The sequence below is a fragment of the Podarcis muralis genome, chromosome 9 (genome assembly GCF_964188315.1).
Source record: "Podarcis muralis chromosome 9, rPodMur119.hap1.1, whole genome shotgun sequence".
NCBI lineage: Eukaryota > Metazoa > Chordata > Lepidosauria > Squamata > Lacertidae > Podarcis > Podarcis muralis.
In genome coordinates, this window is record NC_135663.1 from 79,680,642 (window position 1) to 79,752,211 (window position 71,570).

At 43.8% G+C, this 71,570-nt stretch overlaps 2 protein-coding genes across 8 annotated transcripts; one reads left to right on the top strand and one right to left on the bottom strand.

The window, feature by feature from the left end:
- Positions 1-11,703: 11,703 nt before the first annotated feature.
- ZNF518B (zinc finger protein 518B) lies at positions 11,704-19,885 on the bottom strand. 7 transcript variants are annotated; one of them, XM_028743482.2, is made up of 4 exons: positions 19,221-19,885; positions 14,306-17,492; positions 12,407-12,461; positions 11,704-12,325 (listed from the first exon to the last, which is right to left on the bottom strand). In XM_028743482.2, exons 2-4 carry the CDS (start codon positions 17,413-17,415, stop codon positions 12,236-12,238), a joined length of 3,255 nt encoding a protein of 1,084 aa, XP_028599315.2. In that variant the 5' UTR covers positions 17,416-17,492; positions 19,221-19,885; the 3' UTR covers positions 11,704-12,235. The 7 variants fall into 7 exon arrangements, with proteins under 7 accessions (XP_028599315.2, XP_028599312.2, XP_028599313.2 ...); XM_028743479.2 differs by having other exon boundaries at positions 14,306-17,489; positions 19,185-19,885; XM_028743480.2 differs by having other exon boundaries at positions 19,185-19,885.
- A 3,795-nt stretch (positions 19,886-23,680) lies between these two features.
- On the top strand, positions 23,681-51,278 carry WDR1 (WD repeat domain 1). The gene is made up of 15 exons (XM_028743794.2): positions 23,681-23,878; positions 24,426-24,547; positions 33,690-33,780; positions 37,884-38,031; positions 40,089-40,269; positions 41,424-41,501; positions 42,962-43,042; positions 44,267-44,500; positions 45,772-45,859; positions 46,412-46,568; positions 47,236-47,323; positions 48,220-48,330; positions 48,690-48,863; positions 49,444-49,588; positions 50,185-51,278. Exons 1-15 carry the CDS (start codon positions 23,863-23,865, stop codon positions 50,292-50,294), a joined length of 1,824 nt encoding a protein of 607 aa, XP_028599627.2. The 5' UTR covers positions 23,681-23,862; the 3' UTR covers positions 50,295-51,278.
- Positions 51,279-71,570: the final 20,292 nt, after the last annotated feature.

The following is a 71,570-nucleotide window of genomic DNA, read 5'->3' on the forward strand; positions in this document are numbered from 1 at the left end:
ATCCCTTCCAACTTTACAGTTCTATCTCTATGTATTTGTGTTTTTACCTTATATTTTTATGCTGTGAACTGCCCTGAGATCTTTGGATGAAGGTGGGTATGCAGATTTAATAAATAATAATGGGCAATAAAGTGAAGATGGATGAACGCACGACAGGATCCTAATTGTCAGGTCTGAGTACCTGATTCACCTCACAGAGTGGGATTCATAGCACCTCATACACAGGGAGAGCAGCTTCCCTGATACTGCTGGCTTTGGTTTTTGCTGTTCTTTTATGTCTTCGAGTATAAAAATAGTACATGTCGCTTTACTCATCCTCAGTAGAACGCTTCCCTGTTGATGCAGTTCATTGCCAGGTTCTCTGTGGAAATCTGTTCAGGAAGTGTCTCTGTTTGGCATCTCTGAAATTTTAATTTAGCAGTCATGCAGATCCATTAATTTGTGCTATATTTGTGTTGCTCGGGACAGCAGGGCCACTTGAAATCAGGGCAGCTGCGAGAGGCGCTTATTACATCCCTGTCAGCGGACTGGTTCGCACATGCAAGTTCACCCCTTGAGAACCGAAACATCCCGTGGCGACTGCCATTTGTGTCTGAGGTATCATTTCAGTGTGATGTGGTGGCGAAGAGAATCCTGGCATTTGACCAAGGATTGTGAGCTCAAACCCCTGTCAGTGGGGAAAGGGGAAGCCATGTCCAAGTAAGGATGGATTAAACATGTAAAAAATAAATCTAACACTATAGTGCAATGCTTTTTTTCAACAGACTCTGCGGCAAATAACCAAGTGCTTAGAAACCACATGTGAACTGGCCCAGTGAGTTTGTGTGCTCATGTAGAATGAGGAATCGAGCTTGAACTAAAAGCAAGAGTTTGATCAGCTCAGAGATGTGCTATCAACGCCTGTTAATGTGACCTTACAAAGTGCCAACAGCTTCTCCTTTTCCACCACAAGATGGCAGTACCTTCGAAATAATTCCCTCTACAGTAATGGGAAACACAAGCAGATGAGTATCTATGTGGAAGGGGGGGGGGGGTTAGGTAGCAAGTTTCTACACCCCTGCCATGCAGAGGTAGTCATTTGTGAATTAAAAGAAAAGCTTCAAAAAAAGGTTCCTGACAAAGATCTGGCGGGCTTGTGCCCTAATCAATTCGCTAATCTCTAAATGCCACAAGACTGCATTGTTTTGGCTGCAGCACACTGACAGGGTGGTCCTTCTGGAAACTGAACTCAGATAATGTTGATAACAGTTGCAAAATGATGGCAAAACTTCACCAACAAGTGGGGTTATTTAAAGCGGGAGAAAGTGTTCCCAATGTGTGCCCCTTTCAGCTCAGTTTGGATGTACTGGGAAGGCGCCTAGGCATATAATTGGGGGCAGGCATGCTTCGGGTGGCACTGTTGGTTAAACCACGGAGCCTAGGACTTGCCGATCAGAAGGCTGGTGGTTCGATCAGAAGGCTGATGGTTCGAGTGCAAGTAGATAAATAGGTCCCGTCCGGCGGGAAGGGAAATGGTATTTCCGTGCGCTGCTCTGGTTCACCAGAAGTGGCTTAGTCATGCTGGCCACATGACCTGGCCAATAAAGCGAGATGAGCGCTGCAACCCCAGAGTCAGTCACGACTGGACCTAATGATCAGGGGTCCCTTTACCTTTATGCTTCAAAATGACCCAGCAAGCTCTTATCCCAAACCTCAGAAGCTGGCAGGAGCTGGGGCTGCCAGCTGACTGCACTCCCCTCAAACTGCCTCAGAATATTGACAGCAGAGAGCGACACATAAGTGTGACCCTTTCATAGCCAGCCAGGGCTGGAATGAGGCAGAAGAGAAGGAAGTAACTGCAGTGCCTTGAGTTCAAGGGATGGATGTAGTTTGCTGCATTCATGCCTAAAGCCAGGGAAATAGTTTCTGGTTACAGGGAGAGAGCTAGATCCTCAACTCTCTCTCTCTCTCTCTCTCTCTCTCTCTCTCTCTCTCTCTCTCTCTCTCTCTCTCTCTCACACACACACACACACACACACACACACACACACACACCAAAAAACACCACCAGAAACTGCAGATAATAGTTCTGGTTGGTTGGTGCATGACGTACAGTATAATCCTATGCATATTTACTCTGAATTCAGTAGAACTTATTTCTATGGGACATCCTCCCAGGTAAATGTGTATAGAGTTGCATCCTATTTACTATTATTATTAATTAATTAAATTTGTATTCATCCAAAGATCACAGGGCTGTTCAAATCATAAATATGCAAATACACAAAACTAACCTTGAGTGGACTTCAATAGAGCTACTCTATTTACAATAGGGTAATACATCAATTTGAGATTATGCTCAAATATTCTCCACCTTCCTTATAAACCGTGGCACATGCAAAGCTGGAAAGGTGTGCTATAACTGAATCCAAAGCGCCATCTGCTGGCTCCTGAAACAGTTACATTCTGAGTGCTTTCTTACTTGGAAAAGGAACTCTAAAAGTTCAGAAGGAAAATTTCTGATAAAAGAACTAACTTGCAGCCTTCTACCCGCTGTAGCCTGGAAATTCCAAGAAGGCAAAATCACTGTAATTTTGAAAAGTTCAGTCTGCTACCTAGACTCTAAATGGTGCCTGGTTGTATCACAGCACAGACAAAAGCCTGGTCCTTGATCCTGGGAATCATCATGCAAAATTTGGTTACGATATCTTAAGAGGTGTCTAAATGCATAGCCAATGAAGGCTTCGCTTTCCAAAATTTGAATGCATGCACTTATGGTAGACAGAAGGGACGTGGGTGGCGCTGTGGGTTAAACCACAGAGCCTAGGGCTTGCCGATCAGAAGGTCGGCGGTTTGAATCCCTGCGACGGGGTGAGCTCCCGTTGCTCAGTCCCTGCTCCTGCCCACCTAGCAGTTCGAAAGCACGTCAAAGTGCAAGTAGATAAATAGGTACCACTCCGGCAGGAAGGTAAATGGCATTTCCGTGTGCTGCTCTGATTCGCTAGAAGCAGCTTTGTCATGCTGGCCACATGACCCGGAAGCTGTACGCCGGCTCTGTCGGCCAGTAAAGTGAGATGAGCACCGCAACCCCAGAGTCATCCACGACTGGACCTAATGGTCAGGGGTCCCTTTACCCTTTATGGTAGACAGAAGTAGACAGTAGGTGCTGATACCAGACATTTCCTCTCCCACCTCCCCAATGCCCATGAATAGAATTTGCTAACATTTATTTCCTACTGATTTTCTATATTTATACCCCACTCTGTCTTGGTAGCACATGTTGGAGTACCTGCCCAGGGCAGCGGCGTAGCGTGGGTTGTCAGCACCCGGGGCAAGGCAAGTAATTTGCGCCCCCTAACCCGGGGCAAGGCAAGTAATTTGCGCCCCCTAACCCGGGGCAAGGCAAGTAATTTGCGCCCCCTTACCCGGGGCAAGGCAAGTAATTTGCGCCCCCTAACCCCTAACCTGCCACCGCTGCCAGCTTCTTCTTGCTGCTGCCTGGGCTGGGGTATTTACGGTAAGGTAGCCACGGCGGCGGCGGGTCCGTGCCAGGTGATCTGAGACGAGTTGCCGCTGGCGCCCAAACGACGCCGCTTGCCCGGAGGAGGAGGGCAGAGAGGCGAGGAAAATGCAACATGGCCCAGCAGCTGCAGCTGCAGCAGCGGCAGTGGTGGGGTTGTGAGGAGGGGCTGCCTGGTGCGCCCTCCACGGCCCTGACGCGCGGGGACCACGGTGAGCGCTGAGAGCCGCTGCCAGCTCGTCGGTTCCGCGAGACATGGGGCTCTGCTACAGCCTGCGCCCGAGGCTCTTCGGCGCCCAGTGCGACCGGCCCCCCCTGCACCCCCCACGCTATGCCACTGGCCCAGGGTGAAGCAACTTGCTTCATGCAGAGCCATGGGACGGAGGGGAAGTAGAAGAAGGGAGGTGCTCTGTCTTGGTGGCTCAGCAAGTCTTTTTAAAGTGTTGGGCCTGACAGGGAAGGGAGCATCATTTACCTCTGCTTTACTCAGAAAAATAGCTTGGGCTGGAACATGTCTGTCCACAAATGGCTTGATCTCAGAAATAATCTCAGAATTGCATTAGGATGGCAGTAGGAAGCAAAGAAGGAAAATCTAAACATAGTAATGTCGCAAAAGTAGACTTATTAATGACATCTGCCTGATGGGTGCTTTACCTGTAAGTAGAGTTCAGGCACCTTTTTCATCAGTGGGCTTTTTTATACAGATATTTTATATGCAAGTAACCAAATCTCAATAGTATAAATCTCCTTGCTTTCCCCAACTTGTTGGTTTCTCTTTCTCCTCTCTACACGGTGCTTGCAACTAGGAAGGGAGGGGGGATTTGATCCAGTTCACGTTTAAAGGTGAACTCACCAAATTCACATTTTCTGAAACAATGTGTTAACTGAAACAGAGCTATCTGAATTTTGTAATGGAGTTTTCCAGTCAAGTAATGTGCACAAAATTGCAAATATTGGGGCAAAGTGTGCAAAGATATGCATATATCAGTGAAAATAAAATACAAAGATACATTATATTGGGGAAAACGGCTTTGTAAAGATGTGTATAGTGGAGATTATTATTTTTTTGCTATAACCTGTATTTGGTTTACCAATAAATTCTGATTTGACTTGATTAGGTTGGAGAAATTTGAACATTAAAACTGATTAAATTTCCTGAGGGCATTTAAAAATAAATCATTCACAAACTGATATAGGAAGGTAAAGAACTGAACTTATGATTGGAAAAATGAGAAGCTGAAAGAAACCAAAACTGACATACTGTATCTGTCCACCCCATTTACCACCCCAATATATTTCAACTATGTCCCCACTCCAGCTAATACAGTCCCTTTCTTGTGCACTTGAGGCCAGGGATGCTGATCAGATCCCAGCCTCACAAAACGGCTCAGGGAGGGTGGCATGAGGAGGACGCCATGCGCCCTTTGATCGCAGCCTCACTGAGGGGCTGGGATGGAAGGGCACATGGCTAGTGCATGCTTCTCATGTGGCCCTCCGCGGATCCCGAGGGGCTGGCTTAGGGAGAGTGGGGCAAGGAGGGCTCAAGAGCCAGGCTGCGATCAAAGGGTGTCGCTCCAGCAGCAAGGGCCAGGCTGGTGCCACCCATACAACGCCTCTTCTTTGGTGCAGCTATGGCAAGTGAAATGGGGGGCAGCCCTGTGCCATCCACTTTTTCTTCCAGTTGGGCCAACAGTAGGGCAGCATGGATGTAGCAAACCCAAAAATGCCTTATCTTCTCGGTCTTCGCCAATAAAACTCAGAAACGAGAGGAGTTAGGAGTCCAGCGTTCTTGCAAAGCAATAGGTCACAATGGGATAGCTCCGCAAAGGTTGCCACCCCACCCAGTGGTCCAGGCAGCAGTATTTATAAAGTTTCAAACAAAGCATTTCAATTTCCACCAGTCATATACATCATTACCTCATTGATAGGCCATTCATATGCATAAAAGTATTTCTCATTACCTCATTCCAAGTTATTGGACTTGTGCACAACATTGGCTAATTCTGCTGACTAGGCTCCGATTCCCACCCTGTTCCATGGCCTTCACATGAATACACTGTGTTACACAAAGCTTTTTGTGTGCATGTTGTAGGACCTTGTATTTTAGCTTTTGTGCGGTATGTTGTGATTTACATACAGTGGAACCTCATATTATGGACGGGATCCACTCCGGAAGCCCATCCATACCACATAACTGATGCAAGCAGAAGTACGTGGTGCAATTTAGCACTTCTGCGCACGCGCGAGTGGCAAAACCCGGAAGTAACCAGTTTCGGTACTTCTGGGTTGCCGCGGGATGCAACACGAAAACACATAACCTGAAGCAGACGCAACATGAGGTATGACTGCATTAGCTGTTTTCCCGCCCCCAATGAGGGCGGCACATGTTGCAAAATTGTCAGTTTCATAAAGTAACAGGCTACCATAAGTTCTCAATTAGAAGCACACTCAAGGATTTACAGGGGTACACATTAGCACATTTATTGTGACCCTTTGGGCCACTCCCACATGGAGACTGGTGCCCTCAGCAAGCCCATTATTTTCACTTAATATTTTCCTGTTGCCATCACTCCCCTTAACCCAAAATAGAGCTCTTGACTGGCATAGGACTCTACCTCTCTTTCACAAATGGCAAGTGCACAAGTAGAGAGGGCAATGCATGAAATAATTTTAAAAATCCAAAGAAAACCAGCCCTAGAACTCCCTCTCACTCACAGTTTTCATAAAAGGTACTCCACCAAAAAAGGATGGAGGAGCCACATCAGGTGGAAACAGCCATAATGGCAGTTGGCCTCCCTGGCTGCTGCTGGTGGTGCTTCTCCTTGGGCAGTTTGGTTCTAAGAGACCCTGCAAGGGAAACATCCACAGCTGGAGGAACTGGCAATTACGACAGATCTAGTCCCAGGCCTTTCAAGTGATCTTGAGGGTGCAAGTTCTGGAAGCCCTGCTCTCTGCCATGCAAACCTTTATCTACCTGGCCTGGGGGGACGGGGCCAGACTGACTCCAGCTACAAAAGCTGACTCTTGGGCTGGAATATTCTTTAGGTAGTTTTGTGGGGGGGGGGGGAGGGTTGTTGTCATTATTGATATTAATTTCTTGTCTATTTTTAGATGGTATTACAATTTATGGGGAAATTTGTTGCACACTTTTTGATGTGTTTTATTTATAGCTTATGACTACTTTTGCAATTATGTCAATCTTCTCACATTGTAAGCCACCTTGACCAATGCTATTTTTCTAGAAGAAGAGGTGCCAGAACTCATCATGAACGCCTCCCCTGTTCTCTCAGAATGGTGCCAGAACTGAGTTCTGGTGAGTTCCAGCTGGGGGAAAAACACCCTGGTTTTAACTATGGAAAGGTGGCATACAAATAAGATGGTGATGAAAGAATCGCCCAAGAGCAGCAATAATTGTTTGTTTGTTTATTTATTTTCTGTGGCAGATGACTTAATTTCAAGCCACAAGGCAGCTGTGGTTTCCCTTCATTTAAAGAAACAAAGTTTTGTCACTTTCTTGAAGTACTGGCAGAGCCGCAAGTGGCTGGTCAGAACTGTGTCCTGGACCACTGGCCCAAGAGGTGAATTCCTGAGCAGCAGAGAGACTTCTCCAGCTTGGCTCACCAAGTGTTTTTTGGCCTATCCCCAGTGGCACTTGTAACATAAAGCAGACTTGCTGGATCCCAACGACACCAGTTAATTCCTTCTTGTGAGAGTAGGTAGCCTAAGGACCCTAAAGGAAGTAGTGGAGATTCAACTCCAATAAAAAGCAACCCAAAGATTGTTTGAACCACCAGGCAGTTGCAAACAGGGGCACCATATGGGGAGGGGGTCAGGCGAGGAGCCTCCCCCCCCAAAAAAAAAAATTTCAAGGAGGGAGCCAGGCCCCCTCAATATTCTGTGGCAACGTGCACACACCATGTGACATGCTCATGTGAAACACATAAACCGCCCTTCTTACCACATCTATTTTATGCCCACGTTTCTCTAGGTCTTTTAGAATAATTAGGGAATCCTCTTTAACCAAGGTGTGTATGTATTGTAAATTTGCTACCTGCTACTACTGTAACTGCTGTCTAAAGAAGCATTTTAATATATTCTGTCACTCCTATTATATATAATAAACCAACCTTTCTTTATTTCTTTGTGTGAGAGTTTCTTGTGGGCATAAAGTTAAGGGCTAACACCTCCATAAGAAGCACACGCCATAACTCCAGCAAAAGAATGGAAACCTCATATGAACACACTGGCTGTGCACATGGGAGTCCAAGTAGACACTCGTAACAGAATGACGCTGGTTACCTGGATCTGTTTTTCAGAAACAGCACTTTCAGGGGCAAGTGTTGAGAGGGAGCGAATGTGCAGAAGAAGAAACATAGTTTGGAGCCTCAATCCAGATCAGAAGCCTGTACCAGATCAGAGGCCAGGAGCTACTTTTTATTCTAAAGAAAAAGGAGCCAGTTTAAAAGACACTTTAAAGGTGTGGTTTGCCCTTAGAACTATCCTCCTTCGCTCAATCTCCAACTGCCTGAAATGTAAAACTTTCCACAAATTAATTTCCTATTGTTAATAACTTAAAATGCTGCGGGGGAAATCCTGAGAAATGACTGCTAAGTTTTGGTAGCAGACTTCTTTAAGATTCTGGACACATCACGGGTGAGAAAAACAATAAACGGACAGAAGCAAACAGAGATAAAACATAATGAAATTCATTTTCTGTACGCACAGCAAGACTGTGATAGACTCGACAGGAAGAGATCCAACAGGAAGATTATGACACAGCCCTTTCACCATCCTTCAAATACTTTTTCATCTAATAGGGAGGCACTAGATCATCTTCTCAACAATGGCATTTTTGCTTTTCTTTAAAGTACCTTTTTATGTTAGTGACAGGGACAGGGAACAGTGGGTGGCTGATCATGGCGTTGGCACTGCTTTTCCAATGGCAAAAAGCATCCGTTTTTGTAAACAACTGGGATTGTTATCCTAGACTATTTTTTAACTTCCATTTGAGAGAAGAGTTAAACCACTTAGAAATTTACTCATGCATGGTACAGCTTGGAAACAGCAAGTTAAGGCATCAGACTAACTTCTATGCAATGTAAACAGGCAGCAAATTCACATAATATTGTGCTCACTTACAATTGCGCCTCCGGACCCCCACTCCTCAGATTGCATCTTCTTTGGCGGACAGGGGAGGCTATAGCAACCTCACTGGTGATCCTGTCTGCTTTGGAGATTGGAGGGACACTCTCTTCTATAGTGGTGATCTCTGCCGCTTTGTGCCCTAACTCAAACTTACTATTACTATGTATTCATTTTTAATAGTAAATGCCAAACTCTGGTGCCTTGGAGAAGAATCACTGAAACTGCCTGCTACCCACAATGCACTATAGTACGTGTTCTCTTTTTAAAAATCTTTTAAGATGTGGCAGACACAGCCAGGACTCACCAGTGCCTAGTCCCAGAAGCACAGCCCAATTCTGACAATCATATTGCAGTCTTTGCTTCCTCAAAGTAGCATCCAAGTCAGACGAGATATGGAAAGAGAACTGACTCTAGTGCTTCTGACAGCAGGTGCCTCAGAATATCAAAATATATCAAAAGTGGATGACGGATGAACACTTCAGTGGATTAGGGCCGACACAGGCAAATACAAAAAACCAAGTGCAACTGGCACTTTTCAGGGTGGTCTATGCATGTATGCAATGCAGAAGCAGCTGTGCTTTCCCCTCCACCCATCACACAGAGCATACACAGACATCACAAGCAGCAATATTTTGCATGCACTGCTTAGGTCCCCACCCATGTACTGTATGGGTTTGCACTGTTGCTGCTGTTTTTCCAGCAGAGGAAGGGGTAACGGAAGAACCCCACATGCAGCAAAGTTTAACAGAAAAGCAGATATTGGCAAAGGAAAGCAGAAGACGCCCAAGAAACCAAGGGGGCATCTTTTGCACAAGCAGAGCTCCAGATTACACTGTGTAAGGCATGGCATGAGAAACACAGCCATAATCTGACTAGGCCTAGTGGAAGCATTTCTAGCAGAGCCCCTCTCTGTCAGGATGTTGTCAGCAGCTCCTGGCTGGTTGCTCAGGAAAGTATAAGTATAAAAGTTTCTTACCGTCCTGTTTTATTTCAGTCTTTACAGAGAGAGGCTATAGAACCCAGCCTCTTGGATAATGGCATTGTCCTGAGTGACTCTCCACACACACACCCATCTCTCCCACTCCCTCATTCATCTCCTCTACGGTTGCTGCTACATGCCCTCTGTCTTTCAGCTCTTTGCTCTCCTACTTTTAAGGCTCACCAGGTTCTGGGAGAGGAAGGGTCTGGAAGGCTTTCTAAAGGCACCGTGTCAGCCAGGTGTTGTTCTGGCTCTCCAATTATTTCCCAGTTTTCTCCCTCACCTGCCTCTGAGCTGCTACCTCCCTCAAACCCCTGCTGTTAATCTATATTGTCTTCCTCTTCCTCCTCCCTGGAAAGGTCAGGATGGGGAGACGGTCTCCACCATTCCTCCTTTGCCCAGTCCCAGACACTCTCCCTGTGAATAACTTGACACAGAACTGGCTCCAGTTCATTGGATGGGAGTCCTTTAACTGTTGAGCGGGATGAGAAGCAAGGCACAGCCAGGCAGAGGCTCAGTTAAAGTGGCAATGTAACAAGGGCAGCTCCAGCTTTCTCGTGAGAGTTGTTCATGCATCTCTAAGGCTTATGGCATCCCGCTGATGCTGCAACTAAGATTCCAGTGCCTTCTACCACCTGCCCAACCACATCTGGATAAACGAGACTTAATGGAACATTGGTTCTCTTCAAAAAGCAGCATTTGGAGTATACTGGAAAGGAATTACCATGAAACTTGCAATACAATTAGCAATTTACTAAAAGTTAGCCTTTTAAAATAAAACAGTGTCTATATTATGAACAATATACAATTTAGAGGAACTAATCATATGGCTATACTGTACAAAGTGTTCTGTTTACAGGATCCTCTGGAGACAAAACATTACAATATTTCCTAGGGACACAGGTGGTGTTATGGTCTAAACCACTGAGCATCTTGGGCTTGCCAATCGTAAGGTGGGCAGTTCAAATCCACACAACAGGGTGAGCTCCTGTTGCTCTGTCCCAGCTTCTGTCAAACTAGCAATTTGAAAGCATACCAGCACAAAAAAGATAAATAGGTACCACTGCAGCGGGAAGGTAAACCGCATTTCCGTGCACTCTGGTTCCCACCATGGTGTCCTGTTGCACCAGAAGCGGTTTAGTCATGCTGGCCACATGACCTGGAAAGCTGTCTGCGGACAAACGCCGGCTCCCTCGGCCTGAAAGTGGAGATAAGTACTGCACCCCATAGTCAAATTTGACTGGACTTAACTGTCCAGGGGTCCTTTACCTTTACAACATTTATGCCATATCTAATGTGCTTATAAAGCTGTACGGATTTCAAACCCTCCATTTTTGCTGGGCCAGTTCATTCCAAAGAACATGTCTTCCTGATGTCAGAGAAAGGGCCAAATCAGACAAGACAATATTCACACAATGGACATTTTCACTTTTTAAAAGCCATCCACATTTTTCCTAATGGCAAGAGCCCTGGAATATGAATGCCCTAGTTGTTCCAGTATCACACATGTAAAGATGAAGTATTGTTCATCTTGTTCTAATTAAAAGGTTATAGGACTGTTGAAACAACCTGGAATAAAAAAAACAAGCAATTGCTAGCCTGTGAGGTAGTAACATAGATGAGTTAAATTTCATGCAAGATGCTCATGAAAGATGCCCCAGACTAAGGCAGGCAAGACTTTTTAAAGGAATAAAGGAGGAAATAAGCAAGTGACAGCCAAAAAGGGCTTTGCCAATCTGCATATCCAAGGTTGCTATGAAACCAGAGAACATCAGCCATGAAATCAGGCACTGAAAGAGGTGAGAGGTGGGCGCAGGGCAGGTTTAGCCACATTCACGACCCATTGCACTATTACAGCCTTATCTGCTAATTGACCAAGCAAAGCAGGCAAAACCTTAGTTCTCCTCATCCTTTTCAGTCACTGAAATACATCAGATTCTTACAACTTTTCAAGTACTTGCAGTGGTGTGAAAGGCAGACATGAGAACTGACCCAAAGAACAGCCATTTCAGCCATAACTGAAAGAGGGGAGGGGAAGAGAAGAGTCTGGTAAAGAACTTCTACTGAATTGGTCAACAGATACTGTGATTGAACCAGACATTCAGTTTTAACACTGTATTACAAAGAGTTTGATTTTTAAAAGACCAGTCATAAAATGTGCTTTGTGAAAGTTTCAGAAGATAAAATATTTAGGGTCCAGAAGCACAAAAATATCCCCCAACTTAAATACATTAGAAAAGATGTCAAAATAGCAACCACCACAAGTATTCCATTTTTCATGTTGTGATTGAAGTCCAAACATGTAATAGCTTCTTCTTTCTTTCTTTCTTTCTTTCTTTCTTTCTTTCTTTCTTTCTTTCTTTCTTTTTCCAAGTAAAAGTAGAGTGGTTGTTGAAATGTGCTCATCATTCTTAATAAGAGAGTTGATGCTGAACTTTCTTTTGTGACAATGAATTTTTTTTTTAAATGCCTTCTTCTATTGGGATTTTATTTCAAAGTCTTGACTGCCAATCTCTTTAATTGTCAGAAAAGTCCCCTATATTCAGGCCTTGGCACAACTCACTGCTTTACGAACTAGACCTAAAAGAGCAAGAAGTTCTCCTGCTGAAGTTCTATGGAAATGAATGAGAGCTGTGCAAGAGCACTGTCTTCTTGCAGTGCTTCTTCACACAAGGCACTTTCCTGAGCAGACTGTTCCCTTGCTGTTTAAACAGATGATGAAAAAAGAAAACAGATAAATGAAACATGAACTGATAGTGGCAAAGAGATTATTATATACTTACATTTCCCTGAACAGACTGAAGCTTTTGCATAGATGCTGCCTGGTCACTGTCCTTCCTAATGAACAAAATGGATACCAGCAAATGGTTACCAATAAGCAGACCTTGATTCCCTAAGATCAGACGACTGTTCCAAAACAATGTCTCCGAACAACGCAAATAGGCCACAACATGGCAAATGTAGACCAATGTAAAGTAGTGCACATTGGGACTAAACATCTTAGCTTCACAAATAGCACCAATGTGGTCCCAAACTTGCAGTAATCTGTCAGAAAAGAATACAGTGGTACCTTGGTTCTCAAACAGCCTAGTTCACAAACAGAACCCGAACGTCGCAAACCCAGAAGTGAGCGTTCCAATTCTCAATTTTTGGGGGGAAGTTTTTGGGTTTTTTAAAAGAATTTTATTGAACATAACAACATAATATTTTAACAATAAAACATATTATCCCAAAAAAAAATTCCCCTAATTTTTTCCCTCCCCCCAACCCCCTCCCCCCCCCCCCCGGACTTCCCTCAGCTCCACTCTCTGGTTTTTCCATACTTATAATTCTCTGCATATTGTAAAACTGTAAAGATCCTTAACTTATCTGTCTATGTGTTATTAATAATAAATTTGTGAGTGTTTATTCAAAACCTGCCAAGGAGTCCAATTCTAACTTATTTTATTTTATTTTACTGGAAGTTGAATGTGTCCTGAGCTTCCGTTTTTAGTGTTGCATTTCCATTTCTAGAGAAATCACGCTGGTTGGGCCAACGAGGAAAAGCATCCCGGAATCGCTTTGAAGCCCAGCCGCTTTGACATGAGAGAGAGGAGAGAGATCAAAATATTGCACTGATTGGGGCGGTAGGGAAAAGCATTTTAGGGGTAGTTTTTCAACAACCTGGAACGGATTAATCCATTTTGCATTACTTTCTATGGTAAAGCATGCCTTTTGGTTTTGGAACAGACTTCCAGAACAGATTAAGTTTGAGAATCAAGGTACAGTACCACTGTAACAGAATTGTAGACTTAACAAAAGCAACAGAGAGCTGCCCTCAGACCTGATCCAGCCATTCCTGAAAACCTATTCTCTGTTTCCTGCTTCATGGCCACTAACCACAGAGCATGCCACACATTCCACATTGGCCAAGCATCAAACTTGATGCTCAAAGAACCTTGAAGATCTGCATGTCAAGATAAAATTGGGACAAAGAAAAATGATAACAGGAGGGGATGACACAGAAAAACAGTCCCTTTAAATTTCACCTGGCATGCCAAAGGGGTGAGAAAATTATAAAGAAGAGCTCTGTTGGAGCAGACCAAAGCCCCATCTAGTCCAGCGTTCTGTTTTCACAGTGACTGACCAGAATGAATGAATGGGGAAGACTGTGTGCATGCGAATGAATGGCTCTCGACTCTGAAAAGGCTGACCCTGCACTAAATGCACGCTGAAAAACTTTCAGCATCCAACAACCTGAGGTGAAATACTACAACATTTTACTAAAAGCATTTGTTTTCAGTTCTTTTCTACTAGATCAGCTTCCTTATGGTACCGCACATAGTCAACCTTCTCTTTGCTCCAACATTTTCCTGCCCTCCCTCCCTGGCTCACGCTTCTTGACTGTAGTTCAGTTTCTAATCTCACAGGATTACTTATGCTGGTCCCATTTCATTAACACAGGATCACATTTCTACCATCAACACTAGCAGAATACTAGAGCAACCATCTTTCTTTCTTCTATGACTAAAATGCTGGCCTAGAACAAACACAGTTGCAGTACACGGGCACCAACACGTGATTCTACTGGGCTGAATTGTACTAAATTGTTCCGAGACTGCTCTGCAAAATAGGAGACACTAGAGTTTGTAATCTGTGTTTCTCACTTTTCACTTTCTAATGAAAATGAAAGGATGTCCCACCCTTTTGTGGCTTCCAGTAAATGTTTCTGCCCATGATTTATCCATTCTTCTTGCTCAGCATACACCCTACTACAAAACCAGCATTTAAACATTTGTTTTGATGCTTCCGCTATTGATGAAGCCACCTCCTTGCAGTTATTTTTGTGCACCTTCTTTCGTGTCATTCTTACTTTTTTCTGTTGTTTCACTTGAGATGATCTATCAAAAGTCCGAAAAGTAAGTCTTTTATAATGTCGTTTCACACTGAGACAACTAATAGTTCTTTCTGATAAAATTGCTTTCAGGACATTGCCTTTGTACTTGTTAATAACCTTCATGATATTAATTATTTCTGGTGAATCAACATCAGGGTGGTTTAAGACAACTACTGGCTGGTTACGATGAGGGCATTTTATTAGCTGATCACTTTTGAATGCTACAAGCCTAAGGCATCTCATGAGAGTGGGCACCACCTTAAGGAAGCGCTCCTCTTGAGCTGCGAGTCTCTTCTGGGGCAAAGTGTTTGCAGGATGTGCTCGCTTAGCTTTGTGCTGGGGCTCCTCTTCACCTTTCATGGCCCTTTTGCTTAGCCCACTTGGGCTGCTGCCTTTTTGACATGACAACATACCATTTTGTTGGCCATAACTTGGCACAGAACTAGAAGAGTGGCAAGTGTGACTATGTGACACACAGAGATTTCTAGAAACCTCATTAACTTCATTCTCAGCTGGCAAAGTTGGACCTTTGTCAAGTCTGGCAGAAACACAGCAAGGAACTGGCCTTGGGATAAACATTTTGTTGCAATATCGAGAAGGGGAAGGTGACATTTCATCACCATTTTGTTTTTCAGTTGGGGCCTCAGAACTACTGCATTTTAGCACTCTCAGTACAGTTCCTTGAGGAATGAAAGCCGGAGAAACAGTGTTTGTTTTTGTAATCACCCTGGTTTTGGTTTTAGCCTCTTTAAGTGTTTCCAAGGGTTGTTCTTGCTTATTAGAACACTCATTAGAAAAAGTGGCGCCCTTTGGTCTCTGAGGAGAAGGCACAAGTTCTTGTTCAGATATCATATCTGAGCTAGTTTTTTCACTCTTTTTTTCTGGCGATAACACTTTCTCCTTAGAGGCTTGGCTGTGACTGTGTCTTAATGAAGCAGCTAATTGAGATTTCACATTCGATTCAACAGCAGACATCAGCTGAGCAATCTTTCTGCACAACAACGATGTGGACCTTTTCTTCTGTAATGTATCATCCCACTTAATTCCTTCCGGGATATTCACAGCGCCAGAGCTGAGGGAAAACACAGATGAGATCACCGGACCATCTACTGAATCACCTTCATATTTTATACTGTGTGCTTCCACTTCCATATCATCTTTCTTTCTTTTCACATTAATTCCATTGATCACACCTAAGACGTTCTCAGACTCCTCTGAAGCTAGAGGCTTATTCTGCTGTGACACTGCAGCTCTTTCAAAAGGGTGAAACAAATGGGAATCAAACAAATGTGTTTTTGCAGCTACTCTAAACTCATTCCATTGTTCTTCTTTGGCATTAGTTAAAGTGAAGCGCATGTTACCGAATACTGAGGAAGACGGTAAACTATTGTTTTTCTGGACAGTAGCTAACAAATCACTTTGGGACTTGTTCTCATCTTCGGAAGAGGGAGCTGCTAGGCATATGGCTGGATCTGAACTGGAAGTTATATGTTTATTTTCTGAACATTTTCTCTTTTGAAAGAGTTCTGGGCAATTTGTTTTTTCAGAAGAAAACTCTGCTAAAGGTGGTAGAAGATCATATTCTCTCTGTGTGTTTTCTTTGCAAATAGCATTTTCCTCCTGGGTATTTATCAAGCTGCAGTTCAAAGTAGTAGAACTGGCAGAATGCAGACAGTTCTTGTCATTCTTGTTATCTAAAGCACAGGACTCAAGAGTTGGGGGCACACAGTTATTTATTGTGTTTTCTTCTTGTTCTGCACACTGATTTCCAGATTCTACTTTTTTGTAATTCATAGCTTCAGAGGTAGTTCCTTTCGGAGGAATGAGTTTAAGAATCAAATGCTGTGTACCATTATTTCTTTTAATTCCTACTATTTGTGCCAAACAATTATGTGGAACACAAAATTTGGCAGGTGCAACCACTGTTAATGGCATTCCAGGTGTTATAGGCCCTTTTTTTGGAGAATAAACTTCAACTTCCATCAATGCATCTTCATTTTTGTGGATTCTGACATCAGATAGTTTATTTACATGTTTATCTTGTATGAAGGCTGTACTTTGACTACATTCATCATAAACTGATGATGAATCATTTTCAGGCATTTCATCTTTAATCCCACAAATCTGAGATAAACCTGAAGGTGTGGACTGCAGAGAAGCTTCCAGGCCATGTTTCTTCCACTCCAAATTATGCTCTGGTGAACAATTTTGTTTTTGATCAACTTTTGCAACTGAAATCATTTCTTGCTTCTCAGTTGCGTGTAATCTTTTTGTGTGTTTGACAATATAATCATGCCTAACTGCACCATAGTCACAGTATTTGCACTGGTATGGAAATCTCCCAGTATGTTTCACTGTATGCCTTTCGAATTCCCCTTTGGTGTAAGACACCCAATCGCACTGGGAACAAATAAATTTGATCTTTTCATGTTGAGCTACATGTTTCTTATGTTGTAAGAGATCCTTTGTAGAAAATCGGCATTTGTCACAATAATATTTGTCTGGCTGAAAGTTTTTTACTTTGAAGGCTCTTCGAGGCTTACTCAGGGACATTTTCTCTTGGGCTTCAGTGTCCAATGAAACTGCAGGCGCAATCTGAAAATTGAGAGTGGACAGCACAGTCAACAGGCCCTTGCTACAGACTTGGTAGTCATCTTCAATATCTTGGCATTTCTGCTGATGCAACTGTAGTGCCAAAATGTCTTGCACACATCTACACTTAATACAATTTACTGGATACAATTCACTTTCCTCAGCTTCTTTATATGCAAAATTGCAGTTTTCATCATTTGCCTTTATTGTATTTGCTTTATCAACTTTTGTTTGCTTTGGCAATGTGGTCAATGACCTGGGCCCTTTGTTCCCTTGGCTGGCAGTTAATATTGGTAAGACTTTTCTTGTTTTCTTCAGCTGCATTTCAAAAGCTGATCTTGCACCGATTCATCTGCTTCAGATGTCATAGCCGCTCACATGTGACGTTTGTCCCACAGCTGCTGCAAAGGAAGAATATGAAGAAGAGTTTATAAATAAGTATATCCAACTCCTCACATTTTAATTCAACAACAATACTCAATCGCAAGCACTTTGCATGGAAATAAGTCCCTTGGATTTCAATGGAAAATCCTTCCAAGTAAGCGTGCTTGGATCAGTCTTTAAAAACTGTTGTATGAACATAGGGCTCTTCCTTATGATTGGGAACCCTGTTTGGATTTTTGGATTTTTTAATGAATTGTTCCCATGAAGCATCCTGAAGCAATTAACAATAAATAAATAAATATATAAGCACTATTTCAAATTGTATACAGATGCAGGCAGAAATAAGAATCTCCACTTAATACATGAACATGCCCATATATATCTTCTGCAATCTTCTCCAAGTCTTTGGCATGGTTTAAGATACAAATTGGGGGGGGGGGGGCTGTGGCTTGGATCCAGAGGTCCTGCCAAGCAAACTATGGGTGGGTTGTTGCCCATTTCCCCCCTATGGGCTGCCCTGTTTCCCCTAAAACAGGGGTCTGCAACCCGCGGCTCCGGAGCCGCATGTGGCTCTTTTACACCTTTGCCGCGGCTCTGGGGCGGATACTAGCAAGGGGAGGAGGCGCATTGTGCGCCCTGACACTCTCCACAGTGGCGGGCGCTGTACTGGCTGTGACGTCGCATGGGGGCGTGGCGTGCGTTAGTCACGCACCATCCCAACGTCACCTTCCCGCCCGCTGTCAGATCGCGGCTCCGGAGATATATTTGTTTTAAATGTCGCAATGGTTTTGCGGCTCCCAGTTTTTTCTTTTCTTCAGAAACGGGTCCAAGTGGCTCTTTTTGTCTTAAAGGTTGCAGACCCCTGCCCTAAAAGCATTCTGGAAGGCACCCTAACTCCCTGAAGCAAGTTTGCAGGTGAAACAGAGGAGGGTGTAGACTGGGATGGGGAGGTCTTTGATACACACCCCACAAGCAGAAGTGTCTTTTGTTAACACGACAAGGCCTTCAAATTCAGCTAATTCAGAGGTCTGCAAAATTTCTGCTGAAATTCTGTTTTAGTATTACTGTGAATGTGCTGTGCAGAAAGGGAACTGACACTCAGCAGTAACATATGCAAATTAGGAACATTAAATAAACTTGTGCAAGTGTATTCTTGAAGCCCATCCTATGCATGTTTACACAGATCCTTCCAAGTTCATTTGGTCTTAGGTGTGTAAGACTGCAGCTTCAAAAGTCGAGGAAAGGACCAAATGATAATTGCATCTGGTCATAGTGACAGAAAATAAAGTTTTGTCATATTATTGAAGCACAATACTGAAGCCAAAGAATGAAGTATTTTGAATGTAAAGCCAAATTAGATACATTGCCATGAAGCTACCAAGAAAATAATAGGTGTAAACACCTCCCCCCCCCCCGCCCCCATTCCAAAGATATGAAATAATCATTTGCCCTGGATGTGATGCGTGCACTGCATCAGATCTAGGGAGGTGCAGACAATTCCTCCCCCCCTCCCAAGCTGAGGGGGTACAAAATAAAGAAAAATCAACTGTACCAAAAGAAAAGATCCTGAAAAGAAGAAATATTTAAGCGCGCGTGGGGGGGTGCCAAATGTTCGACTTTGCCAAAGTCCATCCTTGTTGATAAATTATCTTGAAGAGGCAAAAAACCAGGTACCTTATGTAAGAAGTTGTGTAAATATACATGCTCACCTGGAAGTTAATTTCATCGGGGACCGCGGGGCTTACATCCAAATAAAGAGTCTGCATCTGTGAGTCGATCTCTCTGGCGCCAGCTCTGTGCCTCCCCGTTGACCTGACCGTGGAGAGGCGCGGGCGCGGATCCAGTCCGACGCAGACTTCTGGGGACTTGAGCTCCGATGCAGGAGGACCGGCTGCTTCCCAGAAAAGATCGGCGGGATTCCTCCTCCTCCTCCTCCTCCTCCTCCTCCGCTCTTTCCTCCCAAGGACACGAGATGCTGCGCTCCTCCGAAATGGCGCAGGGACGCGCTTGGCGCTCGCAGCTCCGCCGAGAGAGGGCAGCTACGCCGCGCGCGCGCTCCCAGCAGCCGCTTCCCCGGCTTGGTGGCCGGGCGCGCACGCCGAGCGCGCGCTCCGAGGAGAGAAAGGGGCTGGCGGGGAGGGAGGGGGGACAGGAACCCGGCCGAGAGAGAGAGAGAGAAAGAGAAAGAGAGAAAGAAAGAAAGAGAAAGAGAGAAAGAAAGAAAGAAAGAGAAAGAGGGAGGTAGGCAGCCCTGGCGAGGCGGAGCTGCAGCTGGAGAAGCGGCTCGGCCGGCGATGCTGGAGGGAGGCTCTCCGCCAAAGCGCCCGGCCAAGAGGCGCCTCCGTCCCTTCTTGTGGCGCGGCGGAGGAACTGACCTCAGCTCCCCGCCTCCAGCTGCTCGCTCCCCGCGCAGTGCTGGCTGACGAGGCGCGGGGGCGCGCCGGGAATCTCCTACCATTCATGGAATCAGAGCGTTGGAAGGGAGCCCGAGGGTCTCTAGTCCAACCCCCTGCAAAGCATGAATCTGCAGCTGCCCCTTGCCGGGAGCCTGGGCGCTATCAGGGTTATTATGCGTTGCTGAGATCGGCTGCGCTGCCTGGAGCCTTTTCCCCACTTACTTAGGAGCAGCGCTTTTTTTCTTAAAAAAAATGTTTAGGGGTACTCTCATTTTCCTACTCATCTTGAAATACTCTCTCTGAGTATCAATGAGGCCAAACTTAGATTCACCAAATGTTTAGGGGTATGTGTACCCCTGCGTACCCCCCCCCCCCGAAAAAAGCACTGCTTGGGAGCAACACGGTGGGGCTTGCTTTGGGAGAGCACCTCCAGGGCTCCACTCTCCTACCCATGTGCGGAGTCAGCGGGGAGCAGAGAGGAGGTAGCTGCCCCCCCATCAAGGAAATAAATAAAGATACCTATCTAAAAGTAGAAATTGGATAAAGTTTGACCCTTTTTTTTGAGCACTTGGGGTCAAAAGAAAGTAATTTAAAGCAACTGTTGAGACATTTCATTCCGAATCTGCAGAGCCAGACAGGGGATGATGACAGGTGGGTTAGATTTTAGTAGTACTGCAGCTAGGCTTACATATGCTGGTCTTTATACAAGGTATTGGGAGCACAGGATGTCTCCTCAGTGCCTTCCAGGATATGTTTCTGAGATAGGATCTCATAATGTGGATCTCCTGTCATATTAAGTAATGCTAAGCTTCTTGGTCATGCCATGATTGACAGCAGAGGTTCCCAAACTTACAGTGGCCAAGCTGCATGCTCCACTACCAGGGCAGAGAGCAGGAAGGGGCGTGGCCATTCCTCCACCAGTGCAAACTTATTAGGCCTAACACCCCCTTTTCAGGGGGGGAAATACTCAGCACCCCTCTGGAAATCTCCCTTCTTTAACTTTTTAGGACCTGTTGGCAGACTTTACTACCCATCAGTTATAAATTGCATTTTGTGTGTTTATTTGGAAAATAAAGTAATCACTAGTCATCATTATACTGTACAACAGATGAAACATGTACAAACAGTTTTTCAAAATTGGACAAAGAGGTGGACTAGGACCCGGGATTAAAATCCAATGGGGCAGATCCAGCTACTGTGCTTGCTAGATCTTGCTGAAAAGAAGTGCCACAGACAGACGAGAGGTGTGTAGATTATTGTGGGAGAAATCAGTACAGTGAAATCAATATAAGAAATCAAGCAGGGGCATCTGGATAAATAATTATTTTTCAGTTTTCCTGTATTGCACAAAACACAGCTGCAGAGCTCATCTACTGCTGAAACAGAACTGGTGTTTGAAGGATGTAGGGGGCATGGAAAGGTGAGTAGTGGAAATGGATGCTTTATCTACCTCCAAGGGGGGTGGGGAGCCAAGGCAATGTACCTGCTGTCTTGAGTGGAGCAATTTGGAGTTGCATTTCTCCAAACTTATCAAGGAAATCCATTTTTGCAGGGGTAAATCAGCAGGGTAGGAGCTGTTTGAATGGGATGCAGCACTATTTTTTTCTAGATAAAGAGGTACTGGGACTCACCATGAATGCCTCCCTTGTTCTCTTATAATGCCAATTGTGAGGTGACTGCTTCAAGTGGCAGAATCCACAGCAGCAGCAGATCCGGCCTCCAAAGAATGCATCTGCCACCGCTGCCGCTGCTGCTGCTGCCACTCACCCCTTGGAGGCTGGATCTGCTGCTGCCTTGACAGCTCCCCACCCACCTCCATGTGCCACCTCTACAACCTCTCAGTCAATAGGAGGGGCTCCTGGTCTCTTCCCACCCACAGGGAGGAAATGACAGAGGCTGCCCTCTGGGGTCTTGTAGCCATGATTCAGAGCAGGTGACTCCTCTTCCTCCATGATGGCCTTTGATTCCTGGTTCAACCATCGGGCAAGGCTGACCTGATTCCCTCCCTTGTTCCTGATGTAAATCTTCACTCTCTCCTTCTTCCTTGGTGGGGGGAGGGGGTGCCATTTTGTGGTTTGCCTTAGGTGCCAAAATGTATTGGACCAGCCCTGGTGACACTACTTAACCGGAAATGCAAACAGCTTCAATTGTACATTTATGGTATGGTATGGTATGGTATGGTATGGATAAGCCCTAAGAGAAGACAGAACATCTCTGGAGGTCTCACGTAGTGCATTGGATTTGGCTGTTGGAGTGCTTCCAACTATGCTCAACCTATATATCTATATTTATTCTATATTCTGGGAAATGGTTTGTCTGATTGTTTGTTCTCTGTGTATTTGGACTTACCAAGCCATATCTTCCTGGCACCTGGCTGAGTTGCTGCTACAGCTTCTTTGACTTTCTTCTCCTGTTGGCATCTTCTCATCTGAGGGTGTTTCTGCTGCTTTTGCAATCCCTGCTTCCTTACCTCCCTGCTATGCTCTTTAGACAAGACAGAGAGGATGTCACTCCAGCTACTCTCCCCATTTCTAGGCAGCCACACATCTTCCAAGCTACCTCGGTCCTTTCTGCAGGCCTCCATCCTGCATTTTCTATGGTAGTAGGTGGGCCAATTGCACCCATCCAGCTGCCACATCTTCAGAGCAGCAGGGATCTGATATGAGAGAATAAATCCTTCAGAATATAATACTATTTACCATACTTCTGCCATTTTACCTCTCTTGTGGCCTTTTGACTGAGCATCAATCGTTCAGATTTCTACAGTTATTTGGTATGACATTCTGTCAAAAGGAAGGTAAAATAAGAAAGGTAATGTAAAATATGGATATACAGCTAGATGCTGCACTGGCATTTCTGAAAAGTATCCGTAACTATATGACTTGATTGCTGCAACATTTGATAATCCCAGTGAGGTAACATTCCCTGAGCAGCATGTGAGACAGAAAAACAGATTTTCCCTAGAGGAAACAGCAGAAGAACCCCATTCTTGAACCAAAACACACATTTTTCGATGTTGTGGTGGTTGAAACAATTGCTCACACAGAAAACAAACAGTGCCTTTTAAAGACGAGTATGGTTTGGGTTCAGCAGCTCTGTGGATGTCGCACTAGGGCTATGCAGCTCTTGATTCAAAACTGCTGCAGAATCCACAGTGCTGTTGATCACAATGACTGGACGCTGCCCCAGCCCAGTGCACTCCGCTTTTAATGCCACCAGTGGGGGGGGGGGGGTCTGAGGGCGGTGCAACATTCTGAGCCCAGAAATTCATGCAAAACAGAGTTGCAGCAAATTGCCCCCTCTCTCACAGTGCTCTCAGTTGCAACGGAGGCCTTCCTTGTGCTGATGACTTGCATGCTTTTCAAGGTTGGTTTTTGATTCGTTTGCTTTTTTCCATAATCCCTGCCTCGCGTGCATTCCTTGGAAGAGAAAGCGAGAGGACCAAAACTGCCACCCGACCACCTTCCCAGGCGAGAAAGAGAGAGAAATCCACAGAAAGAAAAACAATCCGGCCCATGCACCCCTCTTGCTCTTTTCCCCGCGCCGTATCTCTGTGCGCCTGTCGCCCGATCAGGCCACGCACGCCACGCACGCGGTGACGCCAGCCCGCCGCGCAGTTCTGGCTCCGGAGGGGGCGGGGCTTGGCGGGCTTGGGCGCCTCCCGCTCGGCGGCATTTCCGGGTCGGGCGGGCTCTAGCAGCAGCGTCGCCGTCAGCTGGAAGCCGCTCCTCCTCGCGCGCGGCGCCGCGGCTCGAGCAGAGTTGACTATATATGGTCAAAGCCAGGGGGAGAGGGCGAAAAGCTGCGCGGGCGGGCGGGCGCTTCCTGGTTCGTGCAGCTGGGAGGGGACGTCGCCGCCGCCGCTGCTGCGGGAGGGAATTTGCAGCGCTGCGAAGCGGATTGTGCGCCCCCCCTTGCCCGCCCCCCCCACACACACCTTGGCCCTTCTCGGATCCGAGGCAGCAGCAGCAGCGAGCCGGGGGAGGCGAAGATGCCACATGAGCTGAGTGAGTAGGCAGAGAGACCCCCCCCCGTCGCCGCCGCCGCCTGTGTGCAATGCCTGCAAGCGGCGCTGCTGCGGCTGCTGCTTCCTCCTTGTGAGGAGGAGGAGGGCGAGGAGCGGCGCCCATTTGCCCGCGCGGTGCCTGGGTTCGCCCTTTCTCCTGTCAGTCGGGGCCACGTTGCTGCAGCCTCCCCGGGCGGGAGGGGGGGTCGAGGGAGAGGAGGGGGGCATTTACCCCGCAGGAGGAGCCCCCTCCAGCCCCTCGCAGGCAAAGCGCCTTCGCAAGCAGCGACGGTGCCCAGGGCATTTTTCTCCTTGCAACATTCCCTTTGCAGTTGACCAAGTTAGGAGGCGGGGGGGTCTTTTCTCTGGTCGGGGAGTCTCTCCCCCCCCATCTCCTCCCCCCCCCCCCCAGTACAATTTCCCCACTTAGCATTCAGCAACAGGTCAAATAGCAAATGTATATCTGGAGTTGTTTGCGCTCTTGTTTCTTGCTGGCCTCCCGTTGTTAATAGGTGTGTCTTTTTCTCTCCCCCCCCCCCCATTTGTAGAAAAAGTGTTTGCCAGTCTCCCGCAGGTTGAGAGAGGCGTCTCCAAGATCATTGGGGGAGATCCAAAGGGCAATAACTTTCTGTATACGAATGGAAAATGTGTCATCATCCGCAACATTGATGTAATGTACCCACATTTTTACATTGATTCTTACTGATGGTTTTCTCTTTAAGCCTTAATGCATCTCCTTTGCTGTTCTATTGAGGTCAGGGATCTGTGACAATTTAGGAGGGCATTGGAGTGAAAGCAGAATGACTCACAGGAGCTGAGAATAACCAGAGAGATGTTGAGGCTGCATGTGGAAACGCCCTGAAATCTAACATGATAAAGGGCAGCATGTTTTAAATAAACAAGAAAGCTCTTAAAATACAAATAAAAGTGGAGTGGGGGGAAGAGATCAGTGGTATTATGAAGTATTTTTCAGTAAATATGGAAAGCTTATAGAATGTTGAATGTATGAAAACATCCTGTAGAAATTAAAGGGTATTTCTTTTCTCCTGTTGTGTTTTTCCTAATCTGGTGAACAGCATCACTCAAATCCAATGTGTCTCTTTGCTTCATGGGAATATCTGTGATTTGTATGAGAATATTTTCATATTTGGAACCTAATTAGTAGTCAAAAATCACTCCCTTTTTAAGTTATAGTCATGAGGTAGGACTATAGTTGCAAAATACTTTCTTTGCTTACTGTCTTAGGACAGGATTGTAGTAAACAGTTCTGGATACCTTAGAGCTATAATTAAAAGTAGAGCATTTGTGTTGTAGTACCTACAATGTGGAATTGTCTTTCAGAGCTTTTCACAGTCTACTGAGATCTATCTCATATATATTTATTGGCGCTTTGATACTTCTGTGTGACAGATCTTGAATATGGTGAACCAAACTTTTTAGTTTTGGTAACAAATGGGGAAATTCATCTTTCTCTCTTGTATCACTGAAAACAATGTAGCGATTTGTTACACTGGAGGTTTTAATGTGGTTTGGATTACTGGTACAGAACTCATGTGGGGAGTTGGACATGTGATTGCTTATATTTCCTGTTTTAGGAAAAACACTAGTCATGGGAGTCACTTTAATTTCAAATGTTGGCATCCACATTCTAGAAACTAGAAATACATTAGGCAAAACTTTTAAGATGTGGCCGTAAGAACATAAGGAGAGACCTACTGAGCCAGACCAAAGGCCGATCTAGTCTGGTGTGCTGTTTTGGTAGTCAGATGGATGCCCATGGGAGGCTGGTGGAACATGAGCACAGCAGCGCTCTTCCCAGTTGTTCCCCAGCAACAGGTGAAGTGTGGCATCAGACAAGACCCTGCAAACAGGAGGGCCGTGGTCCTGGTCATCAAAAATCTTGGCTCACTACAAAATCTGGTGGCGGGGAGGGGGAATTGTTGACCAGTTGAAACCACTGCCTAATAAACATGAGTGGCCAGACATATAACTTGGGCAGCAGATGTTTGTATTGTGCATAGATAGGAGCAGGAGGGCCTGGTTGTGACATAATTGAGACTACATGCCTGAGGATTCGTGGACCACAACCTCTCCAGAACATGGAGAATTTTATCTCTGTTATACTTTGCAACAGGTGGGTCTCCTGGCACAGCTAGGATGGCCGCTAGTGACACAGATGAGGATCATGCAGGAATAAGAGTTGTGTTATTGATTACATTTCACTTTTATTTTGTATGCTGCTTTTCTATGTTGCTATACACAAGGCGATTTACAGCAACAAAATATGCAACAAAGAACACACACCTTATAATAATGTGATCCAATACAAAAAGTCATAATAAAACATAACTCTAAAATAGAATGACTTACATCAAATAAAGTGATATTCAACAATCTATTAGAATATAATAGTACACAATAAAATTAACCCTCATCACAGCAAATAATAATTAAACAAATTCACTCTCAACAATTACAATAATTACTGAACTGTGGTCAATAAAAGTCAAGATGCATAAAATACCACAATACATACAAAACCACATAAAAGGATCAAATTGAGAAACAAAGACACAGAACTTATAAAACGGTTTTTTAAAAATCCCTGAACTCGTCTTCTGGGAGAGAAGCTGGGAGAGGCTACTTGCTCAGCTGGACTTGATTGAGGCTGGGGAAGGCGAGGCTCTTTCTCCCTTCTTTCCTCGCTGAGGAAGCTGACTTCTGCTAAATTATTTTAGAGTCTTTCTGTAGGTTTTCTTTTGGTGGGACTTTTCCAAACAACTTCCAGGCAGGAGCACTGTGGACTTTTGTTCTTTTAGTGAAGAACTTATTCGTTACTTAACCTATGATAGCTATCTGAGACAGAATGTGGAAGAAGAGGCATTCTGCCTAGAGTTGACTGCTAAGCCAGTATCTCTTCTTAAGCCAACAAATCCATAAAATGCTCCTTGCGTGCAACAAAGCCGTGTTTTAAGGTGCATCCTCTCTATTCTCCCATACCTTCTTTCCTTCTGACTTACTGTCAGGCCCTCCCTCCCACTTGAATTGATAGGCTGTTGCTGGATTTGGTCTAGAAGAGAAGCTGAATAGTTTCCTCATTGCTCATCTCTCAACTTCCCAGAATATGCTCAAAGGGCTTCACTGTGTGTTGGCAACTTGTCCCAGAAGCCTAGTGCAATGAAACCCATTGGCTTTGCTGGGGACGCTGTTTCTCAAAGCCACCTGGGTGCAGAAGACTAACTATAGAATGTGTTTCTTCCCCCTTTGTCTTTCACCTATGGCTGCCAACAGAAGCTACAAGCCTGTCCTACTACTCATAGTTTACCTGGATTTGTAATGTTGGTTTACTCTTCTTGACGCGCCCGTCTGGCTTTTCCCTCTGGTCTCTTTGACTTCTTCCCAATGAAACCCTTTTAAATTTTGCAGCCTGAGTGTGTTTGTGGTGTGCTCAAGTGATTAGGTTCCTCTCGCATACCTAGGTTACTTTGTAATGCAAGACACAGACGTGTCTTTGGGTCTTCAAGGAAAGGATGCTCCTTCACCCTGAGGAGCTCACTGGCTTGTATGCTGTGACCCGTTGCTCCTAGCCAGGGCCAGCAGACGGGCACCTCCTGAGCATGCATATGTCAAAGGGCACAGAAGAAAAACATTCAGGAAATCTTAGAATGTTGAGTCATTCAACTAACAGAAAGTGACAGATTATAAACTACCATAAGCAAGTTTTCAGCTTGATAACCATCAAGCTCCTCATTCTGTCGTCTCATCCACAATCGGCAATTCAGATGTTTCTGTGCACCCCATTAAAGTTCTAAAAGAGTACTAGAAAGCTCCATGAGGGCAACTGTAACACTGGATTTCCCAGTTGCATGAATATTTTACTTCTGTTGCCTCCTCTGCCTGCACTAAGTTACAGAGCCAGTCTCTGGCTGTTGCAGGTATCTCTGGTTTCAGTCTTCCAGAAGAATAGACTGTGAATTGGAGGACTCCATAGCAGGATGTGTGTTTTAGGATTCAGCTAATCTTTTTTTCTTTTCATAAGAATCCTAACTATTGCTTTCAGAGAGTTCCTGGTATCTTAACTGGTTTCGGTGACTTTTAAAGTGGGATTCTCTTGCATGTGCTTGTGTGCTGCCTCTTGCTCAAAGAGCAGCTATGTGCTACAGAAAGAGGACATTATTGTAGCCTTAATACTAGCCTTCAAATAAGGTGTTGACTTAAACAACAAAGAAGATATTTGACTTCTTAGAAGTCTTGACCTAATCAGTAATATTTTCTTTTTCTCCTTCTGGAAACAGCAGCTATGGTAGGATAGGATAGGTGGCAATTTTGCTAGGGTATTTGTTTGTAGTCCTTCATGGTCAGTTGGTGTTTCTTATGAAAGCTCACGGGTAGATGGTTTTAAGATGTGGAGATCTCATGAATGTTTTGAATCCATTGGCTCCCCTTCCCGCTTCTAAGGAGAGGTGGTCAGAGGCAAAGGGGAGTGGGAGAAGAAGTCGTTCGACAAGTCTGAGGCAGAGAGGGGGATCCTGGTTCAGATCATCGCCCTTAAGGTAAAGGTAAAGGTACCCCTGCCCGTACGGGCCAGTCTTGCCAGACTCTAGGGTTGTGCGCCCATCTCACTCAAGAGGCCGGGGGCCAGCACTGTCCGGAGACACTTCCGGGTCACGTGGCCAGCGTGACGAAGCTGCTCTGGCAAGCCAGAGCCGCACACGGAAACGCCGTTTACCTTCCCGCTAGTAAGCGGTCCCTATTTATCTACTTGCACCCGGGGGTGCTTTCGAACTGCTAGGTTGGCAGGCGCTGGGACCGAGCAACAGGAGCGCACCCCGCCGCGGGGATTCGAACCGCCGACCTTTCGATCGGCAAGCCCTAGGCGCTGAGGCTTTTACCCACAGCGCCACCCGCGTCCCTAATCATCGCCCTTAGCGATGCTCAAAAAATGACTTGTGTTGGACTTAGGAGATTTTGTACCACATGTGAGAAGAGGACAGCGAAAACTTCCACTGTGACTTCAGAAAAAGCTACAGCTGCACATTAATCTATTGTTCTAACCATTAATTCAACTCTACGGTTCTTTGATTCTATAAGTAAGCCAGATTCTAAAACCATGGTTTGAGCCTGGTTTGTTTGAAAGGTAAACTGCTGCCCCTTCCCCACAAAAAAACTTATCTGGAAGCTTTAAGCATCCTTCCCTCAAGTGTGGAGCGCTGGGTGCAGGATTTCTTCTCTGCTTTACATCTGCATCTGAACTAGGTCTGAGTAGATGATGACTAACCAAGGTTGGAAGTGCATGCATCCAATAGCAGAGGCAGCAGTCAAATGCCGAGCTCCTCTCCCCGCCCATGCTGCATTTCAGAGTTTCTTTACTTCTGAATCCAGACAAATTGTGGTTAGTTTAGAATTGTAAGCATTGGAAAGAGCCCCCAGGGTCATCTAGCCCAGCCCCCTGTAATACAGGAATCTCAGCTAAAGCATCCATGACAGGTGGCCATCCAACCTCTGCTTAAAAACCTCCAGGGATGGAGAGTCCACAATCTCCCAAGGGAGTCCATTGCACTGCTGGACAGCTCTTACTGTTAGAAAGTCTTTCCTGATGTTTAGTCAGAATCTCATTTCTTTTAACTTGAAGCCATTGGTTCAAGTCCTACCCTCCAGAGCAGGAAGAAAACAAGCATGCTTTTGTGCAGGTGGTTCTTCTTGCCTAAATGTCCCTATTGAAATTCATTTTGTTTGGGCCCAGTTCTCCAATCTGATAAGTTCATCTTGAGTCACAATTCTGTCTTCCGTGGCTTCTTCTTTGGCGACCACTCGTAGCCAAGTAAGAGTGTCTTCCATGAACACGATCTTAGTGGTGTGTCCGTAATTGACTGTGGAGGCCAATTCTGGATCCACAAGTCCTTCCACAGTGGGGACATTGGTTTCCAGGTGGGAGTTGATGATGGTGAGGTTTGCCAAACATGCCCTCCTCTTAACAAGTTTCTCCCTTTTGTCCTGAGTTCGACTGTCTTCAAAGTCCATGACACCTTTTATAATGACTTCAACTGGAGCACTCATAGGCTAGTGTTTCCCAATTATTGGTGTTTATACTACATTTTTTTAGATTTGCCTTGAGAGAGTCTTTAAACCTCTTTTGTTGACCACCAGCATAACGCTTTCCATTTTTAAGTTTGGAATAGAGTAGTTGCTTTGGAAGACGATAATCAGGCATCCAAACAAGTGGATGTTGAAGAATGATTGCTTCGACACTGGTGATCTTTGCTTCTTCCAGTACACTGACTGTCTTCCCAGGTGATATGTAAAAATTTTTGGAGACACCGTTAATGGAATCTTTTGAGGAGTTGGAGATTTTATAAGTAGTCTGTGCTTCACAAGCAAAACAGTAAGGTTGGTAGTACAATAGTTTACAAAGGTAAACAAGCATTTTGGTTTCCCTGTGAATGTCCCAGTCCTCAAACACTCTGCACTCTCGCAGAGCTCAGGCAATGCTGGACTTCGGCATCAGTGATGGCCCTTGTGGAAAGATAACTGCCCAGCTAGGAGAAGTGATCAACAGTTTCCAACGTTACACCATTGAGTTTGATTTGTGGTGCTGCAGAGAGGTTTTGTGCTTGTTGGTGCAGCACTTTGGTTTTTTGGATGTTGAGCGATAGGCCTAGCTCTCTGTAAGCTTCTGCGAAGAATATGTGGCATTAGCTACCCCTCCCTGTTTGGTTTCCTCTGCTACATTGATGAGCTTCCCCTCAATTCCTCCATCCAAGTCAGCCATGCTGTCTGGGTTCAATGTGAGTTGGAAGTCCAACAGTATCTGAAGTAGCCACCACTGCTGTAGAGAAACAAGTCAACTTGGCAAGTTGTAGCTATGACCGTGACTTGTTTCCCTTAACCATGTCCCCATGTTCTTTCTTAGGCTCCTCTCCACTTTTCCCCCGAGGCTGCCTGCCCCTTTCTCCTTGGACATTAACGCTTCCTGTGGGTGAACTATTTATTTTATTGATTTACAACCTGCTTTTATGAAGATCTTCCCAAAGCAGTTTACAGAATGCAGACAAATATAATTTAAAACAAATAAAGCATGTCATGAGAATATTACAGTCAGCACAGAAATAACACAATAACCTAGCATAAGTTTAAACAAAACAAAACCCAGATCACAACATCATTTCTACAGCTCAATGTATAATTAACCACTCAAGGCTGCAGCAAAGAAGTGGGCCATCAAGACCAGGGCTTTTTTCAGCCAGAACTTGCTGAAACTCAGTTCCAGCACCTCTCAGGTGGGTGCCATTGCTGTTATAAGAGAACAAGTTCATGGTGAGTTCTGGCACCTCTTTTCTATGACAATAGCACTGATCAAGACCCATTTGAAAAGTACTGTATCGAGTCATGGGGCTTGTCTGATATTGCATGGAATTGAATCCAGAAATGTTTTAATATTTTGGCAGCCTGAGCTTTGGGTTGGTGTGATCTGGTGCCTAAATCAAATGCATTCATTTGATTTGAAAATGACAGTAGACTTGTCACTGTGCGTCATCAAAACAAAAAATTGGCCCCTCTTGCCTCAGCAAATCTTTCTCTTTCTAAAGGGTGGTATATAAGTCTAATAAATAAAATAAGATAATTGTTCCATACAGAAATGTAAAGCATCATTATTTGAAATTGATAATGGTGGCAGACAATATATTATAACAATAGAACTTGGGTATCTTTGTTATATAGCTAGCAAGCTGTGTGTGCATGGACTGGGCAGATTGCGTTCAATTTCCATGCGTGGACCTTGAGGAATACTCAGCACTGTGCAGCCGATTCATTGGAATTCTGACTCCGTTTCCTCATATTAAAAACAAAAGGAACATGAAGATGTTGGTGACAACAACTGTGCTTTAGAGATGTGATTCCTGCTGAGACTGCTTTTCTGCCTGTAGTTCTGTCAGTTCTTACAATGCTAGGCATTATTAATAAATTTGATTAGAAAACGTATTTCTATAAAGCAGTTTTAGCTGTGCCAACTCCTGCATTTCGGGGGTTGGACTAGATGACCCTGGGGGTCCCTTCCAACTCTACAATTTCATGATTCTGTACTTTGCACCTGTTGAAGATTCATATGTGCCTGGTACTGGGCTGGCCCACCCATGAGGCAAGGTGAGGCAGCTGCCTCAGGCAGCAGGAATGACCAGGGTAGCAGATCCCAATGTCAATATTTCTCCCTCCTCACCCCTTCTTTCCTTCCGCCTTTTTGGGGTCCATCTCAGGTGCCAAATATTTTTGGCCGACTTCAGCCTCACATGCTGGGCAGTGGGCTTGCTTTACGTCTGCAGAAAGCAGCCAGATGCTGCCCCCAGTCCAGACAAGAGTATTGGGACTGTGCTTGTAATTGCTTCCTTCCTTTGTAATGGCTACTTGCAATACATCTGTGAAATATCATAATTTTTATAAATTGGGAAATTGCTCTTTCCTGTGGCGGGGGGCTATGTTTAATTTCAGCACAGCGGGTCAGTAGTTTCCTTGCTTTTCTCTCTCCTGTAGTTGAGACTTAAAAAAAATAATCAATGCCTGCCTCAATTTTTAAATCAGAGGTTTAAAATACCTTTGGCCTTCCAAATGATGTTGGATTTCAACTCTCATCATCCCTGATCATTGGCCAGTCTGGCTGGGCCTCTTGGGAGCTGCATCCACACAGCATCTAGAGGTCCACAGCTTAGCCACCTGTGTTTAAAAACAATTTCTGAGGAGGCTTGGTGGATGGGAGACCCTGTCAAACAGTATCCTCTCAATTGTGAATGATTTGATAAATCTGGGCTGTTTTGGAAGACTTGGGTGTTTGAACTTCAGTCATAGATTCCTGAACCACAATACACAGTTGGCAGCTCTCATTGCTGAGATTGTGACTGTTGTTTGGCTTCAGTGACGTGGGTCTTCTCGAAGACTTTGAAAAGGGAAGTATGACGAAACCATGCACTTCTGAAACTGGAAAATGTTCTTCGGAAAAGCACAGCAGTGGAAAATTCTCTGGAAAATTTCCACCCCATATCACTGGCTAGTCAGTCAAATTTTCTGTGACACAGGTGGCAATATTGGAACCTTCCTTCCTCTATTTGAGCTCCTAGGCTGCATTTGTGTCTGTGCTGCCCGGTGCATGTTCCCTGTTCTCCATTTCTTCAGCATACTAATTCCATATTTGGAGCCTAGGCATGCTGCAGAGTTTGGACAAAGGCCACTGTGCCGTCTGGTGTAGCGAGGGGCCAGAGAGAGCAGTCACAATTTGTCGCTGCATGTAGCAAATGTTTCTTGCACAAGGCTTATGCTTCCTTCTAGGAAGGCAGAAGGGGTGTCAACACTGTGACATTGGCTTAACCAATTTGCAATCCTGTTTCATTAAGCGGGAGAGTAGTTATTCAGAAGCACCGGCGTTGGTACTGCGCTCTCAGACCTGTCAGTCCAACATTTAATCTCTGTAAGGCACTGAGACTGTAGCCTTGACCAAGAAACTCAAAGTCAAAAAAACATTGTCCTGATAATCTTGTTAGATCTTGACGCATCCCCTAGTACCATTAATCGTGAGGTGTTGGGGCTGTGTTCCAGTAATCTGGCTTCTGATTGGAAGGGAGTTCCCAGAGCTGAAAATGGAGGCTTGCCAGTTGTTCTTTTGGACCGACCTCTGGGCTTCTGCTGAAGTCCATCTTGTTTCAACCCTTCTCTCAACATGGTAGTGGCAGATATTTTTTCTGACTTCTCTATCAGTTGAGAGGGACTAGGAGCAGCAGATGGGAAGCTTCCTTGAATACTTACTTGAAAATATAACTCTCTTATAGAATCCAGCGATTGCTGACATCTACACTGAACATGCTCATCAAGTTGTTGTTGCCAAGTATGCTCCCAGCGGCTTCTACATTGCATCTGGAGGTATGGTATTCTACTAGTATCCGTGTCTGCATGGTGCAATCTTGCTGTTACCAATTTTACTCCACATGGGGTCCATTTATAATCTGTGGTGGAAATCCTGTGCCATTTTGGGTCATAGATTTCAGTGGGCTGAAGTGTGCCTACCTCAATATTGGCTTGTGGTCTACAACATTGCTTAATTATTGTCATTGAATGCGCCTCTCTTAAGAGGGTACTATGAGACTGAGGCATGAATCTGGAAGTCTCTGGTTTGAATTGTGAGTCTGCCACAAACTCATCAGATAGTTGTAGGCAGGCCACAGCACCCACCTGCAATCTGCAATATTGGGATAGTGATACATAGCTGTCTTACAAGATTGATACAGTATAAGGATTTCAAGAAGAGAATGTATTTCAAGTCCTTTGAACACTCTATAAAGCAGGCATGGCCCAACTTGGCCCTCCAGCTGTTTTGGGGCTACAGCTGCCATCATCCCTAGCTAACAGGACCAGTGATCAAGGATGAAAGGAGTTGTAGTCCCAAAACAGCTGGAGGGCCAAGTTTGGCCACCACTGCTCTAAAGTAACACATAAATGTTTGCGTCTTGAAATGGTTATGCACTTGTTTCCAGATAGAACTTGTTTGTTTTGAGCCTAAAACTGAGGTCACTTTTCAAAAGCTACAGCAGTTTTCCATTTTCCGCCATGAATATGAGTTTTGAACCTTGCAAAGTGTTTTTGCATATAGTATCAGGAATTCTTCTCCTTGCCCCATCTATTTTCCCAGGAGTGCAGTACTCTCAGCTGTTCTGCTTCAGATATTGTGAATATAGCCATAGCTGTGCTGGGCACACTCAGCATTAAAAATGGATTCTGTGAGTGCTATAAATTATGCAAATTAAGCAGCTGGTCATGGGGGAGGGACAGGGCACCCAAGCTCCACCTCCTACAAGTTAGAGTTGTTGCTTGCTCCCCTTGGCTTGTAAGCCAGTGCTGCCAACATAACCTTTTAAGTCTCATATTCCCAACCACAGTGGCTAGAAGTTTGCTTTTATGGAAAGGCCAACTTTCAAAAGAGAACATGGTTCACACATTTTGCAGTTGTGTAGAATCACAGAACACACAATACCCAGGATTTAGTTAATTTTAAATTCAATACACGGGGGACGTAATTTCAAGAGATGTGGTCTCTTGCACTTCTTAATACTAGCTTGCTCTTTACTTGATCTGCATCTTAACTCTCTCTAGACCTAAATTTGAGGCTTAGTTAATAATAACCCTGTGCATGGTGATTTTCAGTGGAAAGCAAAAGTAGATGAATCCCTGTGCTGAAGGCACTTTCAGTCTAAATTCTCAGAAAAATAACTCGAGGATGAAGCAAGCTTTTTTTGGGGGGGGGGTGCATTTTCCATGTTGTCAAAGATAGATGCACACTAAAACTGTATGAGTGTTTAGAAGCATGTGAACATGGTAAGAAAGCTTTGACCTGGCCTAGTTCCCATCAGCAATATTTGACTTTGTATTATCACAGACTTTAATCAGTGATACATGGTTTCTTATGAATTCCTTTGAAGTCCAAACCGAAGTAGCATTTTTCCAAAAATAGTATATTGGTTTTTACTGAGTGTCGTCTGAATAAGCACAATCCTATGGACCAACAGACATTGAGAATAGAAAGTGTGATTTTGCCCAAACTCCATACATTTCACAACTTCCGGTAGGACAACTGTATCAAGAAGAGGAATTGGCTTCCAGCAATGATCTCCAGCCTACACTGATGTCACTGGAAGTCACACTAGCAGTTAAAGGCCCTGCTTTCCAACAGTATTGAGAGCATGAAGAGTTTGACTCCTCTTATTCCTGACAAGTGCAAATGCCTTGGCTGGTTATGCTATTGTGAGATGCCTTTGAACATGGCTGTACATACAGAATTTTGTTGTTTGCTCTCTTTCCACAGTTAACACCATGCTCAAGGCAGCTTACAACATGAAAAAATGTAAAATTACAAACTTAAGTAGTCATAAACAAAAATATATATCAAAAAGTACACGACACAAAGTTGAGCCATTTCAACATAAATTGTTAAGAAGATCTAAAAATAAAGATACAAAAATTAATATCAACAACAGCAACAAAAGCCCTCTAAAAACAATACAGTGGTACCTCGCAAGACGAATGCCTCGCAAGACGGAAAACTCGCAAGACAAAAGGGTTTTTTGTTTTTTGAGCTGCTTCGCAAGACAATTTTCCCTATGGGCTTGCTTCGCAAGACGGAAACGTCTTGCAAGTTTGTTTCCTTTTTCTTAACACCGTTAATACAGTTGCGACTTGACTTCGAGGAGCAACTCATAGCACACGGTGTGGTAGCTTTTTTGAGGTTTTTGAAGACTTTGGTGATTTTTGAAGCTTTTCCAAAACTTTTCCGAAATCGTGCTTCGCAAGATGAAAAAATCGCAAGACGACAAAACTCGCAGAACGAATTTCGTCTTGCAAGGCACCACTGTACTCCAGTCCAAGAGTCTGTTCTGCAGCCTCGGCTTTTGTAGCTGGAGTCAGTCCAGGCCCTGCCTTCCCAGGCCAGGTGGGAAAAGGCCTGCAAGGCAGGGATCGGGTTTTCCAGGACTCTCAGCCAAGGTCTAAACAAGATTTAAACATTGCTGTAGCATGCAAGACTTCATACATGTGCACCTCCACTCCATTGGAGGGAGGAGGATTGTGTCAATTCTTCTGGGATTCTGTCTTGGCTTACTGGCATTTGCAACCCCATTTTCTAACTTAAACCTCAAATCAGAAGATTTGGCTATTTTAAATGTGGAGGTTATTCTTGAATAGTATGAATTTGTGCAACCAGTGATTAATGGGAAAGACAATATCTTGGTAGATCCTGTTCTTTTCAGGCACTGCTGCCTTTCTCTACTGAGCTCCAAACCGTGAGAGAGATAGAAATGACTCTTATTTATTGAGTATTCTTTCAAGCTCCCTGGAGAGCTTGGAGACCACCTCCTTATTAGACTTCAAGATGCTGCCTGCACAGGGATATGGAAATGAGAACCTTGGTTTCACAAACAAGTGCCGTGGCCTCCATTTTAGCAGACAGCTCTTGCATAGACCAGGAAACCCAAGGAGGAGGTTAAGCAAGCTACTGTCAAAACAAGAAAAATACTGTGTTGAATCACAGTGGCTCTTCTGGATTTTTTGCAGAGGCCTTTGGACAATCAAGCATATTTTGGTTACTCGGTGCATGATTTTAGAAATAATAGTCCCAATAAGATTTTGAAAGGGGACTTTAGAAATGAAGAAATGCATGCATGCCTTATGAAGAATGCAAACACAAATGAACGCTTCTTAAAAAATAGAGGTAAAAAGCAATTGAAAATTAGATAATACAGCTTAGCATCTTGATTCGGGTATAAAGATATAAGTCAGGTATGAAGATGGAGGGTTGGATGGGTTGGAATTTATCTTGTCCTTTTGTGTAAGGGAGGGGCTGAGATTCAGTGGAGGCTCCCGCAGAAGGTGAGGAAGGAAAGATAATTCTTGCCAAGCTCTTCCTGCAGTCAAGTTTTCAGGAGAAGGTATAGAAAATCTCCTCCTAGGCAAAACCAGGAGCAGTGGTGTGCACCTAAGCCCTGCCTGAGTGTCCCTAGGTGTGCAGGCTGCTTTTCAGATCTTTGTGCAATAAGTGCAAAGGTCTGAAGAGGATTTTAAAGTCTCCCTGTAATCCCCTAATAAGTCGGGGTCCCCACTCACAGAGAGGCCTCTAAGTGGTTCAGTCGAACATGCTTAAATCCTCTTAAGGCTTTCTGTGCTAATCACATGCCAGGAAGTGTTGCAGGCAAGACTTCTGCCGGTGTCCCTGCCACATCCTTGGTTTTGCTTATTGCATGTTCAGGCAAATGTAGTCAGCACTGCACACAATCAAACACCTGCAGTTTCTCCACAAAACATTTATAATAGTCGCCACGTCATTGTCACTGTGGTTTGCAGAAAGAGTTTAGCATTCCCAACATGCACACTGGCAAGTTCTCGCACGCCTGAAGATTTGAACGTGGCAAAGTGATGGCCGTGCGGCAACTAGGTCTTGCTGGAATGGTGACTTTATGTGTATTGCTGTGCTGTGACAGATATTTCCGGGAAGCTAAGGATTTGGGATACAACGCAGAAGGAACATCTATTGAAGTATGAATACCAGCCATTTGCAGGAAAAATAAAAGACATTGCATGGACAGAAGATAGCAAGAGGCTTGCTGCTGTCGGGGAAGGAAGGGAAAAGTGAGTAGAGAATCAAAAGTATTAATTTTGCACATTCCTGCAGGAGAACTTGGCTTATTCTTGTGTTTTAATTTCCAGATTCACAGTTGATAGCTGATCATTTAACAGCTAGAGATCTTTTAATAGCTCACATTCTTGGAAACCCTTTCCACAAGGAAGCCAGAGGGTTTTAAAATGGCATTGAGCAGCAGTAGCAAGAGTTTTACACGTGTAGTGGTCCAAGAGTTATAGTCTTGGACACAGTAAAGGATCCCTCAGTCCAAGGAAACCTGCATTCAAGCACATCCTACTGAAAGTGCTTCTTAAAATTATTCTCCAAAGCCCTGGAATACAGCACTGGAAGGGAAGGGTTGGCATCAGAGCTGCTTAAAAGGTACAAGCACCATTGCCTCCTCTTTTTAAGCTCAGCCTGATCCTTAAAGAGCATTTAAGATTATTAACATTGATAATCTTGATGGAGAATGGCCAGTTTCTAGAGCTTCTCCCTGGAATGAAAGGCTGCTGCTGCTGCCGCCGCAGACATCTCAAGGCACAGAACAAAACAGAGTGTCAGTTTTATAGAAATAAATGCACCTCAGCCCACACTTCAGCAAAGCTCCAGCCAACCACTGCTTCAGAGATCTTTCACCTTCATGGTTGCAGTTCTGCCGCAGAGTAGTCTGAGGTGAATGTATTTACACTGCGCTTCATCCCATGCCTTGAGATGGCATAAAACCTCTTTCTTCCCTTCAGTGGAGCCTCACAATGTAATGCAAATAATAACACCTTGGAGATCCCGGGCCTCTAGGCTGGCCTTGACCAGGGCCAGGGCCTTTTTGGCCGTGGCCCCGATCTGGTGGAATGCTCTGCCACAAGAGACCAGGGCCCTGCGGGATTTGACATCTTTCCACAGGGCCTGCAAGATGGAGTTGTTCCGCCTGGCCTTTGGCCATGGCTCAGCCTGACTCCCCTTTTATTTTTGTATAAGAACTAACATGAAAGAGGCCTCCCAGCATTCTCACAGGCCCATATAAGATCAGCGTAAACAGTTGGGCCGATGACCACTTACTGTTCCCAACCCTAACCCTGCAGAAAGCCATCTAATTAGACTTGTAGTTTGATTTTGACCTGTTTTTAGGAGGTAATTCAATTATTGTTTGATTTTATACCAGTGTTATATATCTAATGTTAGCCTCCCTGAGCCCAACTTCAGCCGGGGAGGGCGGGATATAAATAAAAGTTTATTATATCTTTTTCCTAAGAATATTTGTATGGCACTTCGAGTTCACGCATAACTAGAACAGCAGTTCTTACAGTCGGTATAGATGCAGAAAACTCACTGAAAATAAGGCCCATTACTGCTTATTTGGCAAGTACAGTCATACCTTGATTCTTGGACAGAATCCGTTCTGGAAGTCAGTTCGACTTCTGAAAACGTTCGGAAACCAAAGTGCAGGTTCCGATTATCTGCAGGAGCTTCCTGCACTCAATCGGAAGCTGTCGGACGTTCAGCTTCCAAAAATAGTTTGCAAACTGGAACAGTCACTTCCGGGTTTATGGCGTTCGGGAGCTAAAACATTTGAGAACTAAGCTGTTCAAAAACCAAGGTACGACTATAAATAAAACTCTTGCCAGTTCAGCTCTTGTATGACATGGCTTGTGTGTTCAAATGATAGGAACAGTCTCTGTAATTCAAAATAGCTTCAGATGACTGATGCATATTATATTTTTGTTATTTCAGTTGTTACAATTGTGTTTTAATTATTGGTATATTTCATTTTACCTTATGTGCACTGCTCTGCATGAGGGAAGGGAGTATATAAATAAAAATACTACAGTGTGTTGCTCCTTTATCTATCAGTACATGAAGCAAGTGCCCTGTTTCGTTACATTATTTGTTTATGCATAATGGGCAAAGGATTTGAATGCCATAGGGAACGAAGCTAAAACTGCACAAGATTAACTGGGCGGTCTAATTTCTGTTGTCTAAATCCACTCAACATGGTGGCTGTGCTCAATACGTTAAGTCCTATATATAGTCCTCATTCTATGTGACTTGATTTGTTTCTTCTTACTAGATTTGGGGCTGTGTTTCTGTGGGATACCGGCTCTTCAGTAGGCGAGATCACCGGCCACAACAAAGTGATCAATAGTGTGGATATCAAACAGACCAGGCCATACCGCCTCGTGACTGGCAGTGATGACAATTGTGCTGCTTTCTTTGAAGGACCACCGTTCAAATTCAAGTTTACAATAAGTGTGAGTTGTCATTCTTTGCCACCTGTGTGCCGTCTGTCTTTGAGATCCAGCTCTCTCCCCGTTCCTGCACAAGCAGAGAGCAGCCTCTTCCTCTTCCTCTTTCCCTTCCTCTTTCTCTTTCTCTTGTGTTTCGGGGAAGAGGCAGGATTGCATTTCAGTGGCAGCCCTTTGCACTTCATGGTGGTGTTGGAAAGTGGGAGCTTAAAATCCTCATGTGCAAGCATAAGATCACCCTTGCTATCATGGAGCCAGCACAGTATTTTTCAGAATTACAGCAGGTCTAAAGTCTTGGGACTCTAGAGCTTTCTCTGCAATTAAAGCAGGATTGCTTATCTGCCCAGGGAGAATGTTAAAGATTTTAATAGCTGCAAGCAGTTGTCTTTGCAGTGCAGGCTAACTAGTGCACAGACCATAGCAGATTGCATTCTTACTTACACCTTCCTTAGCCCCTTCGCCTGTTATTTGCATGAAGGGGTTTCCACCAGTCAAGGGCAGTGGAGGCACACAGCTTCCCCTCATGGGTCCCAAGGAAGCCTATCCACCTAGTGAGCTATGAATATAGGCTTTCCTTCTCCAGACCACCATAATTTGTAGGCATCAGGGAAGGGTCTGGGGAAAAGCTGTGCAGCCCACTGCCCCTTGACCACATGAGCCCCCCTTCAAACAGGCAAGGTGTCTGTTGCTACTTACATTTTTTTTCATGCATGGACAGTGGCTGAAGTAATCTCTTGGAGACACACCCAGAGAAGGGCCACTTGTTGACTTAGGGCAGTGATGGCCAAACTTGGCCCTCCAGCTGTTTTGGGACTACAGTTCCCATCACCCCTGACCACTGGTCCTGTTAGCTAGGGATGATGGGAGTTGTAGTTCCAAAACAGCTGGAGGGCCAAGTTTGGCCATCACTGACTTAGGGTCTTTGTTGCCTCATGTCAGCAGAGGGGTTCTAAGTGCTTAAAGCAAGCACTTCGAATTGGGCTTGGGAACATGTGCAGTTGTACTGAGACTGCTGTTACACAGTACTTGAAGTAGGAAGGCTTTGAGCTGCTTGCACAACCCACAGCAGGCTAATGGTGGAGACCAACGAGCAGCACAAAATCAACTGGAGTAATCCTTTTGGGAATTGATGTCCTTTTATATATATGTTTCTCCTATAGGATCACAGCCGGTTTGTTAACTGTGTGAGATTTTCTCCAGATGGAAATAGATTTGCTACAGCCAGTGCAGATGGCCAGGTAAAATCGAGCCATTTCTTACCTTTGGGGGGCGGGGCAGATATGCCTCTAGCTAAATGGAGGATCTGCTTTGAGTGTCAAAGGTCCCAGGATCAGTCCCTGGCATCTCCAGTTAAAGATCTCGCCTTGGAACACCAGGAACCCAGGAGTGTCATTGCTGGTCATAAGAGATAATGTGGATCCGGATGGACCAGTGGCCTGGTTCTTCACAAGATACTTTTCCTCTGGAGCTAGCACAGCAGTAACCGTGCCAGTATTTGTGGCACGTTAGGTTCTAAGCAAAAAGGGGTTGCCTCTCAGGAACTGGTGTTCCAGAATCAATGCTGGAGAAGGCAACAGAGGAAGGAGAGGGTGAATAAGGCAAAAATTAAGATTGGCCTCAAAGTCAGACAAGTATAAAAGTATTGGCCCAAAGGGGGGCAAAATCTATAGTATAGTAGTAGTAATAATAATAATTAATAATTTATTATTTGTACCCCGCCCATCTGGTTGGGTTTCCCCAGCCACTCTGGGCGGCTTCCAACAAAGATACATTCAAACGTCACACATTAAAAGCTTCCCTGAACAGGGCTGCCTTCAGATGTCTTCTAAATGTCAGGTAGTTGTGTATCTCTTTGACATCTGATGGGAGGGCGTTCCACAGGGCGGGTGCCACCACCGAGAAGGCCCTCTGCCTGGTTCCCTGTAGCTTTGCTTCTTGCAGTGAGGGAATCACCAGAAGGCCCTCGGTGCTGGACCTCAGTGTCCGGACAGAACGATGGGGGTGGAGATGCTCCTTCAAGTATGCTGGGCCGAGGCCGTTTAGGGCTTTAAAGGTCAGCACCAACAGTATAGGGCAATAAAATTATAAGGTCAACCAAGATGTCACAAAATAGTGTGCAGACTTTTGACTACCAGCCTAAGAGTTGTGGAGATGAAAGATGGGGGAAAGTAAAATGTGGATTGGTGTTCAAGCCATGGAATCTGCCTCAGGTGGGATGCTGGAGGAGGTAGCAGACGCTCTGTTAAATGCTATGTAGGTTTCAGATTACAACCGTTGGAAGAAAGAGCACACAATGGGTGAACCTTCATATTGGAGAGCATTAAAAAAAAATTCTCAAATATGGAGGGTCAGCCATCTTAGGTTCCTTTTGGGACTTGATTATAATGCAAACTACTTCCTGAAGGTAAAGAAGCAAGCATGACATTGATTGCCTTAACCCAGAGGCAACGCCAAGCATAGTATTTTCCTATATTTCAGATGTTTGGATCCTTTGGTAACTGCGTTTCATTAAACACGTTCCATTGCTTTCTGATGTCCGGAGTACACTGTTTGATTTTGATACTTAAATATCTGCCTACTTTAAAGAAACTGCTGGTGTTTCAATATGTGGGGGGGGGGGGGGTAAGTATGTTAAACTGCTGCCAAAAAACCCAAACCCACTTAACTGATACTTTGTCTCATTTTCGGTTTCGAAAAGATATATATTTACGATGGCAAAACTGGAGAGAAAGTTGGTGCGCTAGGAGGAAATAAGGCACATGATGGAGGCATTTATGCAGTAAGTATATTGGGGGTTCCTCCTCTCTCTCTCTGGCCAGACTCTTAGGTTATGTTGATTTCCACAGGCATTACTTGGATCTGCCTTTCTTGCAACAGCACGACTCGTGTCTGGCTCCACTGCAGCTAAGGCTGCCTCTTATGCTTGGGCAAGTGTGACAGAGTTGCTCAGTCCCTTATCAGGCATGAAGGAGTTTCTTAATTGAAAACCCCAAGAGGTGTTATGCCAACATTCACTTTCTTTTTTGGGGTTAAAGCTTGAACCCCCAGCCATGCCAAGAGCAATGGGCGTTCTTGGCAATGGTGCTGCTGGAGGATGCAGCTGGGTTCAGGGCCAGCAAAATGCTGTGAGTAGCTGTACAAGGTCTGATTCCTGGGCAGTCCCTCTAGATTTTAATGCAGGCTTGTTAAAAAATTGTTTTCCAGTTTTAGTCTGTGGTATTTCATTGACTTGAGTTAGATGGACGGCTTAAAAGCCTCTTGATCGATAAAAGTTGTCCCAAGTAATCAGGGAGGCAGATTTGTCTCTTCAAAAAAAGATACAAGTACTTTGAAAAACCAAGGGCAGAGGAAGCCACCTTTGAACAGAGATTCTGCCTTCTTTCCCCAAGGAGGGGGTGTCTGAGATGATGCAGCACTATGTGGGGTTGTTGTTTTTTAAGTAACAGACATTCTGAAAGCGATGCTTTTCATTGTAAGATTTCTTTGGGATGCTTGTGGAATCTTCTTCTGATTGAATAATTCACGAAATGCTTTTGCATTCAGCTTTGCATTCCAGAATGGACTCAATTCATTTCTGATTCTTTGTTTCTCCCAGAGCTGTATTTACAGAATTAAAAATAAGCTGTAATCATTACAGGAATAGCTTTTTAAAAATACATATTCATAATCCTTCCTCCAGAGCACAATAATAGATTGTGCTAGAAGGAATAATAATAATAATAATAATAATAATAATAATAATAATAATAATAATAATAATAATAATATCAGTTATTTCCTCTTGAAGTTCTTCTTTAGCAAATACCCATTCTGCTAGAGTACAATTGAAAGCAAAATAATAAACATTAAAATAAATGGAACAGTCTCATATTGGCGAGTCAGCTTGTCTGCATGACGTCTTCAAACTCGCCATCTGGGGAAATGTGCATGGAAACAAATATAGGCTATCTCTGGTATTTAGGGCGAGCCTATACCTCTAAATCCCTTTGTTTCCTTCCAACAGATTAGTTGGAGTCCAGATGGCAATCGCCTACTTTCTGCTTCTGGAGACAAGACAGCTAAGATCTGGGATGTTGGTGCTAATAGCGTTGTGAATACCTTTAACATGGGATCAAATGTTTTGGATCAGCAGCTGGGTTGTCTGTGGCAAAAGGGGCACTTGTTGACTGTCTCCCTTTCTGGCTACATCAACTATCTGGATGAGAACAATCCGGATAAGCCCCTTCGTGTCATCAAGGTCTGTGGAATCATTGAGCCGGCTCTTTCGAGTTTCCTAATTATGCACTGCTAGCATTATCCGTCTGTTTCCAACAGAAATGAGTTTGGTTGTGAAGACCCATTTAACAGAAAGGCTGCTTGAGCTACATTGTGGGTGCTCTTGTTCGGTTGGCTACACTGTTTTGCAGTAGTAGTAACTGGAATAATAGTATTTTATTATTTATTATTCGCACCCCACCCATCTGATTGGGTGCCCCAGCCACTCTGGGTGGCAAACGAGAAGTGACTTTACTTAATCCAAACCAGCCAGTTCTGAACAATATGTTCAGTGCTTGCCAGGTGGGAGGATTCCTGGTTAAATCAGAACAGAATCAACACTTGTAAGATCTCTTAGTTTGGGGAAAATGTGGTCTAAGTGCAGTAAGACAATTGCCTCTAAATACGGGGGGGGGGGGCATTTCAGGTGATAGCTGGCTGTGCCTCTGCTTCTGAATGCCAAGCCTAAACAGCAGTCCGCCTCCCCCCCCCCCCCCGCCTACCCAACTTGCCACAAGGACAACCCTCTTTTTAAAACTGATGGAAAGTCCTGTTGCAGTCACATCTCATGGGCGTATATTGTTTCAAGGGAAGGGAAAGCCCCTTGGAGTTGGCATGCAGAACAACATCCCAGTGTATGTCTGCCTGACACCCCACCATTCTTGGCCACCTGAAAATAGCCGTTAATCTTAAATGGCTCTGTCCCTCTCCTATCCCTCCCCTTTCATATTAGACTGCTTACATCATTCCACCTCTCTCTCCCCTTTGTAGCCTTTGGCACAGCCTTAGCCTCTCTTGTGCATAGAAACTAAACCAAAATATTTGTAGCTGAAGAGGGTGCATAGTCTTCCTTCCCTTCCTTCTGTTGTCTACTTTCCCCCACATCATAATTTGCAATGTAAGCTTTTCGGGACCTGTAACATATAATAGGATAATACTTGCCTTGTGTTGTTGTTTTTAATAGACTATTTTAAGGATAATACAATGGCTTGGGACCAATTCCTCTTCTTCCCCCTGCTCCAGAAGCGCATATCATAGGGTTGGTGGGCTTGTCAACTTTTCCTTTTGTCTATTATCAGAGTAGTTTGAGGTTAGGCGAAGCTTTCCGGGGGGGGGGGTTTCTTCCCAAAATCTGTGCAAAGAAGCCCAGATTTGGGCAGGAAGAAACAAGTGCGCACAACGTGCTGTGAGTAACTTGAGCTTCTGTCTGTGTAAGTGGAAGACTTTGTGTTAATTATGTGTGCTTTCTTTCAGGGTCACAGTAAATCAATACAATGTCTTACGGTGCATAAAAATGGGGGGAAATCCTATATCTACTCTGGAAGCCATGATGGGCATATTAATATCCTTTGAGCAACCAAGCAATGTTTTTTTGCAGATGAAAACTCCCTAGTGCTCTGCTGCTATATATGGCTGTCTTTTTTCCCTTTCTCGTAATATTTGCTACTCACTGAAGCATTCTTGGCATGCAGGGTTGTATTAGAGCACAGTTCTCATTTGAACTGCTAAATGAAAGCCTTAAACATCTCGCCCACTGAGGCTGCTGTTTTCAGTATAAGTGTCAGTGCAATTCTTTGATTTGGTTGGCGTTTTGAACAAAAACTGCCCCACACAAAGATGGCACTGAATTTCACATTGCCTTTTTTGTGCCATCACCCAAGATACTGTGCTGGCTAGTTTCAGCGAGGCATCTTCAGAAAGTTCTACAGCAGGGTTGCGTGCAAGTTGCAACTGGGAAGAATTCTCTGTTTCTTTGCAAGCCATGCGGTTTAGTGACATGAGTCCTGTCCTAAGCATAGCACAACTTAGGAATTGAGTCGGTTTGATTGTTCCTTGCAATAAATGTTGGGTGTCATGCTCATCCTGAAGAAAATTTCCTTAATATTTTGCTCACATTATTGGGATTCTGAGACAGGAGAAAATGACAGCTTTTCTGGGAAAGGACACACAAACCAGGTTTCACGAATGGCTGTGGATGAGTCGGAGCAGCTGGTCAGCTGCAGCATGGATGATACCGTGCGGTACACCAGTCTGAGCAAAAAAGACACCAGGTAACGTGTGTGTCAACCTCCACACAAATAATTTACTGTTAGCGTAACACAAAATGACCGTGCCAAAGTTTCGGGCCATCTAATTCTGCTGTGTTAAAGCACTATATCAGAAAACCAGATATCACAAGGAACTTTGGTTGTTCTTTCTGCAACCAACATTATCCATGGTCAGCACTAAAAAAAAAGCACCAGTTTTACACTGCTGAGCAGATGGGATTGATAATGCGCAATGGACAGTTGTGTTTCTCATCTTATATAGCAAGTTAAAATATCAATGCAATGTAGGAAAACAAATATGAAGTGTCTGAGAATAAAACATTCTCCACCAAATGTGTAAGAAAAATGTAAGCTGCCGCTCAAAAGATGTGGGATGTGCAAAATGTTCTTGGTTGCCCTTTAATGTGCTCTAAGTACCAAATGCTAGTTCATATTTTTTAATTGGTGAAGTATATTGCACCTTGACTACTACAGCTTTCCGTTGTCCCACCTTGGTCCCTTTACATCTACCCTGCTGCCCAAATTGCCCATCTTCCTGATAACAAAGTACCACTCCTTAAATCCCCATGCTTCGTATCTACTCTCAGATCCTTTGGTTCTATTCTTGCCAGTGACTTCAGCTCCTTCAGCTAAGGAAAAAATTCTCTCCTTTTTCCCTTTCCCTTTCCAGTGGCCAGGATGTTATTAAAATGGATGTTCAGCCCAAATGCATTGCAGTTGGACCTGGTGGGTACGCAGTGGTGATATGCATTGGAGAGGTGCGTATCAGGAAAAATGGACTGTATTGTAATGCAATATAGGACTGTCATCCTAACCCCACTTACCTGGGAGTAAGACCCATTGACTTCCATAGGACTTACTTCCGAGTAGATGTGGTTTGGATTGCATAATAAGTTTCTTAACCATAATGCACACTTTAAAACTTGTTTTGAAAGTGTAGCAGGTTATTTCTACCTGGATTTCTCATGGTGCTCTTTAAAGTGATATTTGGTAACTGGTTTGTAGTGCTTAGATGCAGAAGCATTACTAGGTACTGGAAAGAGTCAGAGCACAGGCTGATGACATTATTACTGAGGCGGGGGTGGGTGGAGTTTATGCTATTTTACACTGGTATAAATGCAAGCCAACTTTTTTTCCTTTTTTGAGGGGTGAACAAACTCTTGCTGCTGGGCTTACTCTGCCGTGGCAGCACACACAGAAACACACACTCCCTGCCACACCCATTGAGCTCTTACATTTGCCTCTAGGCAAATTAAGGTTGTGGGTGGCTGTGTCTCATTGGCACTGTGGTTGCAGTGTGTTAACAGGGGCTGCAGGAATCGAGAGAAACATTGGCTGGCTTCACAGTTTTCCCACATTGTGATTTTTGCATATTGCGCATGCAGATACACACACACACATCATGCGTCACGATATAGTGCCAGGTCAAAAATTATGAAACCGATATAACGATATGGAGTATGAAATATCTGTATATCGCCCAGCCCTATAAGGCAGCAATGAGCAATGCTGCCCATTTGCAAGTGTCTCTCTCACTGCTCTGGACATGTGAAGGGGTCCTTTGGACCGAGGAGGGAAGCCTCCTGTAGCATGTAGTGGAACATCATTTTCTAGGCAGTACCTCAGTGTGATGTGCATACTCCTTGGATTACAGATCGTTCTGATGAAGGACAAGAAGAAGTGCTTTGCAATTGATAACCCTGGCTTTGAACCAGAAGTGGTAGCAGTTCACCCTGGAGGAGGCATGGCAGCCGTCGGAGGAACAGTAAGGGTTTTATTTTCCTCTTTTAAGGTAGCCTTTTCTGCTCATTAAGCACTTGGCAGCTCCCACAGCATGGCAACACTTGTGGAAACATTTTCAGTATAGTAATTTCAGATGCTCTCTTAGCTTCAGCTCTAATTATCCCGTAAATTGCTTCCATTTGCCCTTCTCTTTCTCTCCAATAAATGTGCTGTTCCTATACCTTAATAACGGATGCAAAAGCAGCAGTTGGGTGTGAACTGTTTCTGGTGCAAGACTTGAGAGAGGTTTCTCACCCAGGGCAGTAAAAGATCTGAAAGCCAGCAAGGCCTTTCTGGGCACTCTGAGGAGAGCTTGACTCTTGCGCATATTTTAACTTCCAGGATGGAAAAGTGTATCTGTATGCAATCCAGGGGACTTCTTTAAAAAAAGAGGAAAAGATGCTGGAAGCGAAAGGTCCTGTGACTGACTTGGCGTATTCTCATGATGGTGCCTTTCTGGCAGTGACCGATGCAAGCAAGGCGGTCACTGTGTTTAGCGTTGCCGATGACTATGCGGTAAGCAGGACTTATTTCTGTTTTTTGTACACTGTATTGTTTTATTTCTATGGCCGATGGCTGACGCAAATAAAGATTCCATCATTCATTCAGTGTAGAAACCTTGCACATAGATCAAATATCCCTCATGAGCAGGTTTGTTTAGTTATAAAAATGCTGTTGAAGCAAGGCTTAACAGTGTGTGGGGTCTTGCAAATACAAATGGAAAACAACTTAGTAAGTGGCAGTGGAAGAACTGAGTGCTGTCCTAATTAATTTATATTATTAAAGCCTCTCTTGGAATCTGTTGCCCCTCTTTAGATTGAATTTGAATTTATTCAGTAGTTCTTGCATTGGGTTTTATTACAGTTTCTGTGCAATTAGAACATTTCGGCTTTGGCCCAGCCGCTTCATCAGCTCTGGATCTACTTGTACTTGCCCTCCGCTCTTCCCCAGTAGCATGTTGGACACCTTCCGACCTGAGGGGCTCATCTTCCAGCGTCATAACTTTTATATGCCTGTTGTCAATTTTTTTTACCAATGGTTAATTCATTTTTAGGATTAAAAATCAGTGATTGTCTTACTTTCACTTTCTCAATAGGAGCATAATATTTTCTATGGACACCATGCGAAGATTGTTTGTATTGCCTGGTCACCAGATAACGAGCACTTTGCTTCTGGAGGAATGGATATGATGGTTTATGTTTGGACAGTGAGTGACCCAGAGACTCGAGTTAAAATACAAGGTAACAGCCTTCAACAGCCTTCTCATTACGGAGAAATCTAAGGTGCTGTGTTCATAGTTCATTGCATTCTTGGAATAACAAAAGTTGGGGAATAGTGTTTTTGAGGGAAATCACGGGGCTAAAATTATCCTGAAGGATGAAGACTTGTAAACAGATTTTTCAACATCAAGGCCACAATTCTGCCTGATACAGAGCAGCTGCTGTTAAGCCCTTAGTGTTGCCACTTCTTCCCCTGTCATGTGTGGTGCCAACTCCTTCCAGCGGCTCTTGCCTGTGTGTCGGGGTCTCCCAACTGAAGTGAAGTCATGCATAGGGGCTGAGTGAGGGGATTGTGCAGGTTGGTGTGGCTGGAAGATGTGGTCTAGAAGAGCCTTGAATAGAAATTAAAGACCTGACCAGTGCGTTGCCATCACACTGCACACAACAATGGCGCAGGGGCCGCAGGTGAGCAAACATCAAGGGTGCTGGGAGGGGAGGGGAGAGGGGAGTTCATGCACAAGCCCTGGTATGAAAGGTACGTTCCTGCTAAACTTTTTAAGAGCGAATTTGGAAAGAGGTTGATTGCATCAATTTACATTTTCTGTTGCTTCTGTCAGATGCCCACAGATTACACCATGTAAGCAGCTTGGCGTGGCTGGACGAACATACCTTGGTAACAACATCTCACGATGCATCTGTCAAAGAGTGGTCCATTTCCTACAAATAAAATGCCTTCAATCAGGAGAAGCTCATCAGGGACTAGAACTACTGGAGTGGAATATAGCATTTCTCTTCCTTAAAAATACACAAATCTGTCACGACCTCCAGGGTCCTATAGCATATTCTCATATCTTTGCAGAGGATGTTTGTATCTGTAATTAAATGACCTTTGAAAAGCTTTAGTCGGTAATGCTTTGCACTTGAGAAGCACTTAAATTATGTCTGGAGCTTGCAAAATCTTTTGTGTGCTGAACATTCCAGGGTCTGCAACCCAGCAGGTCGGCATAAAAGAGTTTAAATTGATTTGGTTCCTTAATTTTTAATATCTGTCACACACACATACTTGCACATGGTATTGTACAGCATGAGAGTATTCTCATTTTTTTCTAACTGCAGAACATTTCTGTACTAACAGTCATAGTAAAGAATGCTAGTTGTGATCCAAAAATAAATTGTGGTGTGCAGCTACTGTATATTGGCTTGTCTGTAATGCACCAAATTGTTTCCTCAGATTTCCTTCACCAGATAACAAAGTGGGGTACGTCCATAATAAACCTTTTCTGTATTTCCTGTCCAGATTTGTAGTTATTTTTAAGATGGAAATGTGGGGTTTTGATGTATTTTGCCATTCTTTTAGTAATTAAAGTTTACAGATAAACGTCAAAGGCATTTTTTTCGGATATACCTTTGTTACCTTTTTGAACAAATGAGAATACTTGATCATGGTTTGTTGTTTGGAAATGAATGCTTCTAGATCTGCTTTAAATATACCTTCTTTCCTAAGGAGAAATATGTCTATGTAAGAACATTTGCAGTAATTATGAAAATGCCTTTTTCAGTACAGGAATTAAAGTAAAGTAAAGCAATTACTGTGAGTTGAACTGATCATTACAACAAACAGCAATCTCTAACACTGTAGAAACAGAAATATTTCTTCTGAAGAGACCTTTCTCCCAATAAAGAACTTCTGTATGTTTTATCTCCTGCTTAATACAGTTTGTGGGGTCACATTTATTTCAGTGGCGAAAATGAGATTTCTAGGACTGTATAAACCTCCCTTCAATCTTTCTCACATGTTTGCTTGTGTTTGCACATAATGCGAAACCATGGTTTAGCCTAGGACTGGGGAGCCAGTGGTTTTCCATTCATGGTTTATTGCTGCATGAATGAGCCCTTCGTAGGCCTGAGCAAAGCGTTGACTTGCAAGGTCTCCTCTGCTCCACTGGCCAAGTACAGTTTTGCTTTCTATAAATCCCAGAGCTTTATGAGCCAGGGAATTCTGCTTTACAACAAGCAGTGATTTGTTTCTGAACATGCCAGCTTCAAAACATGGGTTGTGAAGCCGGCTCATTAAACAACTACAGAGTGAGTCCATTTTGGATATTTTTCTGCTTCTGAAAGCTGGGTGGGTAAAGACTCGGGGTTCCCCACTTTCCCAGGGCAGGAAATGCATGGTCAAGAGGGAAAAACAGGGAATTGCAATCAACATCAACCAGAAACGTCGGGCTGGGAGTGGGATAGGATAGGATAGGACAAGAAAGTATAGAGCCAATTCCCCCATTCAAACACTTGAAGTTAAGGAAATTTACAGTGGGACTCATAATTTGTTCATACTCTTGGGGGGGGGGGGAGCTGTGTGTGAGAGAATTGGCTACTGCATGAGAAACTAAGGAGGAAGGAAAATTTCTTATGGGGAGCATTTTGAAATTGTGGCATCATTGTGAGGAAGTTTAACTGCAAGATTCCTTGTTTCTAAAACCAGTTGCAGCAGGCCTGCCACATGCTTCTATGCTGGCTCATTTCAAGCTACTAAAATTCTGCTAATATTTCCAGATGTGCAACCTGTCCTGCTTCACCAGACTGCCTTTCATGCCTCAATCTTCCTTGTGAAAACAATGCAGATGTCTATGAATGATGGCACTTTGCATTCCTGATGAGAGCACCTTTTTTTGATACAAGTGTTTCCAAATTACTGGTGTCATACTCACTTTCAAGTTTACAGCTTGTGCATACCTATCCAAGGCAAGTATCTTCTTGGAGGATACATATTTCATGATAATTCATCAACATTTAGCCTTTTCTCAGATTTTCATATCACAAACACATATCCTTAAATGCAGCATCAGTTGACGGACAGCTCTCAGCAGAGGCTGTCAATGCAGGAAAAAAGAGCATTCTTAAGAGACTGATCTTTCAGATGCTACTTGCATTTCAAGCCAGCTGTTTTCTAAAGTGAGGTGAATTAAAATTCACAAGGGAGACAGGTTTGAGAAGCGCAACCGAGTGAATTGCTGACCCACTGAACTTAGTGCTCTTATAGCACTTCAAACAGCCCTGGCTTTCCACAAAGAATTGTGAGAAGTTAAGGGGGATGATGATGATGATGATGATGATGATGATGATGATGATGATGATAGTTATTCTTCCTCTCTGGTTTACAAATGTGAGTGGTTTAATCTCTTCACAGGGAACTCTGGGAATTGTAGCTCTGAAAGAACAACAGGGTTCTCCCAACAACTTCTGTCATAATCTGCTATCAAAGCCAGAACACTTTCTTTTTTTCAGACTCAGACTAACATAGCTACACGTATACACTTTGTGTAGACCATGGGTAGGCAAACTACGGCCCAGCAGCTGGATCTGGCCCAATCGCCTTCTGACTCTGGCCCGCAGACAGTCCAGGAATCAGCGTGTTTTTACATGAGTAGAATGCGCCCTTTTGTTTAAAATGCATCTCTGGGTTATTTGTGGGGCATAGGAATTTGTTCATTATTTTTTCAAAATATAGTCTGGACCCCCTGCTGGAAAAGTTTGTTGACCCCTGGTGTAGACTCCTTGCATGACAAAACCATGCATTGCACATTGGTCTTGAGTGTATTGTGGTACACAGGTCTGGCACGAAACAAGGAGTGTGTCTCGCCCCTTAGGCCCAAGCTGCATGTTATGGGGAGTCATGTCATCCCTGGCAGGTCTCTGCAATGAGGGAGGAAGAAACTGGGAACAGGATGGGGCTGCTTTTCTTTCCAGAGGGGAAGGGAGATAATATCCCTTAGCCAACCAGGGGAGTTGAAGGGGCAAACGGCAGGGAAGAAATGAGGTAAGCAATCACTGTCCTCTTCTGTCCACTGTCCGCTCTTCTACATACAGTGGTACCTCGGTTTACGAACATAATCTGTTCCGGAAGTCTGTTCTTAAACTGAAACTGTTCTTAAACCGAGGTGCGCTTTCCCTAATGAGGCCTCCTACTGTCGGTGCCCTTCCACCGTTCAGCTTCCATTCTTAGACCGAGGTAAAGTTCTCAAACCGGGACACTACTTCCGGGTTTGCGGAGTTTGTAAACTGAATCATTCGTAGACAGGACTGTTCTTAAACCAAGGTACCACTGTACTGTAGTGACTTACGTATGTTGCCATCCCACCACCAGATGGCGCATTGGTTCCACTTGTTTAACCCTCTTGCACTGCAAGAGTTGGAATGAATAGAGCTAGTGAGTCCTCATGCAAGAGTTGTGCGGCAGTGCAGTTCTGAGTTCATTGTGTTCTTGGTTTTAGCAACCTGAGTTGCCCTGTGGTTTTGTTGCTTAACTAAATAGCTCCATTCATTGACCAACCTTATTATACCTGCCCCCATAAATATAGCATAATTACCTACATCCTGATTAAATGATCCCAATAAAACACGGGATTCTGTCTCAGTGGCAATAATCTGTTTGCTGTTCCAGTTCTTAAGCAGGGTCACATGTCTTTTCCAATGTGACTCCACTTGTCCCTGCAGTAATCTCCCAGCATCCTATCTTATGCATGGGGCGTTCAGCCTCCTGATCACAGCTTTTGCTCTGTGCTTTGTGGGTGGCTGAAAATGATTGTTTCCAATAATGCCGTATTGAAGTTCTGCTGTTATAGAGACACACTCTTAGGTTTCCCATTCTTCTTTATTTCTTCCCTCCAGTGTTTTTTGCCCACATAAGTAGGGCTTATTTGTGCCCACAAAGAGAAAAGCAGTAACAACAAAAAAAGTTCAACACAGGGAGCTTTTGTTAAAAGTAAAAAAAAAAAAGAGGGGGGGAGCAGAGATGAATGAATACAATTAGAAAATTATAAACAGGGTATAAAAATCACAACTTGGCCTTGTACAATGAAATAGAAAGGAAAAAGTCTTGCCTATTTATAGACGAGCCCAAATAAAATCAGAGGGATTTGCTACCTATGTGACTACATATATACTTAATAAATTACACCTCCCAAAAAAACAACAACAACCACTACCAGGTGGAATCAGAAGGATCAGCTACACTTAAAAAAAACACACCCAAACTACAACAAAGTTTGCAGTGGTACACAACTATTAAAAGGTGATTAGAGCAGGACTGGATTAAATATAATCGTAAGTGTTCTACAAGATGTATCTCCAGCCCAGTTGGGACTTCTGCTTCAGGTTTAGTTTATTGATACTGTATTTCCTAATATGAAGTGTGTGTGTTGTGTATGTGTGTGTGTGTTGCGTGTTGCTGCCTACAATGACCATCTTAGAATGGTCCTGTGATTCTTTACATGATGTTGGATTCCAGCTATCATCACCCGTAGCCAACATTTATTATTGATTTAACGAATCACTATCCATAAAACTTCCTGAAGTGATTTGACAATAAAAACAAGTTCAAAGCTGATGCAGATGTGGGGTGGGGGGTGGGGACACAGGAGCGGTTGCCACAGGTGCAAAATTGTTAATGGGTACAAAATTTCAAAACCTGGTGCTGCCTCAATACAGCGGTGTGCTTCTGTCACTGGGCTCCATTGAAAACAGCTTCTCCATGAGAACCAGGAAGTTAACCTCTCCAGACAATGGAATGACTCTTCTTATCTCTGTGGCTGCCATCTCCTGGGTGATGTGGACGCTGTCAGGCAGTTGAATGCGCATGTGTACTCCGTTCCCCAAATCCACGTGGCCCCAGGCACTGGCAACACATGCTGTGCTACTGGTGCCAGGCAAATATGTTTTTGTTCTCCCAGGCCTTTGGGTGACACCAATGATTGGACTATGATTTTAATATGTGTATATGTGTGTGTGTGTGTGTGTGTATTTATATGTATATTTGTTGCGTTTTATACTTGCATATCACTTTGGGACCGTTCCTTATGGCAAGTGATTCATAAATACAGTAGACCTAAACCTAAACCTGCTTGAGCTGAATGCAGGGCAGCCTATGTGGCAGAACATTATTGGTAGTGATTGGAATTCAGAGGAGGATGGGTGGAATAGGTATGTGGGACACTGTTGGTGTGTCCTCTTGTAAAACGCTGGCCGGTTGGACTTTCTAATAAGCAAACATTATAATTTCTTCCATTACAAAACAATGTCTTTATCCTCTTCTTATCTTTGACATCTAAGAAATTCCGGCCCTATGATCTTTTCCCATGACCAGCCCAGCTTTGCTATAAAATGCTGTGAATAGGCACATTGTTAAGACATATTGACAGTCTTTACAAATTGCAACAATAAAATGCTATACGTGTCTTGTTGAAATTCCAAAGCCTTGCCCAAGCGAAAACAAAAACAAAGCTCCCGCCCATTTTAGAGGACTTTTATCAGATTATAGATTATTATCTTGAGCCTAATGCAGAAATGGAGTCACAGCTTTATCAAACCCATGAGAGTCCCCTGTTTCAGGTGGTTCAGATGTATAACATATAGCAAGAGGCCATAGGAGCCAACTCCTAGGGGCTGAGGTCCCTTCTGCCCCCCCAAAAAAAATTTTTTTTGAGGGGAGCGCCCTTGTCAAGTTTATGGCCATTGCCATTCAAATACATTCTGGTGTATTCTGCCAGAAAAAGAAGGCGCTGTCTCCGCCCTTTGTGCAGCTGCAGCAAGACCTGGTAGCTATTTGGTGGACCTCTGACAATAGCATGAGAGGCTTGGCTCAAAAGCCCAACAGCGTTCAGTATCTTTCAATATTTATGTGCAAAGAGTATTTAGGGGAAAGATCGACGGGCTCTGCGCCAGCATCTGGCATCCTCAGGCAGCTTCTGGCTCTTTCGGTGCCCATCACGAATGCGCTTAAAATGGCACCAGCCATTTTAATAACCCATAATGTTCCCCTGACATAGCAATGTTCTGGGGCTGTGTGGTAAGTTTAAATAGTGACTAGACGCAACTGGCAGTGCTATTTGGGTCACTAATGTCACCAGATAAATCTGCCAAGACCCATCAACAGGGGGTTTTGACCAGGGTCTCTCAAATCTAATGATGGGCCTCTTCAGAGGCCTGCATCAAACTCTCCCTGCATAAAATCGTGCAATTCACCTAGGTCAGCAGGTAACTTCTTTGCTGCCATTCGCCAAATGATAGCAAATCCCTTTCATGTCCATATTTTGTTACAGAAGTTTTATTGTGCATGCCTTATCAGTCACGTTGATTGTTTGATTTGGAAAGAGATTATTCTGCAGATAGCATCCATTTTCTGTGTAATTATGGTTTTCTCTGTGCAATAAACTAAATTGCAGATTAATGCTTCCAGAGTTCTCCAGGTAGAATTGCTAGTGATTTATAAAGTGCTCACTGTCCAGAGCGTATTAGCTCCTTTCCAGCTTTCACACAACAAATTAGTCCAAATACTGTCCCCATACAACACAAAGGATGCCTTATCTGGCAGCGGTCACTCAGGAATTGTTCTGAGGAGGACAAAATTATGTGTGGCATCAAACGCCTCTTTGAATTGAGCATGCAGCTTCTAAAATGCAGTTACATTAACAGGCTGGGGGTGAGGGGAATTAATGAGATCAGTTCAGGGATTACTATTTGATCCCAAATAATAATCAGCTCCCATGCCCAAGCTATACCTTCTCCCGCCTATAACCACTGGAACTGATGTAAAAATAGAGACAGTCATGGTAACTCTATGCTATAGGCTCATTCAAACACATATCGACACCATGCTACAATAAAATTACATACAATAAAATTACATAATTACAATAAAAATACAAAAGTTAGGGATAAGATGATAGTCTGTTGTTGTTGTTGTTGTTGTTGTTGTTGTTGTTGTCGTTTAGTTGTGTCCAACTCTTCGTGACCCCATGGACCAGAGCATGCCAGGCAGTCCTGTCTTCCACTACCTCCCACAGTTTAGTCAAACTCATGCTGGTAGCTTCGAGAACACTGTCCAGTCATCTCGTCCTCTGTCATCCCCTTCTCCTTGTGCCCTCCATCTTTCCCAGCATCAGGGTCTTTTCCAGGGAGTCTTCTCTTCTCCTGAGGTGGCCAAAGTATTGGAGTCTCAGCTTCAGGATTTGTCCTTCCAGTGAGCACTCAGGGCTGATTTCCTTCAGAATGGAGAGGTTTGATCTTCTTGCAGTTCATGGGCACCATAATTCAAAAGCATCAATTTTTCGGCGATCAGCCTTCTTCATGGTCCAGCTAAGGACTAATATGATAGTCTAAGGATTATGATAGTCTAAGGACTATTATATCCGTAACTATGCCATGTCTTCCTCCCACTCAGGGGGGAATATGTTAGAATCAGACTTTCCCCCACCCAGGCTCCCCCCACAGATCAGGGTCACAAATCTGTTCTCCGGGACATGGCTAACAATTCAGTTCCTAACTGATGGGGGGTGTCCTTATGCCTGCTACCAAAGTAGCAGTCAGGGCCATATTAAGACCTTTACAGGCCCTAAGAAAATATTTTGGTGCCCCCATATATATCTAATTCAAAATATAAACAACAATAAACCATAAAATATTGTCTTCTACAATTATTTGTATAAAGTTCAGCATGACTGAATCTTGTTTTTACATTTTTTGTTGCACTGAACTCATGACGCACATATTGTGGGAGCCTTTTTTTGTGGAACCTGTTTCCGCTGCACCACAGGGTCCATGGTAAATCCGGCAATGGGAAATTTCTGTGGTGCCCCCCTTCCCTTGATGCCCTAAGCACATGCTTATTTTGCTCAATGGTTCAGCCACACAGGTAGCAGTCCAAGGGGGTAAGTCCTGTTGGTGTCTCCCCACTTTTGGTTTAACCCTACTGTACCACCACTGGCCTGCTCTTATATCAGCCAACTGAAGTTGGGACACTGGTCCGCCTGTAGAAAAACTTCCCCACACCAGCTGCAAGTAATTAAAACTGTCAGACTGAAGTAATATGGGCAAACACTCTAGCAAGCAAGCAAACAAGCAGTATCACATTCAAGTTACTTGACAGGCGGATGGATAAAACCCATCTTTACCAGCACAGCAGGAGCAGCTCAAGCTGAGGGGCTGGGATGGAAGCTGCAATTTCCCCCTTCTTAGTCCTTTCTTCTTCTGGTCATGCCCCCAAAGCACACTCACAGACAACATACTTGAACGCTAGTTTCACAAAAGAAGAATTCTTAGTGACATATTGTGGCAAGAAAGTATATTTTTCTTGGTACCTCTTGAATTCTGCACATGTGGTAATAACTCCTGCCACACGTCCCTTCTTGTGAAGCCCTCTGATGGGAGAAAATTCATGGGGTCCCTTTTACCATTAGGACTTCACAAAAAATGGCAGTTAGAAAGTTTGTGCCTTTTGCTCTCTTCTACTTTAATTTTAAATAGCCAAAAGATTTAGAGGAACATTCATACCTACAGCCCAATTTATTACCCAGTCATATAAACACTGAAGTATTTCAAACAGATATAAATATTTAAATCCAAGGATAATGATTTAACTAGATCATGAATCAGGCTGCTAATCACATAGCTGGCCGCCTGTGTGTGGGTGCTTGTGAACCTTGCATGCTTCCGATGCATTAGTAATAAACGTATTTCCATCAATGGAAACTGTGAAGTGATGTCAACTAGAGATTAAGTGAGAACTGACGCAGCAGTGGGGGCATATCCTGGACATACCTTGTAACAGGAGCGGGAAACCTGTTTTGGAAACTGTATTAAATTGAATTACCGTACTTTGGTTTGATTTGTAATAATTTGGAAAGGAAATAAAAAATAATTGGCATGGTGTCTTTTCCATCAACATTTCTGTTACAGCAATTAAGAGAAGATTTCTCAAGTATATTTCTTTAACCTGTCATTGTAAGGCAAGTTTCATTAGCATACCCATTATCAATAAGAACTTGATTGCGCAGAAAAAATAATTAGCTCCAAAGAGTACCCTAATTTATCAGCTTTATAAGCAGGTCAACTAAAATAACAGCCCATTGCTTCTCATTTAAAGTTTGACCTAAGGAATAAATGACCGGATGAGCAATGAATTTTTATTTTTAAAGTTCTGTTAACTCAATGTAACAATTTGACAGTTGCTTAGCTCCAAGCTGAGGCAAGATTTTTCTTGGCCCTTCCTGAACACATGCAGGATTGGGAACCACTCCTTACCCTCCAAGCTTCCATCAAATCCATCTAGATAAACTCATTGTCAAAGCACCTTGGATGGAGTGCATGCAGTTCCATGGTTTAGTCTAACCCTGGGGCAAAAGTAGGTATGATGTGCAGTGGCGTAGCGTGGGGGGTGCAGGGGGTGCCGGCCGCACCGGGCGCAACATCTGGGGTTAGGGCAAATCCATGGGTTAGGGGGCACAAATCCACAGGTTAGGGGGCGCAAATCCACGGGTTAGGGGGCGCAAATTACTTGCCTTGCCCCGGGTGCTGACAACCCACGCTACGCCGCTGATGATGTGGGAGATCATCTTCAAGCTACTGATGGGGTAAAGGTTTTTCATTAATTAGCTGTCCCAACTGGTTACTATAAAGTTTGAAGAAGAAGCATTCAGAGAAGAATAACCAGCTTACACACCATTTCATCAAAATAAATCACTCCTGTCCCCCTCCTGGAACGGCTGATAGCTACACAGTGGAAAACATATGTCCTATACGGTATTGCTATGTTTTTCTTTGCAATCTACACTGGGGAAATGGCATGAGAGAAAATGGTTAGTGCTCCTTTCCCAAGGACATTTGCTTGATTTTCAAAGCAGCAGTATGGGCAAGGGCAATGCCCATTTGAGGCCACTTTTTCCTAATCAACTCCCTGCAACACCAGTTTCTCCCACTGTGTTCTGCCATTTCTTCTTTCCTTCCCCAGTGCTCCACCCCCCTGAGCAGTTCACCAACCGCTCCTATTCCCTCACTGTCCTTGGGTGCCCCACCCCTCCCCCCATCACTCTAATGACTCCATTTTCCTTCTCCCTCTCCTATTTTATCAGGTGATTCCATTTTCCATTTTTAAACATTTATTTTGGGTGCTCCGTGTAGTGAAATGCCTGCTGCCAAGGTTCCAGTTATGGCCACCATCTTTACTTCTCTGTTTAAAAGCATGTCAGAGAGCAATCTGGACTCTGAAGGGCTGTTCAATCCAAGTGTGCTTTAAAGACAAAGAACCATAAACTTGGAGAGAATGGACCTTAAGGAGACACATTGCAGATGCTATACAGATAATTTTAAATACCATTTATATTAGCAATGAAACAAGGAAGCCATTAGCAATTATATCTCTTGACTCTGCCAAAGCTTTTGATAGTGTAGAATGGAATTTCCTGCTAGAGTTATGTAAAAGTATGCAGATGGATAATCTGTTTAAACCTCTACTTAAACAACTGTACAAGGATAGTATGGTGGTGGTGTAGACAAATGATATGGACTTAACACCTGAGGTGGGAAACAAAACAGGGCTGTCTATTATCTCCACTGCATTTTCAGGGAAACCATTAGCAAACATTATAAGAGGTACTAGAGGGATAAAGAAATACAGAGAGAGAATACACAATAGATATTGAATCTGTGGATGACATTGCTTTAACGTTCTTAAGTCTGGAAAAGGCCAAAGTGTAATGCCAAAATGGGAGGACTTTGCATTGCTTTCTGGACTTCATATTAATTATGAAATGTGTTTGAACATGAGAAAGGAGGCAGTGCAGTTGCTTCAATAAAAAAAAAAAATAAAAGGTTGGAAACATACAATGAATTGGTAGCACCTTTTATAATAATAATAACAACAACAACAACAATTTTTATTTATACCCCGTCCTCCCCAGCCAAGGCTGGGCTCAGGGTGGCTAACAAGCAATAATAAAAACAAGTTGAATGAATACAACTTAAAAACAAGATTAAAATACAAAATTAAAATATTGAAACATTGAAATATTAGAATGCAGCCTCATCACAGGAGGAGAAAGGAAAAAGGAAAAAGAAAGAGGGGGATGGAATCAAATTGGCTCCAAGCCAAAGGCCAGGTGGAACAACTCTGTCTTACAGTCCCTGCAGAAAGAAATCAGATCCTGCAGGGCCCTGGTCTCATGAGACAGAGCATTCCACCAGGCCGGGGCCAGTGTTGAAAAGGCCCTGGTTCTGGTTGAAGCTCATCGAACTTCCTTAGGGCCCGGGACCACTAGGGTGTTGCTAATTATGGACCTTGAGGCTCTCCGTGGGGCATACCAGGAGAGGCGGTCCCGTAGGTACGAGGGTCCTAGGCCGTAAAGGGCTTTAAATGTCAAAACCAGCACCTTAAATCTGACCCTGTACTCCACCGGGAGCCAGTGCAGCTGGAAAAGCACTGGGTGAATATGCTCCCATGGCAGAGACCCTGTGAGGAGCCTCGCTGCTGCATTCTGCACCCGCTGGAGTTTCTTTAGCGAAGATCTTAGAAAAATTAAAGAACATGAACTTTGGGGCAATTATAAAAAAGCAATTATACAAAAACTAAAGCAATTGAATACTTTGAATTGAATATCATGACTGATCCCTGAGGTGTTATGCCTGTTGCATGTATTTCCTATGAATATTCCAAGGAAAACTATGGAAACATTGTCCAACTTTTTCATTCACAAGGGAAACAAAAGAAGGGAAATAAAAGTGGAGCAAAGAGGGATTGGGGATCTCTAACAAGATACAGTATTGTCACTCTTCCCAGCTCATGTAAATTTATTACCAACTTTAATGCATATAAAAATAAACCATAGCTAGTTTGGGGGTATCCTAAATATGTGAGAAGTAAGGTCAGGACTAAATCATTCTTGATGGTGAAAGGCAGAACCAGTGGGGTGATAGGAGAACCCTTTTCTAAAAGTTACTTTTCGTGTGCAGATGAAAAGGCCGAAGAAATTGGCCCCACAAAGGTCCCCAATGCAAACTTTCCTACACCATAAACTATTTTAAGCGAGAGAGCCGTGTCAGTAAAGGAAATGGCATCGTTCATCTCTCTTGAGACCATTTAAAGGATAAAATGGGGCAGAGCCAGTCAGCTGAAGGCAAGCACATCAGGTCATACATTTTATTAGAAACCCATTCATAAATATCAGGCAGTCCAACCATTAACAACCAATATGGGAATCTACAGAGACACTAGCAGGGTTAACAACTGTATAGGGGTAAAGTTTGGGTTCCAAAACTGAGGAACAGCAGTGAAACAGAATCTTGATTAGAAGCCATTAGGATCTATCATAGTAAGCATATAGGAAAATCCATAAAGATTTTGCAAAAGCCTTTGCAAAAAGGAGGCATCTTCACAAGACCAAAAATGTTGGAGGCGTATGATTCTGCAGGCTGATATTTCCACAAACAGTTCTCTTTGGAGTAAGGATGTCAACAAATAACTTTTCAACTAATAAATAAGGATCCAAAAACAACACTGTTCTTGGGTTCTTTGAAGGAGACAATGAAAATTTAATGATTGTATTTTTCCTAGAAGGAAAATTATTGGAGGCAAAGGCATGGAGGAATTCTACAGCTTTGGAAAAAAAACAGCTTTGGAACTTTGCTTTATTTGAGAAACTTTAACAGCACAGATATAAAAGCCCAAACAACACACACACACACACACACACAGTAGATGAGTTGGAAGTGTCTTGGTATACCGTATTTTTCGCCCTATAGGACGCACTTTTCCCCCTCCAAAAATGAAGGGGAAATGTGTGTGCGTCCTATGGGGCGAATGCAGGCTTTCGCTGAAGGCTGGAGAGCGAGAGGGGTCGGTGCGCACTGACCCCTCTCGCTCTCCAGGCTTCAGGAAGCTATCCCCCCAGCCCAGCAAGCTCTCAGACCCGTTCTGGGGGCTGGGGTTGGGGGAAGCTCGGGCTTCCCCCGCCCCCAGCCCCGCAAGCTCCGAGAGCGATGGTGAAGCTGCACGCAACTTCGCCATCGCTCTTGGACTCTCCAGGCTTCACGCAGCTCTCTGCAAGCGGAGGGAGCCTGGCGCTGGGCTCCCACGGCTTGCGGAGAGCTGCCTGTTCTGGGGGCTGGGGTCCGAGGAAGCTCGGGCTTCCCCCGCCCCCGCCCCGTGCCTGGGGGAAAAATAATTTTCCCCCCTTTATTTCCCCCCCAAAAAACTAGGTGCGCCTTATGGGCCGGTGCGTCCTATGGGGCGAAAAATACGGTATATTTCTGTCCCTCTTTCCTTCAGACTGAGAAAGGCAATGAAAATCTTGAGATCAGCAAAGATCTGGACTAATAAACAAACTGAATCTTAATTTAGACAAGATAGCAGTACCATTGGCTGGGGCTGGGACTGAGCCACGTTTGGATTAAGATGGGGGAGAAATAAGATTCAGTTTCCATTTAAAAGTGAACCTACCTTATTTGTACTTTCTGAAATAATAATATGCAAACCAAAACACAGCCACCCTTCAAAAATTGGACTTCTCTGAATTTTGCAATAGAGCTGTCCAACCTAGTAACGTGTACAAAAATGAATATGCTAGCAGGAAAATGTCCATTAAAATACATTTATTCATTATGACAACATACAAAAATGCATTATATTAGAGGACAGTGCTTTGCAAAAAGAAGAAGTGCGTATTAGGCAAAAATGCATAGAAATATGCAATAGTGGGAAAGATTAGCTGATAAATTTTCTTGGGGACTATTTTTAAAAATTGCAAACTGGTGTTAAAATATGAAGAACTGTACTTCAGATTGGAAAAAGGAGAAAGTGAGAGAAATTGAAATGTTGCCCTTTCCTCATTCTGTAACAAGGCTGTTCTGGACAGAGTTTCACTCCCCTTGAAGCACATAGCCTGGGAGTTATTCTGGATCTGCCTCTGTGCTGGAGGAGGCAGTCAAGACACGAGAGTGCCTTTTAACTGCTTATTCTTCAGCTGAATCTTCTGTGGGGTGAGTTCTGACCTGACCACAGTCAGGCATGCTTTGCTAATATCCAGATTAGATTTTCCCTTAATAAGTTCTACCTAATCCCCACCACCACCACACACACACACACACTTTTTTTTTTAGTTTTCAATATAACAGAATAAAGATTCAGCCAACATAACATATACAAACAATGGATAAGGAAATATGCATGGTATTGCACAATGAAATACATCTGTATGATGGGGTCTATGAATGTGCCAAATTTTACACTGGCCTAATAAAAAATGCCACCGGAAAAACAATTTTTAAAGTGCTGAAAATTGGCGCATTGACACTATAATTTTCACAAAGGCACACTGTATATTCTTTTCCAAATTTGGAGAAACTACTGATGGGCTTAATTCAGGCTTGTTGAAGAAGGTCCACTTTCATTGGTTTGCGCATATTTAAAATTATGAGGTGCAAATTATGCCCACAGGGGAAGCCACCTAGTGGATACTATTTGCAATGCCTTTCCCTTTGACAGTGGGATAATATGACAGCGTGGTGCAATGGTTAGATGAGGAATGACCCACCTTTTGTGGCCCATGTGCCCATTTGGAAACCTGAGAATCTGTTGTGGGAAACTACATCTCGCAACCGCATGCCCCCCCATCAACCACCAGCTTGTGCCATATTGCACCTCTGTCCCCAACACACCCACCCAACCCTAAGTGTGTTAAAAACTTGCTTTGTTGTTTTTCATGACTAGTATCATCATAAATCGCAATGGTGCTAGGAAATACAGCTAAACACAGCACACCAAGCCACTAGCAGCCCTGGCGCCACCACTCTCACCCCACCTGCGACAAAGGAGATCCCCTGAGCCCTGCATATTTCCCACCTGTTAAGCCATCCTGCCAGCTACTGATGTGAGCAACAAACAGGTATGGCGCAACTCACAAGAGAATCCCTCTGGCAATGTAGGAAGACCACTGCTTTTTTTTCCCTGGGGGTTCTCAAGGGTACACAGTACCAGCACCTTTTTTCTAGAAGAAAAGCACTGAGGAAGACCATGATGCAGTATAGGACCAGGATAATATGGAGCGTATTTGCTGGATCCAAGTGCTTCATCCTCCCTATCTGGCTATGAGCTTAAAATGTGATGTCAAATTGTGCGTGCATGGAGAGTTAAGTTGTAAGCTAGCACATCTACAGCATTGCACAAAATCTGTGAGGACCATGGGGTATATCTGAGGGACGCAGGTGGCGCTGTGGTCTAAACCACTGAGCCTCTTGGGCTTGCTGATCAGAAGGTCAGTGGTTCAAATCCCCACGATGGGGTGAGCTCCTGTTGCTCTGTCCCAGCTTCTGCCAACCCAGCAGTTCGAAAGCACGCCAGTGCAAGTAGATAAATAGGTACCACTCCGGTGGGAAGGTAAACAGTGTTTCTGTGCGCTCTGGTTTCCATCACAGTGTCCAGTTGCACCAGAAGCAGTTTAGTCATGCTGGCCACATGACCCGGAAAGCTGTTTGTGGACAAATGTCGGCTCCCTTGGCTTGAAAGCAGGATGAGCGCCACACTCCATAGTTGCCTTGGACTGGACTTAACCGTTCAGGGGTCCTTTACCTTTTACCTTTTTATATCTGCTAAGGCAGATATAAACCTGGCTTCCAAGTTCCCCTTTTTTGCGGTGCTTCAGCCAACATTAAATTGGCAGGGTTTTTTTTTAATCATTGAATTATGCATGCTGGACATCAGCCCCTTTCAGGAGGATACTACAATAATATATCTTCAACCTTTATGTAAGATCCATAAATATTGGGATTCCTGTCATTTATGAATGTACAAGTTTTATACTGTTGGCATGGATTAATTTTATACTGCTGGTTAAAGTGAGCATTGTCCATGAAATGTCACTTCAATCAACTTTTTAAAGAAACAAATTTGGAGGTTTCTCCTCAGGTAAAATATCTGAATAAAGTTTCGAGAAGCTGGACTGATACTGCCTTTGATAGAAACTTTCCACATTTAGAGGTGGGGTGCCCTGCACATCCATCATAAAGTTAAGAAAGCCTGTCTTTGTAATTTGTCTAAACTTTATACACTCTAATTACCTAATACAAAACATTGCATTGTTCTCAGCAGGGATGGGTTCAAGGTTTGAGAATCAAACCAGTCATTGGTGAAATTTATATCAATGGGAAAATTGCCAAGAACATATCATTAATATTGTTTTTTCTTTAAAAAAATGTTTAATGACTGTATTAGAGCTATTCAAATGGGTAGTAAATCAGTCTTTAGTAACTGATTTGTCTTGTCTCTACTGAGCCACCTCCCAAGTCCTCATACTTCAGGCCCAAGAAAAATGACCTTTAGATGATGTGACGGCTTCTAGGTGAAATAAAGGTGAAAGATTAAGCATTCCCAGTTTTTGAAATTGGAAATGTTCGTGTTCATGTTCTGAGAATTAAGTCAGTCCCTGGTAAAAATAATATCAACTGGAAACTTACCTAGCACATATAGAATACACACAACTTGTTTTACTTTCTTTAAAAATGTAAAGAATGTAAGAGTGCTACCCAGTTGGGTGAATAATGAACCAATCTCCTGTAATGAATTTGTCTTCTCACAGCTGAGCCAACTTCCTCATATATCCATGCCAAGCAACACAAGAGAAAACATTTCTAGGATACGTGATCTACTTCTAGGAGAAAAGAATCTGAGAGTAGAAGTGACTCTTGAAACTCGTGCTTGTGGGTCAAGGAACACTGAGCCAAAGAGACTTCTGTCTCCATTTCATAAAATCATGGAACTGTAGATTTGGAAGGGACCCCATGGTCATCTAGTCCAACCCCCTGCTAGGCAGGAATCTCAGCTAAAGCGCCCATGGCAGATGGCCATCCAACCCCTGATAAAAACCTCAAATGAAAGATTTGTCCTTGGAGAAAGAGAATGTGGGCGTATTGCATTGCTCAGCCAACCAGGTCACTGAAATTAAGGTCATTTAACCCTCTGAGGAGAGATGTATAAAAGAGCGTGACACATCTTGGGAAGAATGGCAGAGAGACTTTCATCTGAAGAACAAGGGATGCAAAGGAACAAGGACTGAAAAAGAAAAAGTAAGTGCTGGCAAGTATGCAGTCTGTCAGACTTCAATTCTACTAAATTCCTGTTTTTATTTCTCATTATTACCATGGGTGGGGCTTCTGTGTGGGGCTAAGGCTTGCAGATTGCCAGGGGTGAGATGTGCCTTGCTTGCAGTTCCCTTTCTGTGAGGGCTGCATGCATTTTCTCAGCAATGGGTGAAGCATGTCATCATTTCCAGTGGCGTAGCGTGGGTTGTCAGCACCCGGGGCAAGGCAAGTAATATGCGCCCTCTAACCCGTGGATTTGCGCCCCCTAACCTGTGGATTTGCCCTAACCCCAGATGTTGCGCCCGGTGCGGCCGGCCCCCCCTGCACCCCCCACGCTACGCCACTGATCATTTCCCCATATATATTCATGGCAGCCATTCATTCACAAGGACCCATTCAGAGACACAGTTTGGGAATATCTCCAGTTTGGGGCCAAATGTGCTCTCTGCCCCTGAAGAAAAAGCCTCTTCTTTTCTGTATCAGCTCGTCTTTTCATCTGTTCCCATGTTGGGGTCTTGGTCACCCTAAAACGGGACATTATGGGAGGAAACGACTTCATGTTATGCAAAGAAATTTTAAGTGATCTGATGAAAATGTTAAGTAATAACTGCTTTTTAAACCTTTGCTCAATAATCTTGTGTTTAGGTTTCTGTCTATCCTCCTTTCCCTTTGTTTAGCAATGCTGTATTTACCAATCCTTCAAATTTTGTGGTCTTTTTCTATTTCATTAATCAATTTGTTCTATTAGTATTGGTACATGTTACAATTAATGTCAAATTTAGATCCTGCCATGTCTGCTAAGTTTATAGTACCATGTCAGTTAAACTAAAGGGATATATTTTTAGTCTCTTTCAGTTTTTACTTCAGCTTTTGTTTAAAAATATATAATTTTAGTAGCTTGTACATATTGTAGCTAAAAAGCATTCTAAGTCCAAACAGCCTTACCTTTACTGATATAAGCATAACCTCCTATTTGATTGTCTTCAACAATATTGGAGAAAATCAAACCACAAATTCTTGGGGGGGGGGGGGGTTACAGTAAAATCAAGCTATAAAGTCTCTTACCACCATCCTCGCCTCCATAAAAACATCCAGCTTCTCAACCATAAGCAGTCTAAATGGCATAAACCCAATTTGTAAAGATTTTTTTTCTTGGTCAATATTAATCTGCTTAACTTGTATGGGTGATATCTGTGGGATCTTAGAACCACACTTTGCCTCGGCAACCGTGGAAGCCTCATAAGACGCACAAATGCCTAAAGACCAGTTAATTGGTATGGGCTGGTGACATCCAGGAAGGGACAGTTAATGAGCACATTCTGTCTAATAGCCTGCTGGTAAATTCAGATATCATTAAAATTAATTGACTGTTTACAGTCCTATTGGTTTTGTTGACAGCCAAATCCCTGCCCAATGAAAGCCACTTTTAAATGCAGTGGCTTAGCAAATTAGCCCTTTTATCATACCAGATACTGTAAAGGGGAATGAGGGGACCATTTCACCATCAAAAGTGGGACTATGTGTGGGGACCATGAAACACACCCTAATTTCCATAAATAAACTTCCATGGCTCAGCAGATGTGCCTCAGTTTCCAGTCTTTACAGAGCGCTCTTGCAGAAATCTATGCCAGCCTTTGCTACTCACCTGAGGCACTGGGAGGTACCCCTACCAGAAATATCTATAGCCCTGCACTAAATAGCTGTTGCTCTTGGCTGCTACTGCATTCAATTCAGTGTGTTCCAGAACTGCCTGGAATTATAATTTCATTGTATTTATTTTAAACATATTCTGCTCTACAGATAGCCCTAGCAGTGAGAGAAACAATAGACAAGTATGACCAGTTCCATTTACCAGAACTGTTGACCTCTCTTATAACAGTCCATACATTTTTCCAAAAGTGAAGTCTTTGCATTTCTTTGCTGCATAGCAAATGTTTGCCACTCACTGGTCACGCCACTCCACCCTGGGTTTGTTTTTTTTAAAAAAAATTAATAACGTGTAGCACCTTATCTGAGTATTATGGGAAAACGTTAATTTGCCTCCCTTTGATTTTTCTGGTTTAAACCCAACCTGATTTTGATCTTGATTTTGTTCACAGTGTCTTTGGCTGTTATCTACATTTTCCTCTGCCATCGTTTTCCCCCTAAAAAAATAATTGGGTGTGGGCTGCAACTTGCAGTGCAATGCCATTACTGTATTAACATAGTGTGATGGGTGGTCCTGCTTTCGTCTGCCAGATAAAACTCTTTTGTGCTGAGTGGCAGTTTCCTGAAGTCATGTTAGAAAGACACCGGATCAGTTGCTTAGATAAGTAACATATCAGCAAATCATGAATATAGTTACTATTTGGGGGAAATCTTCTCTAGAAATGAAGACTTTTTATAAAAAGTGTCACTTTGCTTGTAGAATAAGCAGAATCGTGGTTTTTTAAGTTACACGGAATGCAAAGGAGACCAATAATCTGCAAAGGAGACCAATGTACACACACTTCCCCAGTGGGTCTTACTTCTGAGCAGACATGGCCATGATTGTATTGTAACCCTTGGGCTCACAATACTTTTTAATGTAAAGGGGACTTAAAGCAGTCCTTTAGAGATGTATTTTGACGAAGCTGTGTCTCTTGAAGGCAGGACAGATTGACTGAGCACTAGCCACTATGGCTGGAAGTTCATTAATTAAGTACATTAAGTGGGCAGAAATTCCCCCACCTAGGGAAAATTGTTTAGGTCTGCACAAATGATTTTATTAAAGGAAATTATAATTAGGCATTAGGCATTATGGACAGTGAACTTTTTATTTTCACTTAAGGAACGGAAATGAATGACTATTGGGACTTAAGTGACTGAAATGAATGAATGCTTTAAGTTAGAGGAAATGTGTCTGACCGAAAGTGGAGTAGACAGACGTTCGTATTGACCAGTGGTTCCAATGGCACAAACCCAATGGAAAATCGGAAGTACCTCTTTTGGAAATTTTGTTAATGCTTAACCCCTTCAGCTTCCTTTGCTTCCCCTCCCCCATCTCTCCCTTCTGTCTCCGTATCGCTATTGTTTCTTTCTCTTTTGCTTTTTCATCTCGATTTTTTGTATTGTGTGTGATCCCCAACCCAGGGTTAAGGCCTGGTTAACATGCAGGTGGAGGTGATGAAGGACCTTGTGTGAGAGGCAGGGAAGGGAAGAACTCCCAGGCTGGGAGGAGAAAGGAAGGCTCTCAGGTGAGAGCTGGGAGGGCTCACCTTTCTCTGTGTGAGACAAGCGAAGATCTACCTGTGAAGGAGGACTTTATATCACTCTTCTTTTTTCTCTTTCTCTCTTGATTCTTTGTTTTTGTTTAGACTAGTTTGTTCTTTTATTCTAATGTATTACGAAGTCTTAATAATATATATTAAATAACCATAATACATTGTCCTAGGCACACACACACACCCCAGCCAAGGAAGACACATGCCTGACAGTTAATTCTTTATCAACGAAAGTCTGCCCTCACAGCAACTCCTGTAGTGCCCTGGACACACATGCAAGACTCTCCTAGCCTCTAGGCAGCTGTTCCCAGGTCTGTGCTCTGCAGAGCAGCTGCAGCATCAGTGGGACTGCGACCTCCCACCGCATCATATTTACCTTTGTGATAAGAATTTTTAGGTAATACACACACACACACACACACACACACACACACACACACACACAAATGTACCAAGCAAACACATATATAAATATATAAACCACATGTCCGAAACCCATAGGAAAAGTCCTAAAGCCGTTTTGACTCTTTCAGTCACCTCAAATATTTCTCTACAAGGTCGAAGGAAATGCAGAAACCTCCCCATTGTCTCTGTCCTCACAAATCCTGCCTTAAGGTGTGAATAGGGTGAACCTGTGACCTGGCTCAGGAATTAAGTATTATCATTACAGAAGAATAGCCAGACTCCCCAGGTAATCCAGTCAAGTGACCATTAACAGGTAACTTGGCAGACAAGGTAAAAACAACGCACTCAGATTTCTGCTGTAGACCACCTTTTCTGTGATGAAAGTATGACGTATCTGGGGGGTGGTCTTGGGCTACACCCCTTCTGTGAGGTATGTATGATGTTTCTGGGGATGG

Coding starts and splice junctions, on each gene's coding strand:
- ZNF518B (XM_028743482.2), bottom strand. CDS start 17,415: ATGCAGCTGAAGAAAACAAGAAAAGTCTTACCAATATTAACTGCCAGC. Junction 12,462..14,305: donor TTACTGGAAGCCACAAAAGG/GTGGGACATCCT, acceptor TTTGTTCATTAG/GAAGGACAGTGACCAGGCAG. Junction 12,326..12,406: donor TTCAGTCTGTTCAGGGAAAT/GTAAGTATATAA, acceptor CTGTTTAAACAG/CAAGGGAACAGTCTGCTCAG.
- WDR1 (XM_028743794.2), top strand. Junction 43,043..44,266: donor ATGATGGAGGCATTTATGCA/GTAAGTATATTG, acceptor TCCTTCCAACAG/ATTAGTTGGAGTCCAGATGG. Junction 44,501..45,771: donor AGCCCCTTCGTGTCATCAAG/GTCTGTGGAATC, acceptor GCTTTCTTTCAG/GGTCACAGTAAATCAATACA.